We start from the raw sequence: 72,089 nt of genomic DNA on the forward strand, positions 1-72,089 counted from the left end.
GGCGCAATCAGGCGGTTGTCGATAGGCTTCTCTCCGCTGTCACGTGGGCTCTGGGGCATCTGCGACGTCCAGGAGCAGGTCACGATCTGTCCCACGTAGGCTCTCGCCGTCAGCACCGTCGGCTTCAAGATTGCAGCAAACAGCACTTGGCAAAAGCAATCCACGCAGAACCGGGAGATTGCTTATCACTCGAACCAGGAGGGTCAGAGTGGGTGCTCCTTTTCACAGGAGCTGGTGCAGATCTGGAGCAACCAGAAAAGCAAGTCGGATTTCAAGTTTCGTCGGCACAGGGGCCACAAGCCAGCTGGCAAGTGACCGGGCCAACGCGTCGAGCGCACACAAGCAGAAGGGCCCCACGCAGCACTCGTCGAGTGTGGAGGGGTGAGCTTTGGTGCAAGTGGAGCTCGGGGCTGGGGCTTCTCAAACCCCGGTGCACAGCTTCGAGGGTCACTCGTGGGCTGCACGGTCAGCGTCTCGTGGCCTTTTCAAGATGGCGTGCCCCACGCTTCCGGTCGCCTCCACGGGTCTCAGCTCTGCAGGGACTGTGGATCGGGCAGGTAGAAGGCAGGCAAGCTTGATCTCGTCGATCTCTGTCGCTCGAGTTCCGGCGGGAACTGCAACAAAGCAAGGGTCGAGGGCTGGATGGTGCCTGTTTGCACAGGGTGGTCACTCCTTGACCACAAGGGAGATTCTTCAGTCTTCTCACGTCGTGTAGAAAGTCGAAGGGTCCAGATTTCGTTTCTTATGTTTCTTCAGGATGATCTGAAGTCCGTTGGGACTGCTCCCCCTCTTATTCGAATCTAGGGGGTTGGACCTCCTGCTAGGTCCCCTCCTATGGGTGGGACCCAGGAAGGGGGTGGTTACACCCCTCTCCTTTGATCCTGGCCGCGCTGGGACAGGGGCTGGGAGGCCCCAGAACCGGTTTGGCCGGATCCTGCAAGGGGCAGCCTTGTGCTCCCCAGGCAGTGTCTGGTTTCTTTGAAACCTCCCTACTCCAATCCACTATCTCCTGTCTGGGGTGGTTTGACACCGCCCTGTGACAGGAAACTCTTTGTCCAGGCCTCCTCTGCCGGGTTTCGGTCAGCAGCAGACGGCCAGACCCGTGTCTGTGGCAGGGGCATCCATTTTGTGGATCTGAGGCTCATTTTAAATCAACCGCGTTTCAGTAAAAGTAACATGTCGTCCCCTCTAGAGGGGTGGAATGCTACCCCCGTCGCCAGAACTGGCGAGGGGGTAGTATTCCAATTCGTATGACACCTTACACGACATGTTTTGATAAAGCCAAACCAAAGTTGCTATATAACCGCGAGGATTATAAGGCGCTTAAGAGTATATGGTATGGCATTATCCCGGATCAGCTTAGGGAGTTGTTCCCGACAGCTGCAGACAGGCTCAGCTCATGCCAGAGCTCCATCTCACATAAAACCACGCACTCTGCCTCCAGGATTGATGAGGCCTTCCATAGGAGTGGCTCACAGGTTATATATGTGTCCAGATATAGGTTTAGATATAGGTATACTATATCTAAGCAAGGGGTGATTACACCCACTTGCCCCAGCTGAGTGATCAGCCAGTTGTGTCAATTTAAGAACCAGCCAGGGGTGGCAAAAGCTATGCTTCAGCCCCTGGTAGGCCTTGGTGGCACCTATGCCCTGAGCACCTATAGTGCATGGTACAGGGGCTGACAAGGAGTCCATTTCCAATTGTGGTATGTACCTATAGCACATGTATCATAAATTTAGAGAGAGAACAGCAGGCTGGGGGTCTGATTAGCAGGCCCACAGCCTCAGTAAGTCGAAAACCAGTGAAGCAAAAAGCAAAAATTGGGGTGACCATAGGATAGCAGACCCTACTCTCCTACATCCTTCTTGTACTGTACCATTTATAGGCACAATGACACCCAGCACGTGCATTTACCATGCATGCACCGCAGAGCACTGGATACTTCTTGTACAGTACCATTTATAGGCACAATGACACCCAGCATGTGCATTTACCATGCATGCACCGCAAAGCACTGGATCCTTCTTGTACAGTACCATTTATAGTCACAATGACACCCAGCACGTGCATTTACCATGCATGCCCTGTACATCACTGTATCCTTCTTGTACTGTTCCATTTATAGGCACAATGACACCCAGCACGTGCATTTACCATGCATACACAGCACAGCACTGTATCCTTCATCTACTGTGCCACTCATAGGCACACATACACCCAGCACATGCATTTAACATGCATGCACTGCTCAGCACTGTATCCTTCATCTACTGTGCCACTCATAGGCACACATACACCCAGCACATGCATTTACCATGCATGCACTGCTGAGCACTGTATCCTTCATCTACTGAGCCACTTATAGACAAACATACACCCAGCACGTGCATTTACCATGCATGCACCGCACAGCACTGTATCTTTTTTGTACAGTACCATTTATAGGCACAATGACACCCAGCACGTGCATTTACCATGCATGCACCGCACAGCACTGGATCCTTCTTGTACAGTACCATTTATAGGCACAATGACACCCAGCACGTGCATTTACCACGCATGTACTGCACAGCACTGTATCCTTCTTGTACAGTACCAATATAGGCACAATGACACCCAGCACATGCATTTACCATGCATGCCCTACACAGCACTGTATCCTTCTTGTACTGTTCCATTTATAGGACCAATGACACCCAGCACGTGCATTTACCATGCATGCACAGCACAGCACTGTATCCTCCATCTACTATTCCACTCATAGGCACAGATACACCCAGCACATGCATTTACCATGCATGCACTGCTGAGCACTGTATCCTTCATCTACTGAGCCACTCATAGACACACATACACCCAGCACATGCTTTTACCATGCATGCACGGCACAGCACTGTATCCTTCTTGTACTGTACCATTTATAGGCACAATGACACCCAGCAGGTGCATTTACCATGCATGCACTACACAGCACTGTATCCTTCTTGTACTGTACCATTTATAGGCACAATGACACCCAGCACGTGCATTTACCATGCATGCCCTACACAGCACTGTATCCTTCTTGTACTGTTCCATTTATAGGCACAATGACACCCAGCACATGCATTTACCATGCATGTACAGCACAGCACAGTATCCTCCATCTACTGTGCCACTCATAGACACACATACACCCAGCACATGCTTTTACCATGCATGCACCGCACAGCACTGTATCCTTCTTGTACTGTACCATTTATAGGCACAATGACACCCAGCAGGTGCATTTACCATGCATGCACTACACAGCACTGTATCCTTCTTGTACTGTACCATTTATAGGCACAATGACACCGAGCACGTGCATTTACCATGCATGCACCGCACAGCCCTGGATCCTTCTTGTACAGTAAAATTTATAGGCACAATGACGCCCAGCATGTGCATTTACCATGCATGCACAGCACAGCACTGTATCCTCCATCTACTATGCCACTCATAGGCACACATACACCCAGCACATGCATTTACCATGCATGCACTGCTCAGCACTGTATCCTTCATCTACTGTGCCACTCATAGGCACACATACACCCAGCACATGCATTTACCATGCATGCACTGCTGAGCACTGCATCCTTCATCTACTGAGCCACTCATAGACACACATACACCCAGCACGTGCATTTACCATGCATGCACCGCACAGCACTGGATCCTTCTTGTACAGTACCATTTATAGGCACAATGACACCCAGCACGTGCATTTACCATGCATGCCCTGCACAGCACTGTATCCTTCTTGTACTGTACCATTTATAGGCACAATGACACCCAGCACATGCATTTACCATGCATGTACAGCACAGCACAGTATCCTCCATCTACTGTGCCACTCATAGACACACATACACCCAGCACATGCTTTTACCATGCATGCACCGCACAGCACTGTATCCTTCTTGTACTGTACCATTTATAGGCACAATGACACCCAGCAGGTGCATTTACCATGCATGCACTACACAGCACTGTATCCTTCTTGTACTGTACCATTTATAGGCACAATGACACCGAGCACGTGCATTTACCATGCATGCACCGCACAGCCCTGGATCCTTCTTGTACAGTAAAATTTATAGGCACAATGACGCCCAGCATGTGCATTTACCATGCATGCACAGCACAGCACTGTATCCTCCATCTACTATGCCACTCATAGGCACACATACACCCAGCACATGCATTTACCATGCATGCACTGCTCAGCACTGTATCCTTCATCTACTATGCCACTCATAAGCACACATACACCCAGCACATGCATTTACCATGCATTCACTGCTGAGCACTGTATCCTTCATCTACTGAGCCACTCATAGACACACATACACCCAGCACTTGCATTTACCATGCATGCACCGCACAGCACTGGATCCTTCTTGTACAGTACCATTTATAGGCACAATGACACCCAGCACTTGCATTTACCATGCATGCCCTGCACAGCACTGTATCCTTCTTGTACTGTTCCATTTATAGACACAATGACACCCAGCACGTGCATTTACCATGAATGCACAGCACAGCATTGTATCCTCCATCTACTATGCCACTCATAGGCACACATATACCCAGCACATGCATTTACCATGCATGCACTGCACAGCACTGTATCCTTCATCTACTGTGCCACTCATAGGCACACTGTGAGAAGTTGGCCTGATATGTAGTGTTTCCAATTCTGGAACCACTGGGTATCAGTCCAAACAAACCCCAAAGATGTCAGGTTGTAAGTCAACCTTGTAGACAAGCTATCCTAGTGGTAGCATGGACTAAGCAGCCTTAAAGGCTTAACTTAAGAGGTCGTGTTAAGCGAGCTTGTTTTACCACATACAATCCTGTAATCAAATGAAAGGACACCACACAAGTATATATTGTAAAAATATATGTATTTATTTCTAAATTACTCCCCAGTACTCTTTATGAGGAAAGGGGCACAAGCGTTAAATCAAAAGCACTGTTAAACATATAAAGTTGGCACAATTATGGCTGAGGGCGGGGGGCCACTCAGACCATATACTAAAAAAATGGTATAAGTAACACTTATCGAGCAATGGTTAGGCCTAGGGCCTAGAGATTCGCTGGGAGCAGTCAGGACAAGCAATGAAGAAGTCGGGAGTAGCCCACAGGATACGGGTGCAGCACGGAAAGTGCGGCGCGCACCAATGTAATGTCAATGGTGCGTAAAAGTTAGTTAAAGTGAATTAAATGATACTTCCGCTGAACCTAGGAACACAAAACTTTAGACACAGACCCTAGAGGTGTGTACCAGTGTAAAGACACCGGCGTTGCAAAGTTACCTCACCCACAGGCCGTGGGTGCACAGGGTCGAAGTGGCGTCGGGTTCTGTCACGCAGGTTCTTGGTGCTTGGAGCTGTTGCAGCTGCAGGCGCTGTGAAGCAGAAGTGTCCGGTGCGATCCAAGGGTGGATCGAAGTAGAAAAGTACCTGAAAGCAGAGGGGACAGAGTCTGGGTCACTCAGCAGTGACCAGGGTGGAACCAGGACGGAACCAGGCAATGTCGGGCGCAATCAGGCGGTTGTCGATAGGCTTCTCTCCGCTGTCACGTGGGCTCTGGGGCATCTGCGACGTCCAGGAGCAGGTCACGATCTGTCCCACGTAGGCTCTCGCCGTCAGCACCGTCGGCTTCAAGATTGCAGCAAACAGCACTTGGCAAAAGCAATCCACGCGGAACCGGGAGATTGCTTATCACTCGAACCAGGAGGGTCAGAGTGGGTGCTCCTTTTCACAGGAGCTGGTGCAGATCTGGAGCAACCAGAAAAGCAAGTCGGATTTCAAGTTTCGTCGGCACAGGGGCCACAAGCCAGCTGGCAAGTGACCGGGCCAACGCGTCGAGCGCACACAAGCAGAAGGGCCCCACGCAGCACTCGTCGAGTGTGGAGGGGTGAGCTTTGGTGCAAGTGGAGCTCGGGGCTGGGGCTTCTCAAACCCCGGTGCACAGCTTCGAGGGTCACTCGTGGGCTGCACGGTCAGCGTCTCGTGGCCTTTTCAAGATGGCGTGCCCCACGCTTCCGGTCGCCTCCACGGGTCTCAGCTCTGCAGGGACTGTGGATCGGGCAGGTAGAAGGCAGGCAAGCTTGATCTCGTCGATCTCTGTCGCTCGAGTTCCGGCGGGAACTGCAACAAAGCAAGGGTCGAGGGCTGGATGGTGCCTGTTTGCACAGGGTGGTCACTCCTTGACCACAAGGGAGATTCTTCAGTCTTCTCACGTCGTGTAGAAAGTCGAAGGGTCCAGATTTCGTTTCTTATGTTTCTTCAGGATGATCTGAAGTCCGTTGGGACTGCTCCCCCTCTTATTCGAATCTAGGGGGTTGGACATCCTGCTAGGTCCCCTCCTATGGGTGGGACCCAGGAAGGGGGTGGTTACACCCCTCTCCTTTGATCCTGGCCGCGCTGGGACAGGGGCTGGGAGGCCCCAGAACCGGTTTGGCCGGATCCTGCAAGGGGCAGCCTTGTGCTCCCCAGGCAGTGTCTGGTTTCTTTGAAACCTCCCTACTCCAATCCACTATCTCCTGTCTGGGGTGGTTTGACACCGCCCTGTGACAGGAAACTCTTTGTCCAGGCCTCCTCTGCCGGGTTTCGGTCAGCAGCAGGAGGCCAGACCCGTGTCTGTGGCAGGGGCATCCATTTTGTGGATCTGAGGCTCATTTTAAATCAACCGCGTTTCAGTAAAGTAACATGTCTTCTCCCTCTAGAAGGGTGGAATGCTACCCCCGTCGCCAGAACTGGCGAGGGGGTAGTATTCCAATTCGTATGACACCTTACACGACATGTTTTGATAAAGCCAAACCAAAGTTGCTATATAACCGCGAGGATTATAAGGCGCTTAAGAGTATATGGTATGGCATTATCCCGGATCAGCTTAGGGAGTTGTTCCCGACAGCTGCAGACAGGCTCAGCTCATGCCAGAGCTCCATCTCACATAAAACCACGCACTCTGCCTCCAGGATTGATGAGGCCTTCCATAGGAGTGGCTCACAGGTTATATATGTGTCCAGATATAGGTTTAGATATAGGTATACTATATCTAAGCAAGGGGTGATTACACCCACTTGCCCCAGCTGAGTGATCAGCCAGTTGTGTCAATTTAAGAACCAGCCAGGGGTGGCAAAAGCTATGCTTCAGCCCCTGGTAGGCCTTGGTGGCACCTATGCCCTGAGCACCTATAGTGCATGGTACAGGGGCTGACAAGGAGTCCATTTCCAATTGTGGTATGTACCTATAGCACATGTATCATAAATTTAGAGAGAGAACAGCAGGCTGGGGGTCTGATTAGCAGGCCCACAGCCTCAGTAAGTCGAAAACCAGTGAAGCAAAAAGCAAAAATTGGGGTGACCATAGGATAGCAGACCCTACTCTCCTACATAACCCCCACCCAAACGCAGGGACATTAAACTTAACCTTGACCAGATAAGTCTTCATGTTCTAAGTGGAAGTACCTGGAGAGACCATCTGCATTACCATGGTCAGTCCCTGGGCGGTGCTCCACTGTAAAGTCCATCCCCTGTAGGGAAATGGACCACCTGAGCAGTTTGGGATTTTCACCCTTCATCTGATTTAGCCACAAGAGGGGCTTATGGTCTGTCTGAATTAGGAAGTGAGTGCCAAACAAGTATGGCCTCAACTTCTTCAGGGCCCAAACCACAGCAAAGGCCTCCCTCTCAATAGCTGACCAACGTTTCTCCCTGGGGGTCAGCCTTCTGCTAATAAAAGCAATGGGCTGGTCTTGACCATCTTGATTAAGTTGTGAAAGCACAGCTCCCACCCCCAACTCAGAAGCATCTGTCTGTACAATGAACTGTTTGGAGTAGTCAGGACTCTTCAGGATAGGTGCAGAGCACATGGCCTTCTTCAGGTCATCAAATGCCTTTTGACAGCTAACTGTCCACTGAACCTTTTTGGGCATCTTCTTGGATGTCAAGTCATTCAATGGTGTCACAATGGACCCATAGTTCTTTACAAATTTTCTGTAATACCCAGTCAGGCCCAAGAAGGCTCTGACTTGTGTCTGGGTAGTTGGAGGAGCCCAGTCCTGTATGGTCTGGATCTTGCTCTCCAGTGGTTGAACTTGACCCCCACCTACTAGGTGGCCCAAGTACACAACCTTGCTCTGCCCTATCTGGCACTTAGTAGCCTTGATAGTCAGGCCTGCCTTTTGCAGGGCCTCCAGAACCTTCTTCAGGTGGATCAGGTGATCCTCCCAGGTGGAGCTAAAGACAGCAATATCATCTAGATATGCTGCACAAAAGTCATCCAACCCAGCAAGGACTTGGTTCACCAACCTTTGGAAAGTGGCAGGTGCATTCTTCAAGCCAAAGGGCATTACCACAAATTGATAATGTCCACTAGGGGTCGAAAATGCTGTTTTGGCTTTTGACTCCTCAGCTAGTCTGATTTGCCAGTAGCCAGCTGTCAAATCAAATGTGCTCAGAAACTTGGCAGAAGCCAATTTATCAATGAGCTCATCTGCTCTTGGAATGGGATGAGCATCTGTCCTAGTGACAGCATTGAGACCTCTGTAGTCCACACAAAACCTCATTTCTCTCTTCCCATCTTTGGTATGAGGTTTTGGCACAAGGACCACTGGGCTAGCCCATGGGCTCTCTGATGGCTCAATCACTCCAAGCTCCAACATCTTTTGCACCTCAGCCTTTATACAATCCCTGACATGGTCAGGTTGCCTGTAGATCTTATTCTTCACAGGCAGATTGTCACCAGTGTCCACCTCATGGGTGCACCAGTTAGTCTGACTGGGTGTGAGTGAAAACAATTGTCTGTGGGCCTGCAACACCTGTCTGCAGTCCACCTGTTGCTGCTCAGTGAGGCTGCCTGCCAAGGCTACTCCATCAACTGAACCATCATCAGGGTTCTGGGAAAGCAGGTCTGGGAGAGGGTCACTCTCTTCCTCCTGTTCCCCATCTGTGGCCATGAGGAGACTCATGTCCTCCCTGTCAACAAATGCTTTCAATCTGTTCACATGGAGCACCCTGTGGGGGCTCCTAGGGGTACCAAAGTCAACCAAGTAGGTGACTTCTCCCTTCTTTTCAATGATAGGGTAGGGTCCAGTCCATTTGTCCTGGAGAGCTGCTGGCCCCACTGGGTCCAACACCCACACCTTCTGTCCTGGCTGGAACTCAACCATAACAGCCTTTTGGTCATGCCAGGCTTTCTGTAATTCCTGACTTGCCTCAAGGTTTTTGGATGCTCTCTCCATGTATTCAGCCATCCTGGAGCGGAGACCAAGTACATAGTCCACAATGTCTAGTTTAGGCTTTTTGAGAGGTAACTCCCATCCTTCCTTCACCAAACTCAATGGACCTCTTACAGGGTGGCCAAACAAAAGTTCAAAAGGGCTGTAGCCAACCCCCTTCTGTGGGACCTCTCTGTAAGCAAAGAGCAAGCAGGGTAAAAGGATGTCCCATTTCCGCCTAAGCTTCTCTGGTAAACCTTTTATCATTCCCTTTAGGGTCTTGTTGAACCTTTCCACAAGCCCATTGCACTGTGGATGGTAGGGTGTGGTAAACTTATAGTTTACTCCACACTCTTTCCACATTGCTTTTAAGTATCCAGACATAAAGTTAGTACCTCTGTCTGAAAGAACCTCCTTTGGAAAGCCCACTCTTGAGAAAACTGCAATGAGGGCTTTTGCCACCACAGGAGCTGTGGTGGTCCTCAGGGGAATTGCCTCTGGGTACCTGGTGGCATGATCCACTACCACAAGTATAAATCTGTGCCCAGATGCTGTTTGAGGATCCATGGGACCCACAATGTCTATTCCAACTCTTTCAAAGGGTACCCCCACCACAGGTAGTGGTATCAGGGGGGCCTTTGTTGTGCCACCTGACTTACCACTGGCTTGGCAAGTGACACAGGAGCGACAAAACTCCTTGACATTTTCTGACATGTGAGGCCAGTGAAAGTGTGGAACAAGCCTGTCCCAAGTCTTATTCTGGCCTAAGTGTCCTGCAAGGGGAATATCATGGGCCAAGGTAAGAAGGAAGCCCCTAAACTTCAAAGGTATAACCAACCTCCTGGTGGTGCCAGGCTTGGGGTCTCTAGCCTCTGAATAAAGGAGCCCTTCATCCCAATACACCTTATGGGTACCTTGAGCATTCCCTGCAGCCTCAGCAGCAGCTTGCTGTCTGAGGGGTTCAAGTGAAGGGCAATCTAATTGGGCCTGCCCCAGGTCTGCCCTTGAGGGTCCCCCTGTCCCCAGAAACTCAACCTGTTCAGGTTCAAGCTCATCTGAGACAGTCTCCTCTTGGACTGCAGAATCAGTTTCCTGTGAAACTTGATCCTCAACCTGGGGCAAGTGGGAAGGCACAGCCTTAACCCTCTTGCTCCTTCTCTTGGGTTGTGGTTGGTCTATTGTTTCAAGATCCACCACTGGTTCAGGAAGGCACTTCTTAGCCTGAGACCTTGTCACTGCAAGGACATGAGCTGAAATCCCTAGCATTTCTGCATGAGTCCTGTACTCCACTTCTGACCAAACTGAGCTTTCAAGATCATTGCCTAACAGACAGTCTACTGGGAGGTCTGCACTCACAACAACTTTCTTTAGGCCATCTACCCCTCCCCAGGAGAAGTTCACAACAGCCACACTATGGGAAGTAGTGGAGTTGCTTGCATTGGTCACTAGGTAACTTTCACCTAGTACAACCTGTCCAGGGTCCACAAAGCCAGGTGTCACCATTGTGACACTGGCACAAGTGTCCCTGTAGGCCTGAGCCAGTTTCTCATTAATTAAGGGAGTCTGCCTATATTTGCCCAGGTTACTGGGGCTTACTGCAGTGGGCAAAGATATGTCCACATCATATAGGAGAACTGCCTGTGTGGGGATTCTGACTAGGCCAGATTCCACCTCAGTACCCAGGGTCAACCCTACTAAACCCTTTGGCTGTGTACCACCACTGCTGACTGTACTAGGGGGTGCAGTTGCTTTAGGAGCTGCAGTGGTGGGGACTGGATTTTTCTTAGTGCATTCACTGCCCCAGTGTGAAACTGATTTGCAGGTATTACACCAAGGTTTCTTTGGGCCATCATTCTTCTTTTTCTTGTTTCCATTTTGGGAACCCCCCTCCTTATTGCTAGTTTGGGGGCCTGAAGACTTCTGGTCCTTTTCTTTATCTTTCTGATTCCCACCCTTCTGGTCTGTTTTCTTCTGGTCACCTTGGTTCTGGTTTTTCTGCTTAATCCTTGTTCTGACCCATTTGTCTGCCTTCTTTCCCAATTCTTGGGGAGAGGTCAGATCAGAGTCAACAAGGTATTGATGCAACAGCTGGTTCTGACAGTTATTAAGGATCTGTTCTCTCATCATAAGATTGTACAATCCTGTATAGTCTGAAACTTTACTTCCCTGCAGCCAACCCTCCAGAGCCTTAGTGGCACAATCTACAAAATCAGTCCAGTCCTGAGTCTGTGCTTTTTGGGTGTCTCTGAACAACAACCTGTATTGCTCAGTGGTTAGGCCAAACCCTTCAATAAGAGCACTCTTCAGAACAGAGTAGTTTTTGGCATCCTCAGGTCTAACAGTGAGGAGCCTGTCCCTCCCTTTCTCAGAAAAGGAGTACCATAAAATTGCTGCCCACTGATCCTCAGGGACCTGCTGTACCATGCAGGCCCTCTCAAGAGCAGTCATCCATTTGTGGATATCATCCCCTTCCTTGTAGGGGGGCACAATTTTTGTCAGGTTTCTATTGTCATAGGCCCTGTCTTTTTCTTTAGGAACTTTGCTGCCACCAGTGGCATCTAAGCCACACAATTTTCTTTCTCTTGCTAAAGCAAGTTTAGCTTGAGCCAAGGCTACCTCTTCCCTTTCTATTTGGAGTTGGACAGCCCTCATCCTGGCCCTATGCTCTTTTCTCTGGGAGGAAGTCATTCCTCTTTGAGATTCTCTTGAGGCACTAGAAAGGTGAGAGTCCCTAGATAGAGATCTCTCCCTTCTATTGCCTGGGAGAATTAGGTTATGAGATCTGGGGTGGTGCTGGCCTCCTCCATTCCCATGTAGGTCCAAGTTGGCCTGGTTAAGGCTGGCAACCTGTACCTGGTTTCCCTGCTGATCCTGATCTTCAGGCTCTTCTACATCAGAGCCTTCCTCTTCCTCTTCCTCCTCCTCTTCTTCTTCTGGAAGATTCTCATTCTCAGGGGAGTGTATCCCTTCACCTGATTCTAAGGGAGCCTGACTCACCTTATCTAGGTCATCCTTTTCTAGGAGAGCTATTAGGGAAGGAATGGTAGGGCCTCTGCCCTTTTTTAGCCCCCTGGCTGTGCACAAGGCACTCAGGTCTTTGTGGCTAAGGTTGTCATATCTGGATGTTGTCCCTATAGGATCAACTTCTACAGGAGCAGAACCTGAGGGTCTACCTGTATCAGCCATGACTGCTAGTGAGGTGTAAGTGGTGCACTTACCTACACTAAGTGGTTTCCTACTGTACCTTGCTAGTGAGTTGTAGTCAGGGTGTGCTAATCCCTTTAATCTACAACTACTAAGTTCAGTAGAACTTAATATGCTAAGCTTTTGATTTATATGTACCTAGAGGTACTTGATGTGATCTTTCAATTTGATAAAGATTGCAATGGTAAAACAAACAGCAAGCTCAAATCCGCACCGCTGCACACCAATGTGAGAAGTTGGCCTGATATGTAGTGTTTCCAATTCTGGAACCACTGGGTATCAGTCCAAACAAACCCCAAAGATGTCAGGTTGTAAGTCAACCTTGTAGACAAGCTATCCTAGTGGTAGCATGGACTAAGCAGCCTTAAAGGCTTAACTTAAGAGGTCGTGTTAAGCGAGCTTGTTTTACCACATACAATCCTGTAATCAAATGAAAGGACACCACACAAGTATATATTGTAAAAATATATGTATTTATTTCTAAATTACTCCCCAGTACTCTTTATGAGGAAAGGGGCACAAGCGTTAAATCAAAAGCACTGTTAAACATATAAAGTTGGCACAATTATGGCTGAGGGCGGGGGGCCACTCAGACCATATACTAAAAAAATGGTATAAGTAACACTTATCGAGCAATGGTTAGGCCTAGGGCCTAGAGATTCGCTGGGAGCAGTCAGGACAAGCAATGAAGAAGTCGGGAGTAGCCCACAGGATACGGGTGCAGCACGGAAAGTGCGGCGCGCACCAATGTAATGTCAATGGTGCGTAAAAGTTAGTTAAAGTGAATTAAATGATACTTCCGCTGAACCTAGGAACACAAAACTTTAGACACAGACCCTAGAGGTGTGTACCAGTGTAAAGACACCGGCGTTGCAAAGTTACCTCACCCACAGGCCGTGGGTGCACAGGGTCGAAGTGGCGTCGGGTTCTGTCACGCAGGTTCTTGGTGCTTGGAGCTGTTGCAGCTGCAGGCGCTGTGAAGCAGAAGTGTCCGGTGCGATCCAAGGGTGGATCGAAGTAGAAAAGTACCTGAAAGCAGAGGGGACAGAGTCTGGGTCACTCAGCAGTGACCAGGGTGGAACCAGGACGGAACCAGGCAATGTCGGGCGCAATCAGGCGGTTGTCGATAGGCTTCTCTCCGCTGTCACGTGGGCTCTGGGGCATCTGCGACGTCCAGGAGCAGGTCACGATCTGTCCCACGTAGGCTCTCGCCGTCAGCACCGTCGGCTTCAAGATTGCAGCAAACAGCACTTGGCAAAAGCAATCCACGCGGAACCGGGAGATCGCTTATCACTCGAACCAGGAGGGTCAGAGTGGGTGCTCCTTTTCACAGGAGCTGGTGCAGATCTGGAGCAACCAGAAAAGCAAGTCGGATTTCAAGTTTCGTCGGCACAGGGGCCACAAGCCAGCTGGCAAGTGACCGGGCCAACGCGTCGAGCGCACACAAGCAGAAGGGCCCCACGCAGCACTCGTCGAGTGTGGAGGGGTGAGCTTTGGTGCAAGTGGAGCTCGGGGCTGGGGCTTCTCAAACCCCGGTGCACAGCTTCGAGGGTCACTCGTGGGCTGCACGGTCAGCGTCTCGTGGCCTTTTCAAGATGGCGTGCCCCACGCTTCCGGTCGCCTCCACGGGTCTCAGCTCTGCAGGGACTGTGGATCGGGCAGGTAGAAGGCAGGCAAGCTTGATCTCGTCGATCTCTGTCGCTCGAGTTCCGGCGGGAACTGCAACAAAGCAAGGGTCGAGGGCTGGATGGTGCCTGTTTGCACAGGGTGGTCACTCCTTGACCACAAGGGAGATTCTTCAGTCTTCTCACGTCGTGTAGAAAGTCGAAGGGTCCAGATTTCGTTTCTTATGTTTCTTCAGGATGATCTGAAGTCCGTTGGGACTGCTCCCCCTCTTATTCGAATCTAGGGGGTTGGACATCCTGCTAGGTCCCCTCCTATGGGTGGGACCCAGGAAGGGGGTGGTTACACCCCTCTCCTTTGATCCTGGCCGCGCTGGGACAGGGGCTGGGAGGCCCCAGAACCGGTTTGGCCGGATCCTGCAAGGGGCAGCCTTGTGCTCCCCAGGCAGTGTCTGGTTTCTTTGAAACCTCCCTACTCCAATCCACTATCTCCTGTCTGGGGTGGTTTGACACCGCCCTGTGACAGGAAACTCTTTGTCCAGGCCTCCTCTGCCGGGTTTCGGTCAGCAGCAGGAGGCCAGACCCGTGTCTGTGGCAGGGGCATCCATTTTGTGGATCTGAGGCTCATTTTAAATCAACCGCGTTTCAGTAAAGTAACATGTCTTCTCCCTCTAGAAGGGTGGAATGCTACCCCCGTCGCCAGAACTGGCGAGGGGGTAGTATTCCAATTCGTATGACACCTTACACGACATGTTTTGATAAAGCCAAACCAAAGTTGCTATATAACCGCGAGGATTATAAGGCGCTTAAGAGTATATGGTATGGCATTATCCCGGATCAGCTTAGGGAGTTGTTCCCGACAGCTGCAGACAGGCTCAGCTCATGCCAGAGCTCCATCTCACATAAAACCACGCACTCTGCCTCCAGGATTGATGAGGCCTTCCATAGGAGTGGCTCACAGGTTATATATGTGTCCAGATATAGGTTTAGATATAGGTATACTATATCTAAGCAAGGGGTGATTACACCCACTTGCCCCAGCTGAGTGATCAGCCAGTTGTGTCAATTTAAGAACCAGCCAGGGGTGGCAAAAGCTATGCTTCAGCCCCTGGTAGGCCTTGGTGGCACCTATGCCCTGAGCACCTATAGTGCATGGTACAGGGGCTGACAAGGAGTCCATTTCCAATTGTGGTATGTACCTATAGCACATGTATCATAAATTTAGAGAGAGAACAGCAGGCTGGGGGTCTGATTAGCAGGCCCACAGCCTCAGTAAGTCGAAAACCAGTGAAGCAAAAAGCAAAAATTGGGGTGACCATAGGATAGCAGACCCTACTCTCCTACACACACATACGCCCAGCACATGCATTTACCATGCATGCACTGCTGAGCACTGTATCCTTCCTCTATTGAGCCACTCATTGACACACATACACCCAGCACGTGCATTTACCATGCATGCACCGCACAGCAGTGTATCCTTCTTGCACAGTACCATTTATAGACACAATGACACCCAGCACGTGCATTTACCATGCATGCACCACACAGCACTGGATCCTTCTTGTACAGTACCATTTATAGGCACAATGACACCCAGCACGTACATTTACCACGCATGCCCTGCACAGCACTGTATCCTTCTTGTACTGTACCATTTATAGGCACAATGACACCCAGCACGTGTATTTACCATGCATGCACAGCACAGCACTGTATCCTCCATCTACTGTGCCACTCATAGACACACATACACCCAGCACATGCTTTTACCATGCATGCACCGCACAGCACTGTATCCTTCTTGTAATGTACCATTTATAGGCACAATGACACCCAGCATGTGCATTTACCATGCATGCCCTGCACAGCACTGTATCCTTCTTGTACTGTACCATTTATAGGCACAATGACACCCAGCACGTGCATTTACCATGCATGCACAGCACAGCACTGTATCCTCCATCTACTGTGCCACTCATAAACACACATACACCCAGCACATACATTTACCATGCATGCACCGCACAGCACTGTATCCTTCTTGTACTGTACCATTTATAGGCACAATGACACCCAGCATGTGCATTTAACATGCATGCACTGCACAGCACTGTATCCTTCTTGTACTATACCATTTATAGGCACAATGACACCCAGCACGTGCATTTACCATGCATGCACCGCACAGCACTGGATCCTTCTTGTACAGTACCATTTATAGGCACAATGACACCCAGCACGTGCATTTACCATGCATGCCCTGCACAGCACTGTATCCTTCTTTTACTGTACCATTTATAGGCACAATGACACCCAGCACGTGCATTTACCACGCATGCCCTGGACAGCACTGTATCCTTCTTGTACTGTTCCTTTTATAGGCACAATGACACCCAGCACGTGCATTTACCATGCATTCACAGCACAGCACTGTATCCTCCATCTACTATGCCACTCATAGGCACACATACACCCAGCACATGCATTCACCATGCATGCATTGCTCAGCACTGTATCCTTCATCTACTGTGCCACTTATAGGCACACATACACCCAGCACATGCATTTACCATGCATGCACTGCTGAGCACTGTATCCTTCATCTACTGAGCCACTCATAGACACACATACACCCAGCACGTGCATTTACCATGCATGCACCGCACAGCACTGTATCCTTCTTGTACAGTACCATTTATAGGCACAATGACACCCAGCATGTGCATTTACCATGCATGCACCGCACAGCACTGGATCCTTCTTGTACAGTACAATTTATAGGCACAATGACACCCAGTACATGCATTTACAATGCATGCACCGCTCAGCACTGGATCCTTCTTGTACAGTACCATTTATAGGCACAATGACAACCAGCACGTGCATTTACCATGCATGCCCTGCACAGCACTGTATCCTTCTTGTACTGTTCCATTTATAGGCACAATGACACCCAGCACGTGCATTTACCATGCAAGCACAGCACAGCACTGTATCCTCCATCTACTATGCCATTCATAGGCACACATACACCCAGCACATGCATTTACCATGCATGCACTGCTCAGCACTGTATCCTTCATCTACTGTGCCACTCATAGGCACACATACACCCAGCACATGCATTTACCATGCATGCACTGCTGAGCACTGTATCCTTCATCTACTGAGCCACTCATATACACACATACACACAGCACGTGCCTTTACCATGCATGCACCGCACAACACTGTATCCTTCTTGTACAGTGCACCGCACAACACTGTATCCTTCTTGTACAGTACCATTTATAGGCACAATGACACCCAGCACGTGCATTTACCATGCATGCACCGCACAGCACTGGATCCTTCTTGTACAGTACCATTTATAGGCACAATGACACCCAGCACGTGCATTTACCATGCATGCACAGCACAGCATTGTATCCTCCATCTACTGTGCCACTCATAGACACACATACACCCAGCACATGCATTTACCATGCATGCACCGCACAGCACTGTATCCTTCTTGTACTGTACCATTTATAGGCACAATGAAACCCAGCACGCGCATTTACCATGCATGCACTGCACAGCACTGTATCCTCCATCTACTGTGCCACTCATAGAGACACATACACCCAGCACATGCATTTACCATGCATGCACCGCACACCACTGTATCCTTCTTGTACTGTACCATTTACAGGCACAATGACACTCAGCACGTGCATTTACAATGCATGCACCGCTCAGCACTGTATCCTTCATCTACTGTGCCACTCATAGACACACATACACCCAGCACATACATTTACCATGCATGCACCGCACAGCACTGTATCCTTCTTGTACTGTACCATTTATAGGCACAAAGACACCCAGCACGTGCATTTACCATGCATGCACCGCACAGCACTGTATCCTTCTTGTACTGTACCATTTATAGGCACAATGACACCCAGCACCTGCTTTTACCATGCATGCACCGCACAGCACTGTATCCTTCTTGTACTGTACCATTTATAGGCACAATGACACCCAGTACATGCATTTACCATGCATGCACCGCATTTACCATGCATGCACCGCACAACACTGGATCCTTCTTGTACAGTACCATTTATAGGCACAATGACACCCAGCACGTGCATTTACCATGCATGCACCGCACAGCACTGTATCCTCCATCTACTGTGCCACTCATAGACACACATACACCCAGCACATGCATTTACCATGCATGCACCGCACAGAACTGTATCCTCCATCTACTGTGCCACTCATAGACACACATATACCCAGCACATACATTTACCATGCATGCACCGCACAGCACTGTATCCTCCATCTACTGTGCCACTCCTAGACACACATACACCCAGCACATACATTTACCATGCATGCACTGCACAGCACTGTATCCTCCATCTACTGTGCCACTCACAGACACACATACACCCAGCACATGCATTTACCATGCATGCACTGCTCAGCACTGTATCCTTCATCTACTGTGCCACTCATGGACACACATACACCCAGCACATACATTTACCATGCATGCACCGCACAGCACTGTATCCTTCTTGTACTGTACCATTTATAGGCACAATGACACCCAGCACGTGCATTTACCATGCATGCACTGCACAGCACTGTATCCTTCTTGTACTGTACCATTTATAGGCACAATGACACCCAGCACGTGCATTTACCATGCATGCACCGCAGAGCACTGGATACTTCTTGTACAGTACCATTTATAGGCACAAAGACACCCAGCACGTGCATTTACCATGCATGCACCGCAAAGCACTGGATCCATCTTGTACAGTACCATTTATAGGCACAATGACACCCAGCACGTGCATTTACCATGCATGCCCTGTACATCACTGTATCCTTCTTGTACTGTTCCATTTATAGGCACAATGACACCCAGCACGTGCATTTACCATGCATGCACAGCACAGCACTGTATCCTCCATCTACTGTGCCACTCATAGAGACACATACACCCAGCACATGCATTTACCATGCATGCACCGCACAGCACTGTATCCTCCATGTACTGTGCCACTCATAGGCACACATACTCCCAGCACATGCATTTACCATGCATGCACCGCACAGCACTGTATCCTTCTTGTACTGTACCATTTACAGGCACAATGACACTCAGCACGTGCATTTACAATGCATGCACCGCTCAGCACTGTATCCTTCATCTACTGTGCCACTCATAGACACACATACACCCAGCACATACATTTACCATGCATGCACCGCACAGCACTGTATCCTTCTTGTACTGTACCATTTATAGGCACAAAGACACCCAGCACGTGCATTTACCATGCATGCACCGCACAGCACTGTATCCTTCTTGTACTGTACCATTTATAGGCACAATGACACCCAGCACCTGCTTTTACCATGCATGCACCGCACAGCACTGTATCCTTCTTGTACTGTACCATTTATAGGCACAATGACACCCAGCACGTGCATTTACCATGCATGCACCGCACAGCACTGTATCCTCCATCTACTGTGCCACTCATAGACACACATACACCCAGCACATACATTTACCATGCATGCACCGCACAGCACTGTATCCTTCTTGTACTCTACCATTTATAGGCACAATGACACCCAGCATGTGCATTTACCATGCATGCACTGCACAGCACTATATCCTTCTTGTACTGTACCATTTATAGGCACAATGACACCCAGCACGTGCATTTACCATGCATGCACCGCAGAGCACTGGATACTTCTTGTACAGTACCATTTATAGGCACAATGACACCCAGCATGTGCATTTACCATGCATGCACCGCAAAGCACTGGATCCTTCTTGTACAGTACCATTTATAGTCACAATGACACCCAGCACGTGCATTTACCATGCATGCCCTGTACATCACTGTATCCTTCTTGTACTGTTCCATTTATAGGCACAATGACACCCAGCACGTGCATTTACCATGCATGCACAGCACAGCACTGTATCCTTCATCTACTGTGCCACTCATAGGCACACATACACCCAGCACATGCATTTAACATGCATGCACTGCTCAGCACTGTATCCTTCATCTACTGTGCCACTCATAGGCACACATACACCCAGCACATGCATTTACCATGCATGCACTGCTGAGCACTGTATCCTTCATCTACTGAGCCACTTATAGACAAACATACACCCAGCACGTGCATTTACCATGCATGCACCGCACAGCACTGTATCTTTTTTGTACAGTACCATTTATAGGCACAATGACACCCAGCACGTGCATTTACCATGCATGCACCGCACAGCACTGGATCCTTCTTGTACAGTACCATTTATAGGCACAATGACACCCAGCACGTGCATTTACCACGCATGTACTGCACAGCACTGTATCCTTCTTGTACAGTACCAATATAGGCACAATGACACCCAGCACGTGCATTTACCATGCATGCCCTACACAGCACTGTATCCTTCTTGTACTGTTCCATTTATAGGACCAATGACACCCAGCACGTGCATTTACCATGCATGCACAGCACAGCACTGTATCCTCCATCTACTATTCCACTCATAGGCACAGATACACCCAGCACATGCATTTACCATGCATGCACTGCTGAGCACTGTATCCTTCATCTACTGAGCCACTCATAGACACACATACACCCAGCACGTGCATTTACAATGCATGCACCGCACAGCACTGTATCCTTCTTGTACAGTACCATTTATAGGCACAATGACACCCAGCATGTGCATTTACCATGCATGCACAGCACAGCGCTGTATCCTCCATCTACTGAGCCACTCATAGACACACATACACCCAGCACATGCATTTACCATGCATGCACCGCACAGCACTGTATCCTTCTTGTACTGTACCATTTATAGGCACAATGACACCCAGCACGTGCATTTACCATGCATGCACTGCACAGCACTGTATCCTTCTTGTACTGTACCATTTATAGGCGCAATGACACCCAGCACGTGCATTTACCATGCATGCACCGCAAAGCACTGGATCCTTCTTGTACAGTACCATTTAAAGGCACAATGGCACCCAGCACGTGCATTTACCATGCATGCCCTGCACATCACTGTATCCTTCTTGCACTGTTCCATTTATAGGCACAATGACACCCAGCACGTGCATTTACCATGCATGCACAGCACAGCACTGTATCCTCCATCTACTGTGCCACTCATAGAGACACATACACCCAGCACATGCATTTACCATGCATGCACCGCACAGCACTGTATCCTCCATGTACTGTACCATTTACAGGCACAATGACACTCAGCACGTGCATTTACAATGCATGCACCGCTCAGCACTGTATCCTTTATCTAGTGTGCCACTCATAGACACACATACACCCAGCACATGCATTTACCATGCATGCACCGCACAGCACTGTATCCTTCTTGTACTGTACCATTTATAGGCACAAAGACACCCAGCACGTGCATTTACCATGCATGCACCGCACAGCACTGTATCCTTCTTGTACTGTACTATTTATAGGCACAATGACACCCAGCACCTGCTTTTACCATGCATGCACCGCACAGCACTGTATCCTTCTTGTACTGTACCATTTATAGGCACAATGACACCCAGTACATGCATTTACCATGCATGCACCGCACAACACTGGATCCTTCTTGTACAGTACCATTTATAGGCACAATGACACCCAGCACGTGCATTTACCATACATGCACCGCACAGCACTGTATCCTCCATCTACTGTGCCACTCATAGACACACATACACCCAGCACATGCATTTACCATGCATGCACCGCACAGAACTGTATCCTCCATCTACTGTGCCACTCATAGACACACATATACCCAGCACATACATTTACCATGCATGCACCGCACAGCACTGTATCCTCCATCTACTGTGCCACTCCTAGACACACATACACCCAGCACATACATTTACCATGCATGCACTGCACAGCACTGTATCCTCCATCTACTGTGCCACTCATAGACACACATACACCCAGCACATGCATTTACCATGCATGCACTGCTCAGCACTGTATCCTTCATCTACTGTGCCACTCATAGACACACATACACCCAGCACATACATTTACCATGCATGCACCGCACAGCACTGTATCCTTCTTGTACTGTACCATTTATAGGCACAATGACACCCAGCATGTGCATTTACCATGCATGCACTGCACAGCACTATATCCTTCTTGTACTGTACCATTTATAGGCACAATGACACCCAGCACGTGCATTTACCATGCATGCACCGCAGAGCACTGGATACTTCTTGTACAGTACCATTTATAGGCACAATGACACCCAGCATGTGCATTTACCATGCATGCACCGCAAAGCACTGGATCCTTCTTGTACAGTACCATTTATAGTCACAATGACACCCAGCACGTGCATTTACCATGCATGCCCTGTACATCACTGTATCCTTCTTGTACTGTTCCATTTATAGGCACAATGACACCCAGCACGTGCATTTACCATGCATGCACAGCACAGCACTGTATCCTTCATCTACTGTGCCACTCATAGGCACACATACACCCAGCACATGCATTTAACATGCATGCACTGCTCAGCACTGTATCCTTCATCTACTGTGGCACTCATAGGCACACATACACCCAGCACATGCATTTACCATGCATGCACTGCTGAGCACTGTATCCTTCATCTACTGAGCCACTTATAGACACACATACACCCAGCACGTGCATTTACCATGCATGCACCGCACAGCACTGTATCTTTTTTGTACAGTACCATTTATAGGCACAATGACACCCAGCACGTACATTTACCATGCATGCACCGCACAGCACTGGATCCTTCTTGTACAGTACCATTTATAGGCACAATGACACCCAGCACGTGCATTTACCACGCATGTACTGCACAGCACTGTATCCTTCTTGTACAGTACCAATATAGGCACAATGACACCCAGCACGTGCATTTACCATGCATGCCCTACACAGCACTGTATCCTTCTTGTACTGTTCCATTTATAGGCACAATGACACCCAGCACGTGCATTTACCATGCTTGCACAGCACAGCACTGTATCCTCCATCTACTATTCCACTCATAGGCACAGATACACCCAGCACATGCATTTACCATGCATGCACTGCTGAGCACTGTATCCTTCATCTACTGAGCCACTCATAGACACACATACACCCAGCACGTGCATTTACAATGCATGCACCGCACAGCACTGTATCCTTCTTGTACAGTACCATTTATAGGCACAATGACACCCAGCACGTGCATTTACCATGCATGCACAGCACAGCGCTGTATCCTCCATCTACTGAGCCACTCATAGACACACATACACCCAGCACATGCATTTACCATGCATGCACCGCACAGCACTGTATCCTTCTTGTACTGTACCATTTATAGGCACAATGACACCCAGCACGTGCATTTACCATGCATGCACAGCACTGTATCCTTCTTGTACTGTACCATTTATAGGCGCAATGACACCCAGCACGTGCATTTACCATGCATGCACCGCAAAGCACTGGATCCTTCTTGTACAGTACCATTTAAAGGCACAATGGCACCCAGCACGTGCATTTACCATGCATGCCCTGCACATCACTGTATCCTTCTTGCACTGTTCCATTTATAGGCACAATGACACCCAGCACGTGCATTTACCATGCATGCACAGCACAGCACTGTATCCTTCATCTACTGTGCCACTCATAGGCACACATACACCCAGCACATGCATTTACCATGCATGCACTGCTCAGCACTGTATCCTTCATCTACTGTGCCACTCCTAGGCACACATACACCCAGCACATGCATTTACCATGCATGCACTGCTGAGCACTGTACCCTTCATCTACTGAGCCACTTATAGACACACATACACCCAGCACGTGCATTTACCATGCATGCACCGCACAGCACTGTATCCTTCTTGTACAGTACCATTTATAGGCACAATGACACCCAGCACGTGCATTTACCATGCATGCACCGCACAGCACTGGATCCTTCTTGTACAGTACCATTTATAGGCACAATGACACCCAGCACGTGCATTTACCATGCATGTACTGCACAGCACTGTATCCTTCTTGTACAGTACCAATATAGGCACAATGACACCCAGCACGTGCATTTACCATGCATGCCCTGCACAGCACTGTATCCTTCTTGTACTGTTCCATTTATAGGCACAATGACACCCAGCACATGCATTTACCATGCATGCACAGCACAGCACTGTATCCTCCATCTACTATGCCACTCATAAGCACAGATACACCCAGCACATGCATTTACCATGCATGCACTGCTCAGCACTGTATCCTTCATCTACTGTGCCACTCATAGGCACACATACACCCAGCACATGCATTTACCATGCATGCACTGCTGAGCACTGTATCCTTCATATACTGAGCCACTCATAGACACACATACACCCAGCACGTGCATTTACAATGCATGCACCGCACAGCACTGGATCCTTCTTGTACAGTACCATTTATAGGCACAATGACACCCAGCACATGCATTTACCATGCATGCCCTGCACAGCACTGTATCCTTCTTGTACTGTTCCATTTATAGGCACAATGACACCCAGCACGTGCATTTACCATACATGCACAGAACAGCACTGTATCCTCCATCTACTATGCCATTCATAGGCACACATACACCCGGCACATGCATTTACCATGCATGCACTGCTCAGCACTGTATCCTTCCTCTACTGAGCCACTCATAGGCACACATACACCCAGCACGTGCATTTACCATGCATGCACCGCACAACACTGTATCCTTCTTGTACAGTACCATTTATAGGCACAATGACACCCAGCACGTGCATTTACCATGCATGCACCGCACAGCACTGGATCCTTCTTGTACAGTACCATTTATAGGCACAATGACACCCAGCACGTGCATTTACCATGCATGCCCTGCACAGCACTGTATCCTTCTTGTACTGTACCATTTATAGGCACAATGACACCCAGCACGTGCATTTACCATGCATGCACAGCACAGCACTGTATCCTCCATCTACTGTGCCACTCATAGACACACATACACACAGCACATGCTTTTACCATGCATGCACCGAACAGCACTGTATCCTTCTTGTACTGTACCATTCATAGGCACAATGACACCCAGCGCGTGCATTTAACATGCATGCACTGCTCAGCACTGTATCCTTCATCTACTGTGCCACTCATAGGCACACATACACCCAGCACATGCATTTACCATGCATGCACTGCTGAGCACTGTATCCTTCATCTACTGAGCCACTTATAGACAAACATACACCCAGCACGTGCATTTACCATGCATGCACCGCACAGCACTGTATCTTTTTTGTACAGTACCATTTATAGGCACAATGACACCCAGCACGTGCATTTACCATGCATGCACCGCACAGCACTGGATCCTTCTTGTACAGTACCATTTATAGGCACAATGACACCCAGCACGTGCATTTACCACGCATGTACTGCACAGCACTGTATCCTTCTTGTACAGTACCAATATAGGCACAATGACACCCAGCACGTGCATTTACCATGCATGCCCTACACAGCACTGTATCCTTCTTGTACTGTTCCATTTATAGGACCAATGACACCCAGCACGTGCATTTACCATGCATGCACAGCACAGCACTGTATCCTCCATCTACTATTCCACTCATAGGCACAGATACACCCAGCACATGCATTTACCATGCATGCACTGCTGAGCACTGTATCCTTCATCTACTGAGCCACTCATAGACACACATACACCCAGCACGTGCATTTACAATGCATGCACCGCACAGCACTGTATCCTTCTTGTACAGTACCATTTATAGGCACAATGACACCCAGCATGTGCATTTACCATGCATGCACAGCACAGCGCTGTATCCTCCATCTACTGAGCCACTCATAGACACACATACACCCAGCACATGCATTTACCATGCATGCACCGCACAGCACTGTATCCTTCTTGTACTGTACCATTTATAGGCACAATGACACCCAGCACGTGCATTTACCATGCATGCACTGCACAGCACTGTATCCTTCTTGTACTGTACCATTTATAGGCGCAATGACACCCAGCACGTGCATTTACCATGCATGCACCGCAAAGCACTGGATCCTTCTTGTACAGTACCATTTAAAGGCACAATGGCACCCAGCACGTGCATTTACCATGCATGCCCTGCACATCACTGTATCCTTCTTGCACTGTTCCATTTATAGGCACAATGACACCCAGCACGTGCATTTACCATGCATGCACAGCACAGCACTGTATCCTCCATCTACTGTGCCACTCATAGAGACACATACACCCAGCACATGCATTTACCATGCATGCACCGCACAGCACTGTATCCTCCATGTACTGTACCATTTACAGGCACAATGACACTCAGCACGTGCATTTACAATGCATGCACCGCTCAGCACTGTATCCTTTATCTAGTGTGCCACTCATAGACACACATACACCCAGCACATGCATTTACCATGCATGCACCGCACAGCACTGTATCCTTCTTGTACTGTACCATTTATAGGCACAAAGACACCCAGCACGTGCATTTACCATGCATGCACCGCACAGCACTGTATCCTTCTTGTACTGTACTATTTATAGGCACAATGACACCCAGCACCTGCTTTTACCATGCATGCACCGCACAGCACTGTATCCTTCTTGTACTGTACCATTTATAGGCACAATGACACCCAGTACATGCATTTACCATGCATGCACCGCACAACACTGGATCCTTCTTGTACAGTACCATTTATAGGCACAATGACACCCAGCACGTGCATTTACCATACATGCACCGCACAGCACTGTATCCTCCATCTACTGTGCCACTCATAGACACACATACACCCAGCACATGCATTTACCATGCATGCACCGCACAGAACTGTATCCTCCATCTACTGTGCCACTCATAGACACACATATACCCAGCACATACATTTACCATGCATGCACCGCACAGCACTGTATCCTCCATCTACTGTGCCACTCCTAGACACACATACACCCAGCACATACATTTACCATGCATGCACTGCACAGCACTGTATCCTCCATCTACTGTGCCACTCATAGACACACATACACCCAGCACATGCATTTACCATGCATGCACTGCTCAGCACTGTATCCTTCATCTACTGTGCCACTCATAGACACACATACACCCAGCACATACATTTACCATGCATGCACCGCACAGCACTGTATCCTTCTTGTACTGTACCATTTATAGGCACAATGACACCCAGCATGTGCATTTACCATGCATGCACTGCACAGCACTATATCCTTCTTGTACTGTACCATTTATAGGCACAATGACACCCAGCACGTGCATTTACCATGCATGCACCGCAGAGCACTGGATACTTCTTGTACAGTACCATTTATAGGCACAATGACACCCAGCATGTGCATTTACCATGCATGCACCGCAAAGCACTGGATCCTTCTTGTACAGTACCATTTATAGTCACAATGACACCCAGCACGTGCATTTACCATGCATGCCCTGTACATCACTGTATCCTTCTTGTACTGTTCCATTTATAGGCACAATGACACCCAGCACGTGCATTTACCATGCATGCACAGCACAGCACTGTATCCTTCATCTACTGTGCCACTCATAGGCACACATACACCCAGCACATGCATTTAACATGCATGCACTGCTCAGCACTGTATCCTTCATCTACTGTGGCACTCATAGGCACACATACACCCAGCACATGCATTTACCATGCATGCACTGCTGAGCACTGTATCCTTCATCTACTGAGCCACTTATAGACACACATACACCCAGCACGTGCATTTACCATGCATGCACCGCACAGCACTGTATCTTTTTTGTACAGTACCATTTATAGGCACAATGACACCCAGCACGTACATTTACCATGCATGCACCGCACAGCACTGGATCCTTCTTGTACAGTACCATTTATAGGCACAATGACACCCAGCACGTGCATTTACCACGCATGTACTGCACAGCACTGTATCCTTCTTGTACAGTACCAATATAGGCACAATGACACCCAGCACGTGCATTTACCATGCATGCCCTACACAGCACTGTATCCTTCTTGTACTGTTCCATTTATAGGCACAATGACACCCAGCACGTGCATTTACCATGCTTGCACAGCACAGCACTGTATCCTCCATCTACTATTCCACTCATAGGCACAGATACACCCAGCACATGCATTTACCATGCATGCACTGCTGAGCACTGTATCCTTCATCTACTGAGCCACTCATAGACACACATACACCCAGCACGTGCATTTACAATGCATGCACCGCACAGCACTGTATCCTTCTTGTACAGTACCATTTATAGGCACAATGACACCCAGCACGTGCATTTACCATGCATGCACAGCACAGCGCTGTATCCTCCATCTACTGAGCCACTCATAGACACACATACACCCAGCACATGCATTTACCATGCATGCACCGCACAGCACTGTATCCTTCTTGTACTGTACCATTTATAGGCACAATGACACCCAGCACGTGCATTTACCATGCATGCACAGCACTGTATCCTTCTTGTACTGTACCATTTATAGGCGCAATGACACCCAGCACGTGCATTTACCATGCATGCACCGCAAAGCACTGGATCCTTCTTGTACAGTACCATTTAAAGGCACAATGGCACCCAGCACGTGCATTTACCATGCATGCCCTGCACATCACTGTATCCTTCTTGCACTGTTCCATTTATAGGCACAATGACACCCAGCACGTGCATTTACCATGCATGCACAGCACAGCACTGTATCCTTCATCTACTGTGCCACTCATAGGCACACATACACCCAGCACATGCATTTACCATGCATGCACTGCTCAGCACTGTATCCTTCATCTACTGTGCCACTCCTAGGCACACATACACCCAGCACATGCATTTACCATGCATGCACTGCTGAGCACTGTACCCTTCATCTACTGAGCCACTTATAGACACACATACACCCAGCACGTGCATTTACCATGCATGCACCGCACAGCACTGTATCCTTCTTGTACAGTACCATTTATAGGCACAATGACACCCAGCACGTGCATTTACCATGCATGCACCGCACAGCACTGGATCCTTCTTGTACAGTACCATTTATAGGCACAATGACACCCAGCACGTGCATTTACCATGCATGTACTGCACAGCACTGTATCCTTCTTGTACAGTACCAATATAGGCACAATGACACCCAGCACGTGCATTTACCATGCATGCCCTGCACAGCACTGTATCCTTCTTGTACTGTTCCATTTATAGGCACAATGACACCCAGCACATGCATTTACCATGCATGCACAGCACAGCACTGTATCCTCCATCTACTATGCCACTCATAAGCACAGATACACCCAGCACATGCATTTACCATGCATGCACTGCTCAGCACTGTATCCTTCATCTACTGTGCCACTCATAGGCACACATACACCCAGCACATGCATTTACCATGCATGCACTGCTGAGCACTGTATCCTTCATATACTGAGCCACTCATAGACACACATACACCCAGCACGTGCATTTACAATGCATGCACCGCACAGCACTGGATCCTTCTTGTACAGTACCATTTATAGGCACAATGACACCCAGCACATGCATTTACCATGCATGCCCTGCACAGCACTGTATCCTTCTTGTACTGTTCCATTTATAGGCACAATGACACCCAGCACGTGCATTTACCATACATGCACAGAACAGCACTGTATCCTCCATCTACTATGCCATTCATAGGCACACATACACCCGGCACATGCATTTACCATGCATGCACTGCTCAGCACTGTATCCTTCCTCTACTGAGCCACTCATAGGCACACATACACCCAGCACGTGCATTTACCATGCATGCACCGCACAACACTGTATCCTTCTTGTACAGTACCATTTATAGGCACAATGACACCCAGCACGTGCATTTACCATGCATGCACCGCACAGCACTGGATCCTTCTTGTACAGTACCATTTATAGGCACAATGACACCCAGCACGTGCATTTACCATGCATGCCCTGCACAGCACTGTATCCTTCTTGTACTGTACCATTTATAGGCACAATGACACCCAGCACGTGCATTTACCATGCATGCACAGCACAGCACTGTATCCTCCATCTACTGTGCCACTCATAGACACACATACACACAGCACATGCTTTTACCATGCATGCACCGAACAGCACTGTATCCTTCTTGTACTGTACCATTCATAGGCACAATGACACCCAGCGCGTGCATTTACCATGCATGCACTGCACAGCACTGTATCCTCCATCTACTGTGCCACTCATAGACACACATACACCCAGCACATGCATTTACCATGCATGCACCGCACAGCACTGTATCCTTCTTGTACTGTACCATTTATAGGCAAAATGAAACCCAGCACGTGCTTTTACCATGCATGCACTGCACAGCACTGTATCCTCCATCTACTGTGCCACTCATAGACACACATACTCCCACCACATGCATTTACCATGCATGCACCGCACAGCACTGTATCCTTCTTGTACTGTACCATTTATAGGCACAATGACACCCGGCACTTACATTTACCATGATGCACCGCACAGCACTGTATCCTCCATCTACTGAGCCACTCATAGACAAACATACACCCAGCACATACATTTACCATGCATGCACCGCACAGCACTGTATCCTTCTTGTACTGTACCATTTATAGGCACAAAGACACCCAGCACGTGCATTTACCATGCATGCACCGCACAGCACTGTATCCTCCATCTACTGTGCCACTCATAGGCACACATACACCCAGCACTTGCATTTACCATGCATGCACTGCACAGCACTGTATCCTTCTTGTACTGTACCATTTTTAGGCACAATGAAACCCAGCATGTGCATTTACCATGCATGCACTGCACAGCAATGTATCCTCCATCTACTGTGCCACTGATAGACACACATACTCCCAGCACATGCATTTACCATGCATGCACCACACAGCACTGTATCCTCCATCTACTGTGCCACTGATAGACACACATACTCCCAGCACATGCATTTACCATGCATGCACCACACAGCACTGTATCCTTCTTGTCCTGTACCATTTATAGGCACAATGACACCCAGCACGTGCATTTACCATGCATACACTGCACATCACTGTATCCTCCATCTACTGTGCCACTCATAGAGACACATACACCCAGAACATGCATTTACCATGCATGCACCACACAGCACTGTAACCTTCTTGTACTGTACCATTTATAGGCACAATGACACCCAGCACGTGCATTTACCATGCATGCACTGCACAGCACTGTATCCTCCATCTACTGAGCCACTCATAGACACACATACACCCAGCACATGCATTTACCATGCATGCACCACACAGCACTGTATCCTTCTTGTACTGTACCATTTATAGGCACAATGACACCCAGCACGTGCATTTACCATGCATGCACCGCTCAGCACTGTATCCTTTATCTACTGTGCCACTCATAGACACACATACACCCAGCACAAACATTTACCATACATTCACCGCACAGCACTGTATCCTTCTTGTACTATACCATTTATAGGCACAAAGATACCCAGCACGTGCATTTACCATGCATGCACCGCACAGCACTGCATCCTCCATCTACTGTGCCACTCATAGGCACACATACACCCAGCACTTGCATTTACCATGCATGCACCGCACAGCACTGTACCCTTCTTGTACTGTACCATTTATAGGCACAATGAAACCCAGCATGTGCATTTACCATGCATGCACTGCACAGCAATGTATCCTCCATCTACTGTGCCACTCATAGACACACATACTCCCAGCACATGCGTTTACCATGCATGCACCGCACAGCACTGTATCCTTCTTGTACTGTACCTTTAATAGGCACAGTGACACCCAGCACGTGCATTTACCATGCATGCACCGCACAGCACTGTATCCTCCATCTACTGTGCCACACATAGAGACGCATACACCCAGCACATGCATTTACCATGCATGCTCCGCACAGCACTGTATCCTTCTTGTACTGTACCCTTTATAGGTACAATGACACCCAGCACGTGCATTTACCATGCATGCACCGCACAGCACTGTATCCTCCATCTATTGTGCCACTCATAGGCACACATACACCCATCACATGCATTTACCATGCATGCACCACTCAGCACTGTATCCTTCTTGTACTGTACCATTTGTAGGCACAATGACACCCAGCATGTGCATTTACCATGCATGCACCGCACAGCACTGTATCCTCCATCTACTGAGCCACTCATAGACACACATACACCCAGCACATACATTTACCATGCATGCACCGCACAGCACTGTATCCTTCTTGTACTGCACCATTTATTCACAATGACACCCAGCACATGCATTTACCATGCATGCACTGCTCAGCACTGTATCCTCCATCTACTGTGCCACTCATAGGCACACATACACCCAGCACATGCATTTACCATGCATGCACTGCTCAGCACTGTATCCTCCATCTACTGTGCCACTCATAGGCGCACATACACCCAGCACATGCATTTACCATGCATGCACTGCACAGCACTGTATCCTTCTTGTACTGTACCATTTATAGGCACAATGACACCCAGCATGTGCATTTACCATGCATGCACTGCTCAGCACTGTATCCTCCATCTACTGTGCCACTCATAGGCACACATACACCCAGCACATGCATTTACCATGTATGCATTGCTCAGCACTGTATCCTTCATCTACTGTGCCACTTATAGACACACATACACCCAGCACATACATTTACCATGCATGCACCGCACAGCACTGTATCCTTCTTGTACTGTACCATTTATAGGCACAATGACACCCAGCAAGTGCATTTACCATGGATGCACAGCACAGCACTGTTTCCTCCATCTACTGTGCCACTCATAGGCACACATGCACCCAGCACATGCATTTACCATGCATGCACTGTACAGCACTGTATCCTTCTTGTACTGTACAATTTATAGGCACAATGACACCCAGCACATGCATTTACCATGCATGCACTGCTCAGCACTGTATCCTTCATCTACTGTGCCACTCATAGACACACATACACCCAGCACATACATTTACCATGCATGCACTGCATCTTTCATCAACTGTGCCACTCATAGGCGCACATACACCCAGCACATGCATTTACCATGCCTGCACTGCACAGCACTGTATCCTTCATCTACTGTGCCACTCATAGGCACACATACACCCAGCACATACATTTACCATGCAAGCACTGCACTGTATTTTTCATCTACTGTGCCACTCATAGGCACACATACACCCAGCACATACATTTAACATGCATACACTACAGAGCTCTCAATCCTTTATGCACTGTGCCACTTTCAAGCACAAATACACAGAGCACATGCACTCAAAATGTTTGCACTGCATAGTACTGCAAGATCCTTGCACTGCACCCTTCCCAGCCACAAATACACCCGTGGCAGATACAGCAACTCCTGTGCTGCACAGCACTTCACACCGAAGTGATGCAGGTCAAGTATGGCCAAGTGGAACTTTAGAAATGAGCGAGCCTGAAGGCATCACTCCAGTGACACGGTTTAAAAAGGACCCGTTCACTCCTACTGATCTCTACACCATATGCTCCCACCACTGCGCTCGTGCTGGTTAACTCCTGGTGAAGGCGATAGCCTTTAACCACTATTTGGGTAGCTTTTTGGACCCCCTCCCCAGGTTCAGTCATATGGGAATTGCATAGAGGAATTGCATTTTGGGGCCCTCTATTTTCCCCGGCTCTTGCTTTATCACCTTGCAACTTTTATGGAAAGAGCTTAAGTGGGTGATCTTTCTTTTGAGAATGTTTTGTGAAGATTCATCAAATTGTACTAAAATGATTATTATCAAACCATAATATGCTCTTCTTCAGGTAACGAAGTCCTAACTAGATCTACTCTGTAGTAAAACTTTATTCCCAATATATATTACACAGTGTCGGTCTTCAGTCGTTTACTATTCAGCGACCATGGCCAACATTTAGTCCTAATTCAGTGTCTTTGCCCATCCCAGCTTTTTGGTTCTGGAGCCTGTGAAGTGTGTTTTTCTTAAAAACAAGAATGGAAAGAAACCAATTGCCTTTGCATAGTATGATATAGCAATCTTTTACACAGATCGCTTTTTGAAGTGATATCTAGGTGCATTAAAGTTTAAATGTTTGTATATGAGGCATGCAGTTCTACTGCAGCAGCATGCAAGAGCATTTTGTTTGTCTCGCTGTTGGACTTGGCCCGTCTGGCAGGTCCACCCCTGAAGTTTTGTGCTTATTATATGTGTCCGGGGGATGGTGATTCCCCTTCTGAGTGTGTGTGTGGTGAGAGAGACCTGCCTCCCATAGGAATGCATGGGGAATGTATGTGGCTCTGGTAGTTCCTGATGCGTGGGGCGTGCCGGGTCGTGTTTGGTATGTATGCGCTCGTGAGGTTGAATGCTACAAGATGATGTATGCGGCATATGTGTGACTAGAAGAGAAGTGCCACTTCTAGACCTTGGTGTGTGTGTGCAGTAGGTGTGCTGGCACCTGATTGGCTGAAGCCGGCCGGGCCTTCCCCCACCAGGCTGGCTCCACCCCCCTGGGGTGCGTCCAGTGTCCCTGGCCTGGTCAGTAACCTGAAATTCCTTTTAACCAGTTCTGGCTGGTTCTCTCCCTGCCTGCCCCTTTTGGAGACAAAGGAAGCTCCTGTATAAAAGGAGGGTGGGTCCTCTTCTCTCTCTCTTCTTCTTCCTGCTTGGGTCCCTACCTGGGTCGTGCTGCTGCGTGGGCTCAGGGTTGGCTGGCCTCCCTGGGCCCTGCCCCTGAACTGCTGATGTCCCTTTTTCCCTTCTAAGAGCTGATGTGCTCCCCCTGAACTCCTGGACTTCCTATGGACCCTGCTTTCTATGGCCCTAGCGCTTGAGAGTGCTTTCCTGCTATCCTAGCGCCTTGGGGTGCTCATTCCCGCTTCTAGCGCTTGGGAGCGCTTTCCTGTTGTCTTAGCGCCTTGGGGCGCTTCCTCACGGCTTTTAGTGCCATCCGGCTGTCCTAGCGCCTCGAGGCGCTGCCGTTCTGCCCCCCAGCGCTGGGAGCGCTCTATTCCTCCAGCCGGTGCCCACCTGGCATCTGCCTGTCGTGGGAGGGGGCCCGAGCCCCCAGCGAGTGCCTACCTCGCTTTATTTCCTTCCTGGCTGCCTTATCGAGGGAGCCGGGCCCTCGTCAATTTCCCCTGTGTTCACCGCCGCAGCCCGGGACCCCGCGTGAAGCCCGCCCCCGGGCCGCGCTCTGATTGGCGGCTGGCCCGATGACGTTTCCCCGGGCCGCGCTCTGATTGGCCGGCGGCCCCGGGGGAACGGCCGTGCAGACTCCGAGAGACGAGCAATGCAGGGGGCAGCGGGAGCCAACTCCGCGCCCCTGCGTCCACCCAGAGAAGTGCCTCTTCCCCCCCGGGGCCCCCAGGAGCAAGAGGGAGCCCCGGAGAGCGAGGAGAGACCGGCGCGTCTGCCACCGACCGGTGAGTGCTGCAGGAGGGGAGGCGGGGCGTCGGAGCACATTGTCGGTGCTCACCCCTCCCCGCCAGCGCGAGTACACTTGTGCCTAGAGCCCCTGGGGCCCCCAGTGATGCCGGGTCCCCCGAGGGGGGCCCCGCCTGCCCACACCAATTCTCCCTGAGCCCGTGGAGGCTCCACCCTTTTGGACTTTTGCTCCACCGAGCCTGCGAGGCTCCCAGTCCCCCTCATGTTTCCCTAGCCCGAGAGGCTCCGTCCTGGCCCGTGGGGCCCCCGGAAGATCGAGTCCCCCGAGAGGGACTCCCCTGCCTATCCTGAGCCCCGAGAGGCTCCACCACGTGTCCCTGACCCTGCCTGAGCCCCGAGAGGCTCCACCACGTGTCCCTGACCCTGCCTGAGCCCCGAGAGGCTCCACCACGTGTCCCTGTCCCCCGAGCCTGCAAGGCTACGTCCAAGCCCCTCAGCGGCCCAGCACTTCGTGGGCCGCTGCCACGTTTAGGTTTGCCCCGGGCCCCTGGCAGCCCACTCTGGACATCGAGACTCTAAGGCGCCCTTGCCCCAGGAAGGCCATCTGGCCTATGGGGTGCTACTGACTAACATCAAAGTGATACTGAGAATTCGTATGTGTTGCCCTGCTGATGGGGGCCTCTGTTGTGTTGTGTACCTTGCCTCATGTATGTCTATGCTGGTTAGAGTGAGTTCTATTGCTAGTCCTATGAGACCCCGGGGCGTGAATTGTTCTAATGCTAAGCTCCTGGTGATTATGTGTTCTAGTCCTAGTCCGAGGAAGCTCCCAGTTGTTATATGTTCTAAAATACCAATACCATCATGTGCACCTTCCTGGCAGTGGCCCCTTGGCCCGGCTCTGTACCTTTCCCCTGGTAACCCCTGCTGTGCCTTGAGCACATTGTAAAGTGTATGTTCCTGTGTGTCCTTCCTAATACAAAGACTATTTTCATATATACTTTGTGTGGAGTTCCTTTTGTGGGAGGCCTGGGATGTTGCTGTTGGTGGGTGCGTGCGCAAATGCTTCACACATGTCCTCCGAGATAGGCCTGACTGCCCGCGCCGCGTTACCTAGAGGGCGAGCAGGGGTCGACTTTACATAGGAGTGGCAGTCTCTGACTGGCTGTGGCGCAAGCCCTGGCCGGCCGGGGGTCCCATTTCCTACACTCGCCAAGTCAGCCCACGCGCTGTCTCTTCAAGACCTTTTGTCTTACAATAGTGGGCTTAAAATAAATACTAGAATTTATAGAGCATGGCTAATCCCCTTTGAGAGTATCCAGGTGCTGCTCATAGGCACAAGGATAGTAAGTGATCTACCCAGAATCACAGGCTGTTGAGCCAATGAGTGGATGAATTAATTTATTTGTGTGGTTTCTTAAAACCATTACAAAATACAACATCAAAAACTTTTGGGGGTCAAAAAGAAATATATATGCAGGACCTTGTTAAAGTCAGTTTTATTTTATATGTCCTTCCTTATTAAAACCTGCGAAATAGAGACAGGATTTTAAGGCTGAAAAGAGCACCAAGGTGAGACAGTTGTTCAGTGGTGGGCAGACCTCCAGGACGGTGGCTCTGATGTTTAGCGGCTACCAGGCTGTTCGCCGTACTCAGCCTGTGGAAATTTGGCCTTCAAGATTATACGGGTATGGTAAACAAATTTCCCAAAGTTGGCCATATGCTTCAACCAATCAATCAATCAATTACGTAATTGTATAGCGCACTGCTCACCCGGATGGGTCTCAAGGAGCTGGGGGGAGGGGTCCGTCACTGCTCGAAAAGCCAGGTCTTGAGTTGATTCCTGAAGGAGAGATGGTCCTGGGTCAGCCGTAGGTGGATGGGGAGGGAGTTCCAAGTCTTGGCCGCCAGGTAGGAGAAAGATCTTTCTCCGGCGGTGGCTCTGCAAATGCGTGGTACGGCGGCGAGGGCGAGGCTGGTCGATCGTAGCTGGCGGGTGGGCGTGTAGAAAGTCAGGCGGTTGTTGAGGTACTTGGGGCCCAGGTCGTGGAGAGCCTTGTGTGCGTGGGTGAGGAGTCTGAACGTGATCCTCTTGCTGACGGGGAGCCAGTAAAGGTCTCTCAGGTGGACGGAGATGTGGTTGTGTCGGGGGATGTCCAGGATGAGCCGTGCGGAGGAGTTCTGTATGCGCTGGAGTCTTTTCTGTAGTTTGGCTGTGGTTCCCGCATAGAGGGTGTTCCTGTAGTCCAGTCGGCTGGTGACGAGTGCCTGTGTGACCGTCTTCCTGGTTTCTGTGGGGATCCATTGGAAGATCTTGCTGAGAATGCGCAGGGTGTTGAAGCGCAATGATGAAACGGCGTTGACTTGTCTGGTCATCGAGAGGGAGGAGTCCAGGGTGAAGCCCAGGTTACGTGCGTGGTCCGTTGGCTTGGGTGTGGTGCCCAGGGCAGGGGGCCACCAGGAGTCGTCCCAGGCGGAGGGCGATGATCCCAGGATGAGAACTTCCGTCTTGTCTGAGTTCAGTTTCAAGCGGCTGGTCGTCATCCACTCGGCGAAGTCTTTCATCCCTTCGTGTAGGCTGGCTCTTGCGGTGGCGGGGTCGTTGGTGAGGGAGAGGATCAGCTGGGTGTCGTTGGCGTAGGAGATGATGTTGAGGTTGTGTTGGCGTGCGATGGCTGCGAAAGGGCTCATGTAGACTTTGAAGAGGGTTGGGCTGCTTCACAATCTCCAGTGTGTAAAGCTGTTGGACTAGCTCATTTGCTGTGCGGGTCCCCAGTTGTGCCAGCTGCATAGTGAAGACCTTTCACTGCGGTGCAGTCATTAGTACCAGCTGCACGGTTTAGGCCTTTTTACAGCTGCGCAGCAAGTAGTGCCAGCTGCACCGTTTAGGCCTTTTACAGCTGTGCTGCAGGTAGTGCCAGCTGCACCATTTAGGACACTTTATTAATGAGGACATCTCTAATTGAGTTATTGACTCTCGCTATGTTAATGCTGGTTATGTGCATTATGTCCACATCATGCTTTTTATGCTTTTTATTTTCCATTGCTTTCGCTTTGCTTGCATACGCCTGTGATATGATCTATTTTACCCTCACCATCTATACAATGTCTTTTCCCTTTTTATGTGCATTACGCTGTCATACTTGCTATGTTAATGCTGTTTATGTGCATTATGTCTGCATTATGTATTTTATTCTATATTCCCTATGCTTTGCTTGTATGCGCCCTGTGATTTGACGTATTATTTTACCCTCTCCATCTATATTGCTTTTCATTGTTTGTTACATCAGCATACCCCCTCCTACCTATTGCCCCCCTGCTGACTCCAACCCCTTCTAGCTCCATGGTCACTTGTTGTCGACCACTCGCATGCCACCCCCCCTTTACCAGCTCTGCACTTTGCAGTTTGGGCGTCTCTTTTTACTTTGCAGTGCGATGTGCCCTTCGCCTTGCAGGTATCGCGTTGTCTACTGCTTGTGTTGTGCAGTTTGCTCCAGGTGACTAGTTGTGCCCCATCTCCACCATATAAGCTGCATTACACTGTTTATTCGGTCGCAGCAATTTACCCCCACCTATCTCCCTTCCCTTTGCTTAGCCCTCCCGCAACTAAACTGCACTTGCCTTTACAGACCTCTACCTACCTAATCTCTCTCTAAATATAAACCAACTGAGCGGCTTACACCCCGCTCAATTCTCTCCCAGTCATGCCTCCCCTCACCTGCCCCCCCACTATCACATCCCCACCCATCCTGAAGCTCGACCCCAACTCTTGGTCCATCCTCTACCCTCCCCACCTCTCCAAACATGGGAAGAAAAACTTTAAACATAAACTTCTCTGTCAGCATCCCGAAACTCTATTTGCCAACCACCACAACAGCCTCAACTCCTCCATCACCACCAACTATATCTTCTTCTCCAAGCGCCCTTCTAAATGGAAAAGCCTATTTCTACAACACCTCCCTATCACCACCTCCCGCAAGATCACATACGGTCTGAAACTCTCCACCACCCCATCTGCCGCCTTCACAGGTGAAGTAGACATTTCCATCTTCAAGTCTGGAAACATTCTCATCCAAGCCTCCGATCTCCACCTATACACCTTTGAACTCCACTTTCATGCACTTTCTCAACTCCTTTTACAACACGCGAATGCTCCCCTATCACCCCATCCACCTCGCAAACCTTCACCTCTCTCCTCTTCCCCTGCCCCCATGTCTCCTCTCTCTAACTCACCCCAACCCTGAGGTCCATCTCTAGCCATGGTCTCTCCCAACCCCCCTCCCCTTCCCCCGGTCTCACCGTCTGCACCCCCCATCTGTATTCTTGATTCCCAACCTCTTCAGTCCACTAGGGCCACTAACTCCCCCGCTACTTCTAACACCCAATCCCCCCCTGCCCCATTTTCCCCTCTCATAAACCCACCCAATCTTGAGCCCAACCTCCTCGCCTACCCCCGCCTCTCCCCTCCCCATACAAATAATGCAGTTTCTTCTTTACCCCATCTCCCTCGGAATTCCTCCTCACACCACCCTATGATTCATCTCTCCCTCACCCTCCCCACTTAACATCCCCCTTCAGCCCCTTTCTATTTCCCACGTCCCCCCCGATTCCTCCATCCCTCACTCCCCTGTTCTCCCATCCAACACAAAAGAACCAGAAACGCCACCCCCGATCTCCCTGTCCTGTTCTCCAATCCCACCACCCAACATGAACGCCTCATCCCCGTCTATCTCCTGTATCCCCGCTCTTCACAACGATGACCATCACCCTCATCACAACCCTCCCCCAGGCTATCCCCCCGTCCTCCCTTCTATCTCAGACCCTTAGACCATTCCTACCCCTCTAACTTCATTAACCCTATAGAACCATTTCACTCCTCACTTCTTACCCAATCACTCCTTAAAGTTGAACTTCTCCTATCATCCCTTGCCGTTGAACTCACCTCCCTTAGAACTGATGTCTCTCTCCTCACCAAAGCACACTCCTTGGTTCATGTTCACACATTGATACCCTCATAATACACCATCCCCTCTTCTATACACTCTTCTATACACTCCAACATCCCTCCCCTCAACCCCCCTACTAACTGCCCTCATGGCATTGTTGCCTACACCGACACTGTTGTCAACAACGACACTCCTCCTGGCGCTGCTACCAATACCGACATTCCCCCTGCCCACCCCTCCCCTTGAACGGCTCTACCCTATCTGAACCCGCTGAAATTACCAAAATCATCCCCCCTTCTATGCCATCACGCCCCCACCTTCACAACTTGACACCTGCATGACAGCCCTAGAAATAACTCTCTTACAAGCTCTCTCATCTGCCCATCTTCATCCTTTCCCTCCACTCCCCTTAAACATCAGTCCACTATCCCAGTTCTCATTGGTACAAGCAGACTTCCCCTACTTCCAGCGTCTCCTAGACCCCCCCCCCGACTACTCAGACCTGTCCCCCCCTGTCCCTCCTCCCAAATGCCCAGCACCTCCCCCCTCTCGGGCTTGCTGATTAACTGCCGATCCGCCTCCTGCCATGCGACTGAGATTGCGGAAACCATTCTCCACAATAACATTGACATAGCATTCCTTACCGAAACCTGGCTCAACCCTCACTCCACTCCGAACTTCGACCTACTGATCCCACCTGGATATTCCATTATTAAGAAAGATAGAAGTGAACAAATAGGAGGTGGCCTTGCCCTAATCTTTAAAGAAGATCTTAATCTCTCAACAGTCCATGTGCAAGACCCTTCCATTTTGGAGTACCTATGCGCTGAGATCAACTTTCCTGGCTCCCCTGCCATTAGGTTTCACACTATCTACCACCCTCCTGGAAATTGTATCGCCTTTACTGAAGAGATGTCTGATTTGATTACCCAAGCATCGCTCTCACACTCTAAAAATCTCTTTCTTGGGGACTACAACATCCACTGGAATAAAAATGATGACCCCGCAGTCTCCTTATTCAACGGCATCATGGACATCACTGACTTGACTCAACTCTGCAAATCCCCAACACACACCAAAGGTGCCACCCTTGATGCGATTCTGACCTGCAAGGATCTGGCCTCCCTCTCAAACATCCTTCCCGTTGACTGGTCCGACCACCACCTCATCCTCTTCACCATGAATTGCTCCATTATGCGCCCCACTCCCATCGGCAATCTACCTCTGAAACCTACTCGTAAACTTCACCTTATTCCGCCGGGCAAATTGGAATCCACTATTAAAACTCACTTAGTCCTTGCCCCTCTCTCCCTTAGCACTAATGACCTAACCGACCATTATAATAATTATATTACTGAAGCCCTGAACCAAATTACCCCAATCAAAATCAAACAACAAAAAAACCTTCCACCCAAATCATGGTTCAATTCCGACCTCAATAACGAAAGACGGGCCCTCAGACAATCTGAACGGACCTGGAGGAACTATCCCTCTGCTGACAATCTGGCCCTCCTCAGAAAGGCCAGAACCCTATACAAAAAACACATCTTCAATGAAAAAGCCTCCTATCTCCGGTCCCAACTGGACCAGGCCAGAAACCGGCCCAGAGAACTATTTAACATTGTTAAAAATTAAACATCCTCTGGCCCCCCCAAAATGCTAGCGTCGGTTGAACGATGTGAAGAAATCGCCAGCTTCTTCTCTAATAACTTCAACTCGATTGAACTCTCCTTCACCTCCACCGCTCATCCTCCCCAACCTCCCCTCAATCAACTCCCCCCACAACATCACCAACACTAGTTCATCCTCTTCCTCCCGCCACAAAGCCCCCCTAATTCCCTTAATGGTTGCCCCCAACTTGTCTCCACTGTCACGCACCAACAGGCTAAAAACCATGCCTCCTGGAGCGAATTCGTCCCTGTTTCTGAACCCGCGGTCACCAATATCATCTCTAAGCTCAAACCTTCCTCTCACACTAAAGATCCTCTTCCCGCACACCTGGTCCAAGAACTTAAACATGTCTTTGCACCAGTCTGGACCAACATCATCAATTCCTCTCTCTCCTCGGGCTGTGTTCTTGCTTCCCTTCAGCTAGGCCAAATCTCACCCATCGTCAAAACACCTCCGCTGACCCTAACGACCTTAACAACCTACGTCCCATCTCTAACCTACCTTTCCTCTCAAAAGCCCTGGAAAAATGTGTCCAGACCCAAATAGATAACCATATCACCTCATTCAATCTCCTAGACATATTCCAATCTGGTTTCAGAAAAGGATGCAGTACCGAATCGGCCATGCTCAATATTACAGATGACATCCATCGCTCCTTAGACAAAGGTGAATCCTCTCTACTAATCCACCTTGACCTCTCGGCTGCCTTTGATACTGTCCATCATCCCACCCTTCTTAACACCCTCGAAGTTCGCTTCGGTCTCGAAGGCACCGTACTCAAATGGTTCTCCTCATTCCTTCAAAATAGATCCCAACAAATTAAGCTCAGCCACTGCTTCACCAAGCCCCAACCTGTCTCACTTGGTGTTCCGCAAGCTCCATCCTCTCCTCTACCCTATTTAACCTATTCATGGAACCTCTCACCCTCATCCTTAAACAAGATAAAATATGCTACCTCCTCTATGTGGATGACACCCTGCTATACTACAGGATTAAATCTCACAATGACATCCTTCACCTCAACGAGACCCTGATTAAAATCCAAGCCTGGTTCCATCTTAATCATCTCAAACTAAACCCCCAAAAAACTGAAATCATCCTTTTCACTCCTAAAAACAACTCCCTCCCCATTCACCTCTGGATTAAGGATATTACAGCTCTCAACGGCCCCCTCTCCCCCTCGAATACTGTCAAATCCCTAGGTATCAGTATTGGCCATAACATGAATCTCATACCACACATCAAAAATGCCGCCAAGGGTGCCCTCTTCACCCTCCACCACCTCAAAAAACTCAAACCTTTCATACCAGCAGAGGACTTCAAAACCGATGTCCAATCGCTGTCCTTTCCCGTATTGACTATGGTAACGCCACACTCGCTGGCACCCCTAAAGCCCACCTAGCACCGCTCAAATCTGTCCTCAACCTTGCCGCCAGACTTATCTCCGATTGTAAAAAACTCAACCACATCTCTCCGGTCCTAAAAAACCTTAATTGGCTCCTAATAGAAGGTAGATCCACCTACAAGATTGCATGTATCACGCACATAGCCCTTCACCTAAACACCTCCTCCTACCTGGCTGAGAAACTGCAAAAAGCTGGATGCTCCAGGTCCCTGAGGAGTACCAACTCCCTTGTCCTAATCCCTCCCAGACTCAAGCACAAAAAAACCCAATCTCGTGCTTTTTCTGGGAACGCCCCCACGATCTGGAACTCTCTCCCCAAAGATCTTCGATGCAACCCCTCCTACCCTCTCTTCAAAAAAAGACTGAAAATACTCCTCCACAACAAATATTGGGGAACCTAACCGCACTGATGTCTGACTCTCTACACTCCTTGCTCCCTGATTCTCGCCTCCTCCTCAACCCCTTCCCCGCCTCTCATTCTGCCTCTCCCCTTTTCTTCACTCCCTTCTCCCTCTGAACTTCGACACCCCCACCCCCTATTGATCTAGCCCCTAAACACCCAGCACATTCTATTACCCTATTTTATGTAACTCATGTTTTAATGCACATTGTTTTACTTTGTTGTAATTGTTTACCTATCTTGTAAAGCGCTCTGATACCCCCGGGTCCAGTAGCGCTATATAAAACCTTGGAAATAAATAAATAAATAAATAAATAAATAAGGTGGATTCTGTGAACTAACTGCAGGGCAGGCCAGCAAAGTAAAATGTGTGCCAGGGACTCTCTTTTGTAATTGCAGAGGTGACTCTCCGTAATACCAAGCCGTGCTTTCCCAGTTGAAATAGTTCTTGTAGGGGGAGCAGATGTAGCCTGGCTGCTGGATCCTATGTAAAGCTTGTCTCCCCACAGGCTGCTTGAGGTGGGGCTTGTGGCAAAGCGGTATGTGAGGGAGACTTTGGGTTTCATGAAAATCTCTGGCTGCCAAGGATTCCATGTCCAGACTGCGAGAGCGTAGTTGCTTTTTTATTGTTGTTTTGATGGTAGCGTAGTTGATTATGCTAGGGTCCCAGTTCTCTGTGGCAAGTTGCAGAAGATCTTTGGCTGTGGCAGGGCATGCAGACCAAGGGTTACTAGTTTGTAAGAAAATGAATTTTATGACGGCCTCCATGGAGTTCTCCGGGGTTGCGGTTGTTAACTAAAAGTATTTCGTCAGGACAACCAACTCTTCTAATTTTTGTTGGTTAAGATTGAATTCCAGACAAATTAAGAAGTTTCTAGTACAGGCTGGTTAACGAAATATCTTTTTATATGCTGTGCAGTGTATTTTTTCCAAGTCCTGCGCAAACTTCCCTAGAAATGCCTGTTACGCGTTAGGGACGGTAGTAATTTAGCCCTTAATACTCTTTGAATGGCCGTAGTTGTTGGACTGTCTAAGATGACATATGATTTACAGAGGGCATAGGTGACCATCTTTCCTTTCTGCCGCAGTCTGTGGAGTTGGGCCCATGGGCAACCCGTTTTGCTAAACAAGGCCCCAAGGTAGTTGTAAGTTTGTACACAGTCCAAAATCAAAAGACCCAACCTCCACTTCGCCAGTTTTTTCTTCGGGTAGTGGCCGAAAATCACTATTTTGGACTTGCTTGGGTTGGCGACCAGCTTGTTTTCTGCGTTATATTCAGAGAGGACAGTAAGTGCTTTTTGAAGACCTATTTTGGTGTGGTTCAAAAGAACCAGATTGTTGGCATATTGCATCAGCTGGATCTTTGTGTGGCGGATCTTAGGGGTAGCTAAAGTGGCACCGTACAGTGCTCGGCTCATGTCTGCGGTGTACAAATTAAAAAGCATCGGTGCCAGGACACTTCCCTGCTTTAGCCCAAGATCTGTAGCAACATTTTCCATGGCAGAGTCCCTGGAAAGTCTGACCCTTACCCAGGTTCGATCTAACATCAAATCTGGGTCTAGCTATCTAATTGCTTGTAATAAAGACGGGCTGATGTTCCAGTGTGCCAATTTGTGCCAGAGGATGCTACGGTCTACCCCATCGAAAGCTGCTGAATAGTTAATGAAGCAGGCAAAGAGCGGCAGGGAGCGATGGGCCACCATTTGTTGGACTAAATATGACGGGGCAATGATGATATCTACGGTAGAGCCCCCTGGTCTGAACCCTGTCTGGTATAAGGGCAGAAGACCTTCGATGCAAATCCAATCAACTAGTTCCTGCAATAGTGTACTTGCGTAGGCCGGAGCGTTGACAATATAAGCACTCACCCCCAGTCAACTGATCTGGGTTTAATCCATCACCGTTCTTTAGCCCACTCTGCCACCCCAGTTCAGACATGGCCATATGCAAATCAGTCTGACCCTGTGCCTCATGGGAACAGTCCAGCCCGAACTGCCAAGCCATGTCTTCCCTGGACCGGAAACAAGCTACAGAGGACTGGTTTCTGGCATTTCAGCCTTCCTGCCATAGGAAATGCTCAGACCTGAGTCCCTTGCTCACTTTGCCACTGGATTCAAGCAAGCCGGGCTGAAGATGGCTGAAATGCCAGAAACCGGTCTTCGGTAGCTTGTTTCTGGTCCAGGGAAGGCATGGCTTGGACGGATTAAACCCAGATCAGTTGACTGGGGGTGAGTGCTTGTATTGTCAACGCTCCGTCCATCATTTCCTTTGGTTTTTCTTTGTTCGCCATAAGTTGGCAGGGTATGCTCAGACGTGAGTCCCTTGCTCACTTTGCCACTGGATTCAAGCAAGCTGGGCTGAAGACGGCTGAAATGCCAGAAACCGGTCCTCGGTAGCTTGTTTCCGGTCCAGGGAAGGCATGGCTTGGCAGTTCGGGCTGGACTGTTCCCATGAGGCACAGGGTCAGACTGATTTGCATATGGCCATGTCTGAACTGGGGTGGCAGAGTGGGCTAAAGAACGGTGATGGATTAAACCCAGATCAGTTGACTGGGGGTGAGTGCTTGTATTGTCAACGCTCCGTCCATCATTTCTTTTGGTTTTGTCTTTGTTCGCCATAAGTTGGCAGGGTATGCTCAGACGTGAGTCCCTTGCTCACTTTGCCACTGGATTCAAGCAAGCCGGGCTGAAGACGGCTGAAATGCCAGAAACCGGTCCTCGTGGCTTGTTTCCGGTCCAGGGAAGGCATGGCTTGGCAGTTCGGGCTGGACTGTTCCCATGAGGCACGTCAGACTGATTTGCATATGGCCATGTCTGAACTGGGGTGGCAGAGTGGGCTAAAGAACGGTGATGGATTAAACCCAGATCAGTTGACTGTGGGTGAGTGCTTGTATTGTCAACGCTCCGTCCATCATTTCCTTTAGTTTTTCTTTGTTCGCCATAAATTGGCATTTGCTTTGTCTGTGCATTTGTCATTGTCCGCTGGAGGGAGCTTGTGAGCCATCAGAACGCCAGATCGCCATCTTCACGGCAGCGAGGAGGTCACGGTGGAAGCGGTCTCTGCCGTCTCCTTCGTTTTTGCAGATTGCAATTTGCACCAGCATCGAATGTCGAGAACGAGCTTCAGGAAACGTGCAGCGCTGCGAGGACGAGGTGCCCGAGAAATAGCCACCATCACCGTCTCCGACTGCTTTCCGACTGCTTTCCCGTCTGCTGGCTGTCTACTGGCTGTTTGACAGTCTATGGGCGGCGGGCCACGGGAGAGACGGCAACCTGACAACGCGGTGAGACGGTGGGAGAGCAGGAGAGCGGGGTGAGCACGGGTACTGGCGGAGGGTGAGAGCTGCTGTCCGTGTATCAGTCCGTGCACCTGTAACCTGTCAGCTGTAAGCGGCAAGCTGCAAGCTCCGAGCGTGCACCACGCCAGGTTCAGGATCAGGATCAACCGCCACCTCGCCACATAAAAACTTTTACACACTTGTTGGCTTGAACTCAGAACATTCTTGCTATCCTGATTGAACTCTGTGGCAGAGGAGTGTGGAAAGGACTCCGAAGCCCCTGTGTGGCCGAGAGCATTTACGGGAAACAGCAGGGTCGGGACTGTGAGGTCCAGCGGGCCGTGCGGTGTGTCCAGTGGCCGCAGCTGGAGCCTCTTCCCGTACCCTCCCCCTTTGCACAAAACGCCTCGTGGGCCCCGCTCCGCGGGTCCCACTCGTAGGCTTGAACTTAGTGCATTCTTGGTGTCCTGATTGAACTCTGTGGCAGCGGACTGTAGAAAGGACTCCGAGCATCTACGGGAAACAGTAGGGTCGGGACTGCGAGGTCCACCGGGCCATGCGGTGTGTCCAGTGGCCGCAGCTGGAGCCTCTTCCCATACCCTCCCCTTTGGACAAAACGCCTCGCGGGGCCCGCTCCGTGGGTCCCACTCGTAGGCTTGAACTCAGTGCATTCTTGGTGTCCTGATTGAACTCTGTGGCAGCGGACTGTGGAAAAGACTCTGAAGCCCCTGATTGGCCGAAAGCATCTACGGGAAACAGCCGGGTCTGGACTGCGAGGTCCAGCGGGCCGTGCGGTGTGTCCAGTGGCCGCAGCTGGAGCCTCTTCCCATATCCCTCCCTCTGTCTATATCTGACACACCCACTGACGCGCTAGTGGGACACGCGCGCGGGACGAAGCCTGAGCAAAGGGCGGGCCCTCAGAGGCTGAAGTAGGCTGGGCTGGGCCCTTTCCCTTGGTATTTCATATGAAATAGGTCTCCTTTCTAGAAAAGTTTGTTCCTAATTTATATTTTCTGAAATATTGTATTTTCTGATGGCTTTGAGAGTAGAATTTTCTGAACACTGCTTAAGGTCCCCTTGCTCTATCTTAGCCTCCGCATGGTGTAAAATACCATTGTTTTATAAAATTTTTGTGGTGCTTGTCTGGATTTCGAAATGACGGCAAAAAAACTAAGGTCAGGGCGTGTACTTGTGGGTAGGTCATGCTCTAAATCAAATCCCCTGCGTAACAAAGATACCGCTATTTTACAGTAAAGGGTAAATGTCAATTGTATAGTTTATGGGAAAGGGGAAAGGAAAAAGCTCTGTCTGAGGGGTTAAAGCCGGAAGAAATTAAGGGTAAAGACATAGAGGAAGACATATTCTCAACAGAAGATAATAGTAATCAGGCGGATGCTTCGGCAACATCACTATTTGAGAAATACTCCTCTGATACTGCGGTGGGGGGCCTTCCTGATTCCCATGATCCACAGAGGCACATAGAGATTGCTTCTGGGGTGCCCAAATTAAATAATACTATACCCTCTTACGGCATCTTTGCGAAACTAACTGAGGCATTAGTACATACCCCTCGCTACCTCCTAAGGAGGTTCTAAAAGTTCCTGATATAGATACAGAGACTCTGAAGAAGCAGTCTGACATTGTACACAACATAGCCTCGGTTCACACCAATACCAAAGACGTATTGGTAACGCCAGGGCTTCAATTTTTTAGTAGTACTCCCTCAAATAAATCAGAGTTTTCTATATCTCAGGTAAATTTTTCATCCAGCCCCGTTCTTAATATGAACAATTTTCTACCCAGCTCTCCCACTGGAAATGAGAATATAATATCCAAATCTTTACTCTCCCTTGAACATCTACTATCCTCCATCTTACTTTTATTGGAAAAATTTGTCGGCGGCTCTGATTGTGTCCTAGATACGGTAACCCAAATACTTAGGGTATTATTAAACAGTAATCATGGGACCGAATCTGGTTCGCATCATGAGTCTGCTAACTCAGACGTGAAAGTGAGTATAAATAAGAAGTCCATATATGAGTCCGAAGGCTTTCCTTTAGCCTCAGACTTAGTTCAAGTTTATCTAAATAAGAACTCTCAAGATTCCAATGAGAAAAAATGGAGGTTATCTCGGGGAGTAGTTTGGCTGGGAAATTAAAATTAAAATCTGCCAGCGGTAATTGTGTTGCCGAACAAGATCTAGAAATAGAAACTCTGACTGACCCTGATAAAATGTTAAATAAAGATCTATTTCGTATTTTTACACCACAAATAAATAAAGAAAAAGAGGTTATTGTGGATTCTCCAAAAAAGGAGAAAAGGGCAGTAATAACCAAGCAACAAAAGCAAAGAGAAAAAAGAGGAAACCAAACTGTAGATTCTTTAAAAAAAGACAGAGGAAAATTACTTTTGAAGACAACATAGAGACTCTGTCTGAAGAAATTCCCCCCCAAGACTCTGTGTCCAATTTATCTCAAGAATTAATTGATCAAACTAAGTCCGATAAAGTTATCATGACTATTGACTCTTTAGGGCCTTCTAATAATCCGGGGTATGGTGAAAAGTTTGCTATTGTAAATGGTTCAATACCAGTTCTTAATCCTTTAGCCACACCTTTTACGGATAAAATTGTAATTGAACTTGCCCCTAAATTACCCATTCCCGAAAAGGAAATTGTAGGTACTGTCTTTTTAGATTTTATTCCTCTTTTTGACTTTGATCTTATTTTAAATAGATCTGTACTCCTTAACTGCTTTCGAGAGATTGAAAGTTCGAAATTAATTCAGTCAAATGATATAGACGTTGTATCACTTTTAAATCCCGATGTTGGGAAGATAGCAAGGGTTAAATTTCACTCAAAACTAGTATTGAATCATATTTTACAATGGTCTGAAGAACTGCAAATAAGGGGGATTGATGTCACCCCTTTTTTCTTCGTGGAAACATGTAATAAAAGATCTACAAACTTGTCGATAGCCCATGGAATAATTCCAGGCATTTCAGATCGGTCCACAATACAAATTGAGGAATTAAAAATCTGTGTATCGAAAAATTCACAACATGTGATCTATAAAAATCCTGTACCCCCCCAACCAACTCTGGTAGAAGATGATTCTAAATGGAGCTGGTTGCCTGGTGTTCTGTCAAGTAAATCTACCTCCGCTCTTAATCCGTATTCCAATTTTTAACACTGATTTAAAAATAATCTTGTGGAATACGGCTGGATTGAAGAATAGTCCCGAATTTTTTTTATATTTGTATACCTTAGAAGCTGACGTAATTTGTTTACAGGAGACTTGGGTGGATGGGAAATTCTTGGCGGAAAAGGATTACTTTGTGCTGGATGGTAGTGCAGTCCCCTCGAGTAGAGGTCATGCCAAAGGAGGGCTGGCTTTCCTGCTTTCCAACAAGATCAAATGGCACTATACTTATTACCTAGATCCTAATAACATGTTCCAGGCAATAACATTGTTAAACTTAGTCACGGATGACCCACGGAAATCACTTGCACTGATAAATGTTTATATTCCCCCAGATGCATGTTTTAATGTAGGTTTAAAAACGATTTTTTCTTTCATACAGAATCTTCTTGACTCCGAGTCCCCCCCCTCACATTTTGTTATTAGGGGACTTCAATTGTAAAATCTCAAACTATAGCCTCGACTTGTTCAGGAATAAATTCAAGGAGGAATCACTTCAGATACCGCGAGCCCAATTCCCTGGGAACATCAAGACCAATAAGAGAGGGAAATTGCTCCTGGAGGGAATGTTAGAGGTTGATAGTATAATAATAAATGGAAGGCTCCCCTTGGACATTCCGGCTAATTTCACACATAAAAGTAAGAACAGCGAATCTATACTCGATTATGTGGTAGCAGGCAACACCCTTTTTTATCTCCTGAAAGATCTGTCAGTATGTAACACAGAACTTAGTGACCATAAGGTATTGGTCCTTAGTGTTAACTTCAATCCACCCCCTGTGGATACATGGCACATAAACAGTGATCTGGTAAATTTTGGAGCCAATTCTGGGAGATGTTACTGGAACATTGGGGCCATTAGGAGTTTGGTGAATATTTTGGAGTCCACTGTGGAGAATTTGTTTCAATGGGAAGGAAATGAACCACTCTGCTTCTGCAATTTTCTTAAAGTAGTAATTTCCATAGCACAAAAATCGTATCCTGCAAAAAAACCCAAAGTAATCCCAAACTGCCTTCGGTATTTAAATATTGAAATAAATAAATTGGTTAGGGAGCAATATCTCTTTTACTCCCCTGAAAGATACCATAAAATAGTTCTTTTAAGAAGAAGAAAAACGAGGGTGAAGGCTAGATTGAAGAGAGAGAACGAAGATTCCCTGTGGATTAAACTTCGGGAAGCTACCTATAGGGGACAAGCTAGGTTACTCTGGTCGATAATTGGTGAGGGTTGGGGCCTAAGATCTAGACCTTCACCAATCTCTATAGATGAGCAGATTTGGGTTGAATATATCGAGCAATTATATAGTAGTAATGGTTTGCCCTGTGTAAATGATACACTATATGAGGATAATCATCCTTATGACCCACCGTCCGAAAAGGACATTGAACTAGCCATCAAGAGCTTGCGTTCTTCGGGCGCGATGGGTCCGGACGAGCTCCCCATCCCGGTGATAAAACAACAGAGTGTGCATTGGAGTAAAATTCTCTTTCCTGTTTTTAAATTCTGTTTTGCTAGTGGAACTGTTTTACCATCCTGGAAAGGGAGCATCTTAGTCCCCCTCTTCAAGAAAGGAGCTAGAGACTTGCCACAAAACTACAGTCAAATCGCTCTTTTAGATGCTATAGACAAGGTTTTTGCCAAATGCCTTCTTAACTCGATTAATTACTGGGTGCTTAAGGCTGATATTTTACCCCATGAACAGACTGGGTTTAGGCAAAAGAACGGCACTCTAGATAATCTGACTGCATTGCAGGTCATAATAGAGAAATATGTCAAGGTTCGTGGAGGGGGAGTTTACGGTGCCTTTATCGACTTCTCCACAGCCTTTGATAAAGTGGACATATCCTTGCTGTTGAGAAAGTTATTTGCTTTAGGAATGCCACCTATTCCCATTAATTTAGTTCGAGCCTTGCACTCAGACACCTGGTGCAGAGTATTGATGGGTGGGGAAAGAGGGTTATCTAGAGTAATTTCCACACCAAACGGTTTAAAAGAGGGTTGCCTATTGGCTCCTCTGCTATTTTCCTTGTATATAGCTGATCTTCCCCTGGTTTTATCTGCAAGCAAAGGTATAGCTCCGATCTTGGGGGGGTGCCCCAATTGCATGCCTAATGTATGCAGACGATATTCTGATTTTGGATCTCACACTGAAAGGTCTGAATAGTCACCTGCATGCCTTATATGAATATGCGGAGGAACATCATTTAAAGATAAATATTGCAAAAAGTAAAGTTATGTGCTTTACGGGGAGGAAAAAGTCAAAATATGCGAACTTTCACTGGTCTGTAGGGGGACAAAGACTAGATGTAGTACAATCTTACATTTTCCTTGGAAAAATAGTTACTAGTAATCTAAGTGAAAAAGCACATATAGCTAATAATACACGGAAAGCTATTGCTCAAGGGAAGAGTTTGATCACATTCTATAAGGCTACTGGTAGAAGGCATTTTGCGACATTGCTGGAGGTATATCGAGCAAAAATTCCAGCATCATTACTTTATGGCATGGAAATAGTTAATATGAAAAGTTGGAGCTCCATGAATGCAACGGAAGGCAAAATTCTACGTAGCCTTGCGTCTGTTAATACAGCAAGCTCAACAGCCGCCCTTAGACAGGAATTCGGCTTACGTAGTAGCTGGGGTCAAGGCTTATCGGGAATTGTGCGTTGGGTTTATAACCTGGCAAAGGGAGATCCTGGCACTTTAAGGTACCTTATAAAAACTGAGTTATTGGGAAATTTTAATCAACACTCGCTCATTGTAAAGAATTTTAGAATTGCTGTCGATCTTTTGCAATTGGATGAATCAGTTCTATTCACTCTATCGGCATATCAGGTTTTAGATTGGATAGGGAGGCTTGTATGGCGAAGAAAGGTATTACCCCAGCCATAGACTCTTGTCTAATGAGGAAAGCCCAACCATATGTTGTTTAGAATCTCCCTCTCGGAGTCCGGCGTTTACTGTTTTTATTGAGGCAGGATTTACTTCCTTTAAACTCTCTAATGTCCAGATGGTATGGCACCTCATCATTACGTGACTTCTGTAATAGCAATATTCAGGATATGCATCATGTTATCTTTGTGTGTCCGGCCCTAATGGTGCATAGGCGTAAGTGGTTAAAACCTATTTGTCTTCAATTGAGTATTCTTTCAGCTACTACCTTCCTTGCTGCTATTCACAACCCTCCAAATGAAATGTTCTGTTTTAAATTGCATAATTTTTTTAAATGTTTCTTAGCGACATATTAGAAGGTTACAAATGTCTATTTATGTCTAAACCGTCTATTTTTCATTGTATCGTGCTCAGGATTATATGGTATTGTATTAAATTTGTTAATTCTTTTATGTGGATCTCATATGAGTTCCAAAATCATAAATAAATAAAACTTGACTGGGGGTGAGTGCTTGTATTGTCAACGCTCCGTCCATCATTTCCTTTAGTTTTTCTTTGTTCGCCATAAGTTGGCATGGTATGGTCAGACGTGAGTCCCTTGCTCACTTTGCCACTGGATTCAAGCAAGCCGGGCTGAAGACGGCTGAAATGCCAGAAACCGGTCCTCGGTAGCTTGTTTCCGGTCCAGGGAAGGCATGGCTTGGCAGTTCCGGCTGGACTGTTCCCATAAGGCACAGGGTCAGACTGATTTGCATATGGCCATGTCTGAACTGGGGGGGCAGAGTGGGCTAAGGAACGGTGATGGATTAAACCCAGATCAGTTGACTGGGGGTGAGTGCTTGTATTGTCAACGCTCCGTCCATCATTTCCTTCAGTTTTTCTTTGTTCGTCATAAGTTGGCAGGGTATGCTCAGATGTGAGTCCCTTGCTCACTTTGCCACTAGATTCAAGCAAGCCGGGCTCAAGACGGCTGAAATTCCAGAAACCGGTCCTCTGTAGCTTGTTTCCGGTCCAGGGAAGGCATGGCTTGGCAGTTCGGGCTGGACTGTTCCCATGAGGCACAGGGTCAGACTGATTTGCATATGGCCATGTCTGAACTGGGTTGGCAGAGTGGGCTAAAGAACAGTGATGGATTAAACCCAGATCAGTTGACTGGGGGTGAGTGCTTGTATTGTCAATGCTCCGTCCATAATTTCCTTTAGTTTTTCTTTGGCCGCCATAAGTGTGGCAGGGTATGCTCAGATGTAAGTCCCTTGCTCACTTTGCCACTGGATTCAAGCAAGCCTGGCTGAAGACGGCTGAAATGCCAGAAACCGGTCCTCTGTAACTTGTTTCCGGTTTAGGGAAGGCATGGCTTGGCAGTTCGGGCTGGACTGTTCCCATGAGGCACAGGGTCAGACTGATTTGCATATGGCCATGTCTGAACTGGGGTGGCAGAGTGGGCTAAAGAACGGTGATGGATTAAACCCAGATCAGTTGACTGGGGGTGAGTGCTTGTATTGTCAACGCTCCGTCCATCATTTCCTTTGGTTTTTCACCTTCCAGATTTGCCATATAGTTGGATGTATGAGCGTCGCGTAGAGCTGGGGAAGCTCCCAAATTGTTGCAGGACTGGGGCCTTTTCTTGCACCTCTTGGGCAATATAGATATGGTAGACCAGAGGGATGGCTCCATTTCCATAAGTATGGTTACAGGACCTGTTTCATCCTCGCCTGTCTTGATGATAGCCTTTGGGCGTTCCTTTTTTGTGTTTGTGGTTTTTGGAGTCGTTATGACTATGAAAGGTTTGGAGCCCTTGGAGGCCTCATCGTCCTCATGTATGAATGTTGAGGTCGTGGTGGCTGTGAGAGGTTCAAACTCTTGGAAGTCTCGTCGTCCACGTTTTTGGCATCCAAGTTTGTCCACACTGGGCTGTTCTTTACAGAGGCGGAACCCTGGGCCCTTACCCAACTGCGCAGATGGTACGATTTACCGACCATGAGCTGGTCCTTGGGATGATCAGGTGCCCCCCTCCCCTCAAGGCAGTCTTGTTTGTATGCATGTTCACAGCTGTGGACTTGAGGTGCTGTTTGGATGTTGGCAACTAGGAGCATTTATTGGACATTGCGACACCTATAACCGACCGCAGAAAGGAGGAGAGGTGTCAGTAGTCCTGTGAAGATGTTATATGGAGGGGTGCTCAAGGGGCTTAGAGTGGCTGTTGAGCCTCGAAACTGAATCCCCAGAAAGTCTGTAGCACTGGCTCTCGCGCTACAGCACCCATTGCTAAACATTGGTCTGCTTCACTGTCACTCATTTGCTTGCGTCTTCTTAGTCAAATGCATGGACTCCTTCCTCCTCATGTGTTTGTCCCTCCCTGAAACATGCGCGCATTATTTGTGCCCTTGCACTGCTGTTTTTTAGACACTACTTTTTCTTTCTGTTTAAGAATGTTACCATAGTGAGTCTTTCAGCTTTTCAGCTTACTACTGTGTGTACTATCCCCTGTAGAATGCCCCCACTCCTACGCCCTCCCTGGTCTCTGTGGCATTCCCCCACTCGCCTGCCCCCTCTGGTCCCTGTGGCTTACCCCCACCCTGCTTCACGTAATGTGGTGCCACTCGGCCTCCCTGATCCCTATTGTGTGCTACCACCCACCCTTCCTCATCCTTGTTGCTTGCCCCCACCTGCGCTCCCAGTGTTAGCTGACACTGCTGGTCACATCATTACACTTTTAAAAAAACTTTCAGGCATTCTTCTGTACAACATGGGTGAAAACGTAGACATAGTCAATACCTCACATAGGCGAGATTTATTTGCTTTGCCAATGCTTGTTCGGCATTGGTCAGAAACATGGCAGTATGAAGAACCATTCTTTTTTTTTTTTTTTAAACTTTTTATTAAACAAACTCGACATGAAGGTATAGTTCCACATAAGTCAACAACAGGGAGCACAAGGAAATCAAAATACATACAGGTACAGTAGGATAATGCATTGAAAATCACGGGGAGGGGGATCATCACAATCAAAATTACAGGGAGGAGTACAGATATTGCAACGGTATTCATTCCAGGGAGCCCAGATCTTTGACTATTTTCGGGCGCAGCCCCAGGCTGCGTAAACTGTCTTTCCCTCAACATACCCCAATCGAGATCTTTCTTCCAATCCGTGACCTTGGGTGCATATGATGCCCCCCAGAGTTGAGCGATGTTTCACTTGGCGACCATGCAGCCCAGTGTGTGGCATGTGTGTTAAGGTCAGTGGGTTCCCAGATACTGAGGAGGCATCTAGGGGCCTTTGGCTTAACTTCGACCTCCAGTGTTTCGCTCATTACTTCGTGTATCGTGCGCCAATATTCCTGGGTTGGTTCGCAGTGCCATATTAAGTGTATGAACTTGCCCATTTGGGTGCACCCTCTCCTGCAAAACCCATCTGCCGGACCACCCATATGCGCCAATTGGGGACCTGTAATATAAATTCTGTGAAGAATCTTTAGTTGCACCAGGCGGAGACGGGGGAAGAGACGGCTGCCTGCCAGTTTTCATCATCTAACTCAATGCCATCTCCTGCCCATTTCTCTCGCAGGGACAGCAGGGTATCGTCTATTTTATTGATGAGTTTTCTGTAAGTCAGGGAGATAGCTTTTTCAGTTAAGTGGCCGTCTAGTAGCCTGTCCTCTAGTGGAGAAAATTCAGGTGGGGAGGAGATAACGGGGCAACGCTGCTAGCAATGCGTGCTGAACTTGCAGGTAACAAAAACCCTCTGAATCTGCCATAGCGTATTGACGTTGGAGGGTGTCAAAGGGCTTCACGTAATTTCTGTCCCAAAGGTCCCTAATGTAGGAAATACCAATTAGATTCCGTTTGTCAAAGCCTTTGGAGTTATCCAGGTCCCCTAGCTTCTGTAAGTCCCACAAAGGTGTAGCGAGAGTCAATCTATTGTTCCGGCCTAGCGATTTAGTTGCCGAGTGCCATATTTTAACTGTGTGGTTGGTAGGGCCAGTAAATGGGTACCTGTTTGGTTTGGAGTATAGGGCTCAGGTATAGGTTCCGTTTGGAAGGAGCCATCTGTCCATATTGAAACCCGGGTCGCCGGGCCAACCATAGGTGCCGTGATTTATTGCTATAAGATGTGCTGCCAGTAGTATTTTTTAATGTCGGGCAATCTGATTCCCCCATCGTACCAGCTGAGCGTAAGTTTTTGTAAAGCAATGCGCGGTCTCCCACCCCAAAGAAGGTCCCGCTGGAGCCCTTCTATTTCTTTAAAATACGAATTTGGGACAGCGTCGGCCGTGATCTGTAGGACATAAAGGAAGTGAGGCAGGGACACCATTTTAAAAAGGGCCGCCTTGCCCAGTAGAGAGAGTGGAAGTTATTTCCAGTTTGTGATATTATGTTTGAGTCTTTGCAATGGGGGAGCAAGGTTACGGGCATATGTGAGTGAGCTATCAAGAGAAATGAATATACCTAGGTATTTAAAGACTTCTGAGACTATTGGTATGGGGCAGTTTCGAGGTAGCGGGGGAGGGCCCCCACAGAGGACATATAGGAGAGATTTCTGCCAGTTATTTCTGCCAGTTGATACGAAACCCGGAATACCTGCCAAAAATGGCTAAGATGTCAAATACGGCAAAAAGGGATCTTTGGGGGGATGCGAGGTATAGGAGGATGTCGTCCGCATACAAGGAGATACGATCTTCCCAGTCTGCTGACCACCGCAGACCACGGATCATCACGTCCTTACGAATCCATGCTGAGAGGGGCTCGAGTGCCAATGCAAATAATAAGGGAGAGAGGGGGCATCCCTGATGTGTCCCTCGGCTAAGTGTGAAGGTCTCTAGTTTTGTTGTTGTATACGACTACTTGAGCCATAGGGGAGCTGTACAGCAAGTGCACCCACCGGCTGAAACTCGGTCCAAATCCCAACTTTGTGAGCACAGCGAAGAGATAAGGCCATACAATCTTATCGAAAGCCATAGTGGCATCTAGGGAGACTATGACTGCATCTTCATGTATAGTCGGCGCCCTGCCCAAGACCCCATGCACTCTGCGCAGATTCAGATCCTTGGCATAAATCCCGATTGATCCGGGTGTAGTAAGTCCCCTATTACCTTAATCAGCCTATTTGTAAGTACTTTGGCTAGGATTTTAGGCTCTGCATTAAGCAATGAAATATGGCGGTAGGAGGCAACATCTGTTTTGTATTTCCCTTCCTTGTGAATTGTGACAATGGTTGCGATTCTCTGGTCTAGGGGCAGTGACCCCTGTTCCAGACTATTTTCAAACATAGATTTCAGATATGGGGCTAGTTTATCTGGAAAGAGCTTGTAAAGCTCGATTGGGATATCGTTTGGGCCGAGGGCCTTGCCAGAGTGAAGCGATTGGATTGCGATCGCTATTTCGTCAGTGGTGAGGGCACTATCCGTGAATGCTCGGTCATCATCCGATAGCGCTGGGAGGGAGATATCTCGTAGGATTTCCGAATGAAGAACCATTCTTAGTGGGGTTTTTTGTGTTTTTTTTGGTTAAGAAAGAGGAGTGTAGGACGCTGAGCCAAAGTGAAGTATGACATTTATATCCCTTGGTATCATGGTAGTTTCACATCCTGAGGAGAAAGAACGTGTTCTAAGTAACTGAGTTTGTGCTGATAGACTCTGGCAGCCTTAGCCAGACAAAGGATGTGACCTTTGAGGTCCAAGAATTAATCAAGAATCAGCCCCATGAATTGTGCACTCACTCCTGGGAGTGGGATATGGGTGTGTGCGTAAGAGTGCAGAGTAAAGAGGAGTGTGTGGGGGATTATTGGTGCACCCAGTTAGAGGGATGTAAGTAAGCAAGGTTAGTACAACATGTAGAGTGTGAGAATTACTATACTGTATGGTACAAGGGATGTGTGGGTGGGATAAATGTCACACACGAGGGAGCGGAGAATGCAGCAATAAGTGATATCCACTTTCTAATTCTGTTTCCTCCTCCCTCAGGCTCGCACTCTCTCCACTATGTCTTCTCCTTCCTGTTGGAGCCCCTCCCCGGAGCCCCCCAGTATTCGGTAGTCGGGTACGTGGATGACGTCGCCATCATCAGTTACACCAGTGAGAGCCACAGGGCGGAGCCCCGGGCCACCTGGATGGAGAAGATCACAGATGAGGAGCCGCAGTTCTGGGAAAAGAGTGCACAAACCTTACAAGAAAGGAAGAAGATTCTCAATAACAGCCTGAGGAACTTGATGAAGCAAAATAATCAGCCCGTGGGTAAGTCATTGGAGGAGGGGGTTGAGTAATGATATGAGATGGAAGTGAGGAACTGAGGGGTGTGAGAGGGTCAATGAGGAGACAAGTGGAACAAGGGCAGTGAGTGACCAGAAAGAAGGCAGCAAATAAATGAGGGTACCTTTGATTGTTTTAAACAGTTCCTGGCTGCTCCCTAGATTTATTCTCTTCCAATGTGGGTTTCCTCTGCAGGCCAGGACACTGAGATTGTTGTAGGACACTCAAGGTACTCAGATCTTTAGGCGTTGCATGGGATGTACATAGTGTGGGGCTGGCTGCTTACCTAGGGGTTGGCCACAGTGCATGGCCACAGGCCAGGCCCTGAAGCCAACCTCACAGTGTGGGGTTGGCTGCTTGCAGGGTTTTGGCAGCTTCAGCTGTGTACAGCGTGGATTTGGCTTTACGAATGTAACAAAATAATTTGCAGGATAGACGTCTTCTAGATTCACCTACTATGCATATATCTTGCCATCTAGTGGTTGGAGTCGAATGTGCTACTTGATTGGCTTTAATCACCTTTTTAGGTCGAGCCTCGACAGTGCTTGCGCTGTCTTCAAGACCTGATGTATCCTCTTCCATGTGCTCTGGCACACCCACCGATTGCCATTGGTTGTTATCTATGGCATTCAGAAATGCTGGCGTGTTTATTGGTGCATTTCTGTAAAGGTCTTTCTTTTGTGTGCTTAGCCCTCATTCCAGCGATTTCACTCAGAACATTTTGGTTGGCCATCACATTACAGCGTGTGATGGCCCCTCCTCCTAGCGCTGGAACTTGTTTTAGTTTGCCTGCCTCTGCTTGTGTTTTCACCGGCACGATGAAAGGCTTGCCCCCAACTAGCCAGCTATCAGCGCTGCCTGCCCCTGTCCCATACACACTGAGTAATGCTGACTAAATTTAAAGTAAAAAATTAAAATAATGACAGATCCGAGTCACAAGCTATCTCTTCACTGCACAGATGGTCTGCTGTCCCAGTGCTCCCCTTGGGACTCATTTTTGTATATTTTAATTTACGACTTTCAATCCAGTCCAGGCTCTGAATCCCCCCTTGACGGGCCAGAGTTAAGTGCATGTTTACTTTTAAACAACAAGATTGTGCTTAATATTTTTAGTGCTCCAACCTCCAAATTGAAAACAAGTGCCGACCCGAAGGTATTGGAGAGATATCCAGTTACCTCACATTTATTTAGGTGATTTGCTTTCATTTACATGTTTTTGAGCTAATGCTGACACTAGAAACTGTCTGCACGTGTAATTTTACAGTGCTTGGTAAGCAGTTAAGCCAACCGACCTGTACCCTGTCATAGTACACGCTGCAAGCTCCGTCGGTTCAAGCGCTGGTTTTATTCTAGCCTATGTAGGATCCAAAAACCTTGTCCGTTTCTTAATACAGCTGCTCACTTCAATACTCATTTGCCTCTCCCACTGTACATAGTTTGTCTTACCAAAATCAGTGCTCCTGCGTCATCGCAGGTTGCAGCACGCCCCGTCCCGCAGCGGGTCGGGAAGACCCCCATGATGAAGCATGACACCAAGGGTCCTTTTGGTGTGTGAGGGGTATTTTAACAAAGCTGTGCGCTTCCCACCACGGTAAACATTTGATCTGGGAGAATACGTTTATACATTCTGGGGTGGTTCTTTTTGGTTTCGTATATGTGTAGAATTATTGTCTGGGTTGATAACAGAACGCTTGAAAGTAGCCGACACGTTGGTAACATAGGGTGTGGATTAATGGCTAGAGCTGCTGACTTGGAAGCCGGGGAACCAGGTTCGAGTCTGGTGGGAGGCTCCAACTTCCTGTGATTTACGGCTTAATCTCCACGTGCCTAAAAAAATGCTTGTGTCCGACTGAAATGTAACTGCTGCTCACATAAAGTGCTCTAATACCTCCAAGTATAGTTTGTGCTATAAACAAGCATTGGAAATGCAATAGGTCTCGCCCTTCTTTGAGACAGAGCTATTGGCATTGTAAATGGCAATGTGTTTTACGTATGTGTTCTGAAGTGTATGTATGTGTATGTATTTGGTGTGTAGTGGATTTAGATGGGTTGGATTCTAATAATTAGTTGTGGAATTTAGTGGTGATGATTTGTGGAGTAGAATTATGTGACACGGTTTGCTGTGGAAATAATAATAATGTAATCATTATATGTCAAGTCAAGTCAAACACGCTTTATTCGACATAGTCATAAAAGCATTACAGATAAAAATGTATCGTATATAAAAATAGAATTAGGATTTACACAAAAGTTTAAAAGAGGTTTTTAGGATTCGAAATTCATTACAGTATTAATTAAAAGTCGTCATATTAAAATACATCAAGTATTCAGGTAGAAAGTGCATTATCAAGAGCCTATCCCGTTACATTTTTGTTTCTAATAATCCAGGCCCATCCTAAAAATTTCGCCACAGCTATTACAGGGATTGGGTTAGTACAGATGATTCTGGCAGCCACAATTCCACTCCGAGTACCCAGCAGTTTGTCCATGGGTCGCAGCCAGACTCTGCGTAGGGCAGAGTAAGCCGGACACGCAAAGAGTAGATGGCTAACTGTTTCTTTGGAATCTGGGCAAGATGGGCAAGAGATGCTCCCACCATTGGACCATCTGGATGTGAAAGATCTCACAGGAATGCTACCAAGTCTCCGTTGAAAATAGAGCTTTCTATCCAGTGGCTTTGTTATGTCGTCCCAGAATGTCTCGAAATGGGTCTCATCTTTAAACTCCATAAAGACCCCCGTTAGTGAAAGTGGGGGGATGGTCCTGAAGAGTTTAGAGAATGTCATCTCCCAGTACAATCCCTTGATAGCCTTTTTCGAAGGAAATATAGCATTTGTTGGGTCTTCCCAGATCTCCATCAGACCCAGCTCACTGAGAACTGCTCTATTCCGGTGAGCCATTTTATCTGGTGGAAGACATCACTTTTAATAATGTCCAGAAGTCCCATGGCGAATATTTTCAGTTTTGGCGTTATCCATATTCGCCTCCAGTATATTACTGGACGGAGATTTGCAATGACCTCGATTGGTTTCATGCCAAGGTCCTGAAGAACCGGGCCCATGGGGGTACTATGCGGCAGCATGACAAGGTTACGTAGGAACCTATTTTCAGAGACAGTTAGTTTACTTAGGTTCCCATGTCCACAGATCTCAACCCCATAAAGTGCTGCGCTCACAGCCTTTGCATTATAGACCATGATTACAGGGGCCATCTGTTTTGTCAGGGATCTGGCATGTTCACGAGTCAGTGCCCCTGTAATTTGCCTGTGCTTGAGGGTAGCTAAATAAATCTGTTCATTCCATCGTAGATCATGCTGGATGGTAACACCTAAGTATGAGAACGATTTTACTTGCTCCAGGGGTAGGTTATTCATCAGTACCTTCCCTCTAAATGACTTGTGTTGATTAAAAGACATGAATTTCGACTTTGAGACATTGATTTCCAGGCCGTGGTCAGTACAATATGTTTCGAAGATCCCAAGAGCTTTTTGCAAACCACTTGGGGTCTTCAAAATAATGAGACAGTCGTCGGCAAACATCAAAATTGGTATTTTGGCGCCTGCTAGAATTGGAGCGTCAACGTTTGCCTCTATCAAGATCTTTGCTACATTATTAATGTAGAGAGAGAGGAGGGTAGGCGCTAACACGTATCCTTGGCGCACTCCTCTCTCTACGGGAAAATGGTTTGTAACATACCCAGGGGGGCCCCATCTTATATGGGCATAATTATGCTTGTGTAGTTTGATGATCAAGGAGAGAAGAGTTGGGGGCATGCCCATGTCATTCAAGACAAACCAAAGGTTTGGCCGCAGTACAAGATCAAAGGCTGCCCTCAAATCAATGAAGGCAGCATACAGGCTGCCTCCCCCCAGTTGGACAACCTTCCAGTAGAGCATAGCAAAGTGTAAAACTTGATCGACTGTGCTTATGCAGGTTCTGAATCCTGCTTGGAGATGGGACAAGATGCTTTTCTCACACTCCCATTTGTGGACTTTGTTTCATAACAGTCTACCATAGATCTTCTGGATGGCATCGATTAGACTGATCTGGCGATAATTTCCTGGGAGCGATTTGTCGCCCTTTTTAAAAACAGGTATTATTTCCGCCACGTTCCAGGATTCGGGTATTGGGGATCCACTGTGTGAGAAGTTGGCCTGATATGTAGTGTTTCCAATTCTGGAACCACTTGGTATCAGTCCAAACAAACCCCAAAGATGTCTGGTTGTAAGTCAACCTTGTTAGACAAGCTATCCTAGTGGTAGCATGGACTAAGCAGCCTTAAAGGCTAAACTTAAGAGGTCGTGTTAAGCGAGCTGTTTTACCACATACAATCCTGTAATCAAATGAAAGGACACCACACAAGTATATATTATAAAAATATATGTGTTTATTTCTAAATTAATCCCCAGTACTCTTTATGAGCAAAGGGGCACAAGCGTTAAATCAAAAGCACAGTATAACATACAAACTTGCACAATTATGGATGAGGGCGGGTGGCCACTCAGACCATATATTAAAAAAGTGGTATAAGAGATACCAATCGAACAGTGGTTAGGCCTAGGGCCTATAGAATCGCTGGGAGCAGTCAGGACTAGCAATGCTGAAGTCGGGAGTAGCCCACGGAATTCGGGTGCAGCACGGAAAGTGCGGCTTACACCAATGCAATGTCAATGGTGCGTAAAAGTTACACAAAGTGAGTTTAAAGATACTTCCGCTGAACCTAGAGGAACAAAACTTAAGACACAGACCCTAGAGGTGTGTACCAGTGTGGGAACACCGGCGTTGCAATGTTACCTCACCCACAGGAAGCGGGTGCATAGGGTCGAAGTGGCGTCGGGTTTTGACACGCAGGCTCTTGGTGCTTGGAGCTGAAGATGCTGCAGGCGATGGGAAGCAGAAGTGTCCGGTGTGATCCAAGGGTGGATCGAAGTCGAAAATTACCTGAAAGCAGAGGGGACAGAGTCTGGGTCACTCAGCAGTGACCAGGGTGGAACCAGGACGGAACCAGGCAATGTCGGGCGCAATCAGGTGGTTGTCGAGAGGCTTCTCTCCGCTGTCACGTGGGCTCTGGGGCATCTGCGACGTCCAGGAGCAGGTCACGATCTGTCCCACGTAGGCTCTCGCCGTCAGCACCGTCGGCTTCAAGATTGCAGCAAACAGCACTTGGCAAAAGCAATCCACGCGGAACCGGGAGATTGCTTCTCACTCGAACCAGGAGGGTCAGAGTGGGGGCTCCTTTTCACAGGAGCGGGTGCAGATCTGGAGCAACCAGAAAAGCAAGTCGTATTTAAGGTTTCGTCGGCACAGGGGCCACAAGCCAGCTGGCAAGTGACCGGGCCAACACAAGCAGAAGGGCCCCACGCAGCACTCGTCGAGTGTGGAGGGGTGAGCTTTGGTGCAAGGGTAGCTCGGGGTGGGGGCTTCTCAAACCCCGGTGTACAGCTTCGAGGGTCACTCGTGGGCTGCACGGTCAGCGTCTCGTGGCCTTTTCAAGATGGCGAGCCCCACGCTTCCGGTCGCCTCCACTGGTCTCAGCTCTGCAGGGACTGTGGATCGGGCGGGGAGAAGGCAGGCAAGCTTGATCTCGTCGATCTCTGTCGCTCGAGTTCCGGCGGGAACTGCAACAAAGCAAGGGTCGAGGGCTGGATGGTGCCTGTTTGCACAGGGTGGTCACTCCTTGACCACAAGGGAGATTCTTCAGTCTTCTATGTTGAGTAGAATGTCGAAGGGTCCAGAATTCGTTTCTTATGTTTCTTCAGGATGATCTGAGTTGCATTGGCACTGCTCCCACTCTTATTCGAATCTGGTGGGCTGGACATCCTGCTAGGTCCCCTCCTATGGGTGGGACCCAGGAAGGGGGTGGTTACACCCCTTTCCTTTGATCCAGGCCGCGCTGGGACTGGGGCTGGGATGCCCCAGAACCGGTTTGGCCGGATTATGTAAGGGGCAGCCTTGTGCTCCCCAGGCAGTGTCTGGTTTCTTTGAAACCTCCCTGCTACAATCCACTATCTCCTGTCTGGGGTGGTTTGACACCGCCCTGCGACAGGAAACCCTTTGTCCAGGCCACCATATGCTGAGTTTCGGTCAGCAGCAGGAGGCCAGACCTGTGTCTGTGGCAGAGGCATCCATTTTGTGGATCTGAGGCTCATTTTAAATCAACCGCGTTTCAGCAAAGTAACATGTCTTATCCCTCTAGAAGGGTGGAATGCTACCCCCGTCACCAGAACTGGCGAGGGGGTAGTATTCCAATTCGTATGACACCTTACACGACATGTTTTGATAAAGCCAAACCAAAGTTGTTATATAACCGCGAGGATTATAAGGCGCTTAAGAGTATATGGTTTGGCATTATCCCGGATCAGCTTAGGGAGTTGTTCCCGACAGCTGCAGACAGGCTCAGCTCATGCCAGAGCTCCATCTCACATAAAACCACGCACTCTGCCTCCAGGATTGATGAGGCCTTCCATAGGAGTGACTCACAGGTTTATATGTGTCCAGATATAGGTTTAGATATAGGTATACTATATCTAAGCAAGGGGTGATTACACCCACTTGCCCCAGCTGAGTGATCAGCCAGTTGTGTCAATTTAAGAACCCGCCAGGGGTGGCAAAAGCTATGCTTCAGCCCCTGGTAGGTCTTGGTGGCACCCATGCCCTGAGCACCTATAGTGCATGGTACAGGGGCTGACAAGGAGTCCATTTCCAATTGTGGTATGTACCTATAGCACATGTACTACAAATTTAGAGAGAGAACAGCAGGCTGGGGGTCTGATTAGCAGGCCCACAGCCTCAGTAAGTCGAAAACCAGTGAAGCAAAAAGCAAAAATTGGGGTGACCATAGGATAGCAGACCCTACTCTCCTACACAACCCCCCCCCCCCCCCCCCAAACGCAGGGACATTAAACTTAACCTTGACCAGATAAGTCTTCATGTTCTAAGTGGAAGTACCTGGAGAGACCATCTGCATTACCATGGTCAGTCCCTGGGCGGTGCTCCACTGTAAAGTCCATCCCCTGTAGGGAAATGGACCACCTGAGCAGTTTGGGATTTTCACCCTTCATCTGATTTAGCCACAAGAGGGGCTTATGGTCTGTCTGAATTAGGAAGTGAGTACCAAACAAGTATGGCCTCAACTTCTTCAGGGCCCAAACCACAGCAAAGGCCTCCCTCTCAATAGCTGACCAACGTTTCTCCCTGGGGGTCAGCCTTCTGCTAATAAAAGCAATGGGCTGGTCTTGACCATCTCGATTAAGTTGTGAAAGCACAGATCCCACCCCCAACTCAGAAGCATCTGTCTGTACAATGTACTGTTTGGAGTAGTCAGGACTCTTCAGGATAGGTGCAGAGCACATGGCCTTCTTCAGGTCATCAAATGCCTTTTGACAGCTAACTGTCCACTGAACCTTTTTGGGCATCTTCTTGGATGTCAAGTCATTCAATGGTGTCACAATGGACCCATAGTTCTTTACAAATTTTCTGTAATACCCAGTCAGGCCCAAGAAGGCTCTGACTTGTGTCTGGATAGTTGGAGGAGCCCAGTCCTGTATGGTCTGGATCTTACTCTCCAGTGGTTGAACTTGACCCCCACCTACTAGGTGGCCCAAGTACACAACCTTGCTCTGCCCTATCTGGCACTTAGTAGCCTTGATAGTCAGGCCTGCCTTTTGCAGGGCCTCCAGAACCTTCTTCAGGTGGATCAGGTGATCCTCCCAGGTGGAGCTAAAGACAGCAATATCATCTAGATATGCTGCACAAAAGTCATCCAACCCAGCAAGGACTTGATTCACCAACCTTTGGAAGGTGGCAGGTGCATTCTTCAAACCAATAGGCATTACCACAAATTGATAATGTCCACTAGGGGTAGAGAATGCTGTTTTGGCTTTTGACTCTTCAGCTAGTCTGATTTGCCAGTAGCCAGCTGTCAAAACAAATGTGCTCAGAAACTTGGCAGAAGCCAATTTATCAATGAGCTCATCTGCTCTTGGAATGGGGTGTGCATCTGTCCTAGTGACAGCATTGAGACCTCTGTAGTCCACACAACCTCATTTCTCTCTTTCCATCTTGGGTATGAGGTTTTGGCACAAGGACCACTGGGCTAGCCCATGGGCTCTCTGATGACTCAATCACTCCAAGCTCCAACATCTTTTGCACCTCAGCCTTTATACAATCCCTGACATGGTCAGGTTGCCTGTAGATCTTATTCTTCATAGGCAGACTGTCACCAGTGTCCACCTCATGGGTGCACCAGTTAGTCTGGCTGGGTGTGAGTGAAAACATATGTCTGTGGGCCTGCAACACCTGTCTGCAGTCCACCTGTTGCTGCTCAGTGAGGCTGCCTGCCAAGGCTACTCCATCAACTGAACCATCATCAGGGTTCTGGGAAAGCAGGTCTGGGAGAGGGTCACTCTCTTCCTCCTGATCCCCATCTGTGGCCATGAGGAGACTCATGTCCTCCCTGTCAACAAATGCTTTCAACCGGTTTACATGGAGCACCCTGTGGGGGCTCCTAGGGGTGCCAAAGTCAACCACATAGGTGACTTCTCCCTTTTTCTCAATGATAGGGTAGGGTCCAGTCCATTTGTCCTGGAGAGCTGCTGGGCCCACTGGGTCCAACACCCACACCTTCTGCCCTGGCTGGAACTCAACCAGAACAGCCTTTTGGTCATGCCAAGCTTTCTGTAATTCTTGACTGGCCTCAAGGTTTTTGGATGCTCTCTCCATGTATTCAGCCATCCTGGAGCGGAGACCAAGTACATAGTCCACAATGTCTAGTTTAGGCTTTTTGAGAGGTAACTCCCATCCTTCCTTCACCAAACTCAGTGGACCCCTCACAGGGTGGCCAAACAAAAGTTCAAAAGGGCTGTAGCCAACCCCCTTCTGTGGGACCTCTCTGTAAGCAAAGAGCAAGCAGGGTAAAAGGATGTCCCATTTCCGCCTAAGCTTCTCTGGTAAACCTTTTATCATTCCCTTTAGGGTCTTGTTGAACCTTTCAACAAGCCCATTGCACTGTGGATGGTAGGGTGTGGTAAACTTGTAGTTTACTCCACACTTTTTCCACATTGCTTTTAAGTATCCAGACATAAAGTTGGTACCTCTGTCTGAAAGAACCTCCTTTGGAAAGCCCACTCTTGAGAAAACTGCAATGAGGGCTTTTGCCACCACAGGTGCTGTGGTGGTCCTCAGGGGAATTGCCTCTGGGTACCTGGTGGCATGATCCACTACCACCAGGATAAATCTGTGCCCAGATGCTGTTTGAGGATCCATGGGACCCACAATATCTATTCCAACTCTTTCAAAGGGTACCCCCACCACAGGTAGTGGTATCAGGGGGGCCTTTGTTGTGCCACCTGACTTACCACTGGCTTGGCAAGTGACACAGGAGCGACAAAACTCCTTGACATTTTCTGACATGTGAGGCCAGTGTAAGTGTGGAACAAGCCTGTCCCAAGTCTTATTCTGGCCTAAGTGTCCTGCAAGGGGAATATCATGGGCCAAGGTGAGAAGGAAACCCCTAAACTTCAAAGGTATAACCAACCTCCTGGTTGTGCCAGGCTTGGGGTCTCTAGCCTCTGAATACAGGAGTCCTTCATCCCAATAAACTCTATGGGCACCTTGAGCATTCCCTGCAGCCTCAGCAGCAGCTTGCTGTCTGAGGGGTTCAAGTGAAGGGCAAGCTAATTGGGCCTGCCCCAGGTCTGCCCTTGAGGGTCCCCCTGTCCCCAGAAACTCAACCTGGTCAGGTTCAAGCTCCTCAGAGACAGTCTCCTCTTGGACTGCAGAATCAGTTTCCTGTGAAACTTGATCCTCAACCTGGGGCAAGTGGGAAGGCACAGCCTTTACCCTCTTGCTCCTTCTCTTGGGTTGTGGTTGGTCTAATGTTTCAAGATCCACCACTGGTTCAGGAAGGCACTTCTTAGCCTGAGACCTTGTCACTGCACGGACATGAGCTGAAATCCCTAGCATTTCTGCATGAGTCCTGTACTCCACTTCTGACCAAACTGAGCGTTCAAGATCATTGCCTAACAGACAGTCTACTGGGAGGTCTGCACTCACAACAACTTTCTTTAGGCCATCTACCCCTCCCCAGGAGAAGTTCACAACAGCCACACTATGGGAAGTAGTGGAGTTGCTTGCATTGGTCACTAGGTAACTTTCACCTAGTACAATTTGTCCAGGGTCCACAAAGTCTGGTGTCACCATAGTGACACTGGCACAAGTGTCCCTGTAGGCCTGAGCCAGTTTCTCATTGATTAAGGGAGTCTGCCTATATTTGCCCAGGTTACTGGGGCTTACTGCAGTGGTCAAAGATAAGTCCACATCATGTAGGAGAACTGCCTGTGTGGGGATTCTGACTAGGCCAGATTCCACTTCAGTACCCAGGGTCAACCCTACTAAACCCTTTGGCTGAGTACCACCACTGCTAACTGTACTAGGGGGTGCAGGTGCTTTAGGAGCTGCAGTGGTGGGGACTGGATTTTTCTTAGTGCATTCACTGCCCCAGTGTGAAACTGATTTGCAGGTATTACACCAAGGTTTCTTTGGGCCATCATTCTTCTTTTTCTTTTTGTCATTTTGGGAACCACCCTCCTTATTACTAGTTTGGGGGCCTGAAGACTTCTGGTCCTTTTCTTTATCTTTCTGATTCCCACCCTTCTGGTCTGTTTTCTTCTGGTCACCATGGTTCTGGGTTTTCTGCTTAATCCTTGTTCTGAGCCATTTGTCTGCCTTCTTTCCCAATTCTTGGGGAGAGGTCAAATCAGAGTCAATAAGGTATTGATGCAACAGCTGGTTCTGACAGTTATTAAGGATCTGTTCTCTCATTATAAGATTGTACAATCCTGTATAGTCTGAGACTTTACTTCCCTGCAGCCAACCCTCCAGAGCCTTAGTGGCACAATCAACAAAATCAGTCCAGTCCTGAGTCTGTGCTTTTTGGGTGTCTCTGAACAACAACCTGTATTGCTCAGTGGTTAGGCCAAACCCTTCAATAAGAGCACTCTTCAGGACAGAGTAGTTTTTGGCATCCTCAGGTCTAACAGTGAGGAGCCTATCCCTCCCTTTCTCAGAAAAGGAGTACCATAAAATTGCTGCCCACTGATCCTCAGGGACCTGCTGTACCATGCAGGCCCTCTCAAGAGCAGTCATCCATTTGTGGATGTCATCCCCTTCCTTGTAGGGGGCACAATTTTTGTCAGGTTTCTATTGTCATAGGCCCTGTCTTTTTCTTTAGGAACTTTGCTGCCACCAGTGGCATCTAAGCCACACAATTTTCTTTCTCTTGCTAAAGCAAGTTTAGCTTGAGCCAGGGCTACCTCTTCCCTTTCTATTTGGAGTTGGACAGCCCTCTTCCTGGCCCTATGCTCTTTCCTCTGGGAGGGAGTCATCCCTCTTTGAGATTCTCTTGAGACATCAGAAACATGAGAATCCCCTGATAGAGATCTCATCCTCCTGTTACCTGGGAGAATTAGGTTATGAGATCTGGGGAGGGGCTGGCCCTCTCCATTCCCATGTAGGTCCAGATTGGCCTGGTTAAGCCTGCCAACCTGTACCTGGGTCACCCTCTGTGAGAAGTTGGCCTGGTATATAATGCTCACTAATTCTTAGTGATCACTTTGTACCATGCCAAGCAACCCTTATGATGATGGTTGTAATTCAACCTTGTAGACCAGTTATCCTAGTGGTAACGTGGACAAAGCAGTCTTAGGCTAAACTCTGAAAGGCATGTGAAGCCAGCTGTTATACCATACACAACCCCCTTGAATACCAAATGAAAGGGACACCACACAGATATATATTGAAAATATATATTGATTTATTAACTATTAAAATCCCCTGGACTCTTTATGAGCACAGAAGCACAAGCGTTAAATCACAAGACAGTTTAAAATACACAAAAGTTGCACAATATGGATGAACCCTAGGGGCCACCTAAACCATATACTAAGAAAGTGGTATAAGAGATACCAATAGGAAAGTGAAGAGGCCTAGGGCCTTGGGAGTCGCTGGAGCTATTCGAGATTGGAGTTAACTAAGTCGGGAGAGGCCCACGGGACTCGGGTGCAGTGTTCAAAGTGCACGCACTTTCCAATGTAAAGTCTATGGTGCGTAAAAAGTACAAAGTTAGAAAGTTAGGAACCTTCCGAGTGACCTACGGAGCTGAAACTTAAAACACAGGCCCTTGGGATGTGTACCAGTGCAGGAGCACCGGCGGAGCTGAGTTACCTCACCCACAGGAAGCGGGTGCACAGGGTC

This window comes from Lissotriton vulgaris, chromosome 5, assembly GCF_964263255.1.
Source record: "Lissotriton vulgaris chromosome 5, aLisVul1.2, whole genome shotgun sequence".
In the NCBI taxonomy this organism is placed as follows: Eukaryota; Metazoa; Chordata; class Amphibia; order Caudata; family Salamandridae; genus Lissotriton; species Lissotriton vulgaris.